The 72089-nt window shown below is 35.7% G+C and overlaps 1 protein-coding gene across 7 annotated transcripts; it reads right to left on the bottom strand.

Moving 5' to 3' along the window:
- Positions 1-387: 387 nt before the first annotated feature.
- Positions 388-45327, bottom strand: znf618 (zinc finger protein 618). Of its 7 annotated transcripts, none has more exons than XM_028462975.1 (15): positions 44938-45327; positions 33818-34073; positions 31316-31393; positions 30770-30814; positions 21744-21833; positions 20529-20609; positions 17452-17541; positions 17010-17099; positions 16834-16923; positions 11397-11474; positions 10899-10943; positions 10276-10353; positions 8702-8872; positions 7514-8613; positions 388-5542 (listed from the first exon to the last, which is right to left on the bottom strand). In XM_028462975.1, exons 2-15 carry the CDS (start codon positions 34044-34046, stop codon positions 4997-4999), a joined length of 2811 nt encoding a protein of 936 aa, XP_028318776.1. In that variant the 5' UTR covers positions 34047-34073; positions 44938-45327; the 3' UTR covers positions 388-4996. The 7 variants fall into 7 exon arrangements, with proteins under 7 accessions (XP_028318776.1, XP_028318774.1, XP_028318775.1 ...); XM_028462973.1 differs by having other exon boundaries at positions 33764-34073; XM_028462974.1 differs by lacking the exon at positions 44938-45327 and adding an exon at positions 44647-44779 and having other exon boundaries at positions 33764-34073.
- Between the last annotated feature and the right edge of the window lie 26762 nt (positions 45328-72089).

Raw genomic sequence — 72089 nt, forward strand, 5'->3', positions numbered from 1 at the left:
CCCTCTGTTTGCCCGACGTGTAGCCCCTCGAGAAGCCGTGCACGCACGTCTGAGAGTCCACTGTGTATACACTCCTCACAGCCTGTTCTTATATAACACCTCACTCCTCTCAACATGTGTCTGAGGTCTGTGAAAAGCAGTTTCATTTCTATCTGGGGGGAAAAAAGATACTGAAAATAAGCAGTTTTCCTCATTTCTAAGAAATATCGTCTCAACTCTTCCTGACTGATAAACACAGGAATTGGTTTTCTAAACATTTTATTTCACACTCAAAAAAAAAAAAAAAAAAAAAAAGCATTAACGTGAAGCTTTTTTTTTTTTTTTTTACTGAATCGGTTAAATACACACCGTCACAGAGCAGTGAAAAGAATGGATTAAAATATTTTCCACTTCTTTAGTTTCAGGTCCTTCTTAATAAACTCACACACACGTCTCCAAAATACAATAGTTGTCAGTTTAGCACAGATTTGGAGTTTATTCACACTTAACATACTACAATAAGTAATGTATACAAGAGACATTGAATAATGCCATCATGTGACACTGGAGAAACAAAACTGAAAAGAAGACACCGAACCTTTCTTTGCCATTATATAAAAATAGTGTTGCTACAAAAGTATAAATTAGGTTTACTAACAAGAACTGAGATCTGAATCCACACAGCAATCTGCTGCAAAAGTGCAGTAAAAAAATACTAAATTAGAAAAAAAAGAGAAAAAAAAAACCGGACAGATTCTTTTTTTTTTTTGCAGTTTTGAATATAAAAAGGAAGCCTGTAAAATAGGATGAAAGCAACACTAGTTTCTTAACCTGAAGTAAGAATACAGACTAATTCAATTCAATAAAACTGTTCTCCGTGTCCACACTTTACAAACTGAAGGTTTAACATCTGAATAAGTTAAAGTCCCCAAAACAAAATAATACTTACAGTCGAGTTCAGATCTCTAACAACAGTATCTAAGTTTGTGTTGATATATTATATCAAAAAACCTTCTGAAGTGCTACTGTAGAAAAAAGAGGTATGTTATTGGTGCTCCCTACTTTATCTCAGACAGAAAGGTGCGCCCCCTTGTGGTTTAGAAACAGCAGTCCTCTTGTATTTACACGATACATCCCCTGGAAATGGATGATGTTAACCCGTTAAGTCCAACCCTGATCAGTGTAGCTGCTCCCAACTTATCAGGTTCAATAACAGACAGGGTTGGCTTTTCTTAGCCCCGAAGTAATAGGATTCTTTTCCATCTGATGAGAAACACTGCTTACCAACGTTGTATATTAGTATTATTAAAAGCATGCATCTTAATAAATTTTTATTTAATTGACTGACAAACAAAACAAAAAAAAAAAGAACCTACTTTTTTTTTTTTTTCCAAATGAAATTCGGATGACTCTTCCATCAAGAACAGCAAATTTATCCCAAAGCACTTAAAATACTGCTTTAAAAACTGTAAGAAACGGCGTCCGTGAGCTCATTCAGTCACGTTTTAATCCTCACACCATGTTTACACAACTCTGGGATGAAAGCTTAAATTTAAGAGCGAATATGTAAAAACTCGAATGTTTAAACTAAAGGTAGAGTTGTAATAAATATTAACAAGGTGCTTAGATTTGGTAACTTAATCTAGTTTAATGTGGTTTTCTTTGTTTTACTAAATGACAAGTTCTGTATAACTCATTTTTTTAAGTGGTTATGAAATGCAAAGAGTTCCAGTCAGGTTAAATGAAAGTGTGGGATTGTGAATAGTTCATAATGCAGTGCCGTGATGGGACTACATTTATATCAATAATGGTAATTTTATTTATTATTTTAGAAATGTTAAAACTTTATTGTGAGGTTTCACGCTCGAACACCTTTCCTCTACTCAAATAATATTAATAATGCAGTAAATATTAAAGCCTTTTACAACCTGTAGTCACCCCATAATACATCATTATACCTCAATTAAGTGACAATCTCAAAACCCTTTCTTATTTTTTTGGATATTTTGACACTAACTTTATAATTAACAATAATATGCAAATAAATCCATCCTTATAAAAGATTGTAGTGGTATTGAACATGTTTGTTTGTGTTTTTTTTAACCATTTATTGTTCATTGAACTTCATATTCAGTCTTATAAAATGGTTTACCTCACTGGTGTTGTCAAACATCTTCATTTTAAATGACTAAATTCCCAACCTGCGTGTGGGCGGAATGCTACATCACGTAAAAATTTGGAAATGCAAATTACCTTCAACGTTTACGAGTGTTTCTCGCTTCACCGCAAGGTCAAAGTTGGTTAGAAGTCAATCCCCGACCACAAAAAAAAAAAAAAAAAAAAAAAAAACATCAATGTTTTGACATTTGTGTGGAAATGACTTTTGGAGGAGGCGGAAATATTTGTCACAGCACAGAAGGCCATCACACTCGTTTCTGCAGGGATTAGAACGTTAATTTCTTGTACAACCATTGGGGGCTAGTATTGGTCAAATATGAAAACTAACCAACCTGAAATGAAGTTTCTAAACTGAAAAAAAAAAAACAAGCTGCCCTACAAACATTACACACAAACTCCAACATTGTTCTCATATCACAGTATGTGTACTGACTGATCTTTCTCTATAAGCCATTATATTAAAGTGACATTTAACCTACTTTTATATTTAAGTAGGTTTACACAGTTTATATTTGCATTTTGGTGTGTTATTTATTAGTATCATTATAACTGACCAGGTTGATGAACCGGATAATTGTTAAAAAAAAAAAGAAGAAAAAAAAAGAAGTACCAATATAAGAAACAAAAAGCATAAAGCGGTTGACAAATATTTAAGTCTTTAACAGGGTTTCAAACACTTCTGAGCATCGAGTCCCTTTGAGGGTGCGTTCAGAAGTGTAAAACTAAAACAAGCCTTCAAGCAAATGGTTTAAAACATCTTAAATAAAAGGCCATTAAATAGGAAATATACAGGCAAGCATGTTAGTTTTAAGGTGATTAAGACTTCAGGCCCAAAAAACAGAGAAGAATAAAGTACTTGACTGATTAGTACCAGAGGAAACAAACCAACGTGTCTGTAGGAGGTATTAGCTCAGGTAAAACTACACTAGCATCCGTAAAAATATAAATACCATGACTTTGTGAGGTGTTGACTTGAACATACTGGCATATTTTGTCCTGTAAAAAATAAACCTTCAGTTATTTTTTTTACTCCTTTGTTATGAATGGCCCTATTCTTTTTTTTTTGAGGAGGAGGGGTGGAACGTTTTTGCAAAAGTCAATATTCAGCACACACCTCGGCGTTGAGGTCAGTTTGGTTTCCTTTCGGTTACAGTGAGGGGGGAAAAGTGGCGGTGCCTGCTTTAATGTGCTCATTCCTGAGAAACTCCCCTGGATGCCAAAAAAAAGGAAAGAAAATAAAAAGTATTAATTTACGATACGTAAATTAATTTAGGAGCGCCGTGAGAACTGTCGGATCAAGTTAAAGCTTATGGCCTAAAATATGGAATTGGCCACTCACACAGGGAAGACGATGTTTACAGTAGAAGACTAGAGAAATATTAAATAACGTGAATGTTTTCAAATTTATACACCTATTTTAAATGATCTGAACACACCAACAATAATACTGCCGTTTATGCGAGGGATGTTTGAGAACTTTGAGTTTGTAAAAGCAAAAGGATGAATGCAAATTTTTAGATTCTTAAATTTCAGCATTTAAATCTTTACATATTTATATACCAGGGGGTCAAACTCATTTTAGCTCAAGGGCCACATATTACCCAGTTTGAAATCAAGAAAATATGTTTTTTAAGGAAAAAGCACAAATTCAAACCAAATCTTGATTGTTAAGCTATTGGTCAAAATTCCTCGATTTTGTCAGAATTTATGTTGGATAATGTGCGAGAATTTTCCAGGTTTTTGAAAATAATTGCAATTTATGATTCATGTAAATATTTCAGTACTGCAAACTCGTATTTTATCTAAAACCTTTGATAATTTACAAAATGTCTTTTTTTTTTTTCTTTTAACGAAATCTTCCAGTGGGCCAAACTTGGCCCGCGGGCCTTGAGTTTGACATATGTGATATATACCCTTAGTTTGATTTTTAAGGTTTGAGGCTGTTAAATGAGTAGAAATAAAGTCTTAATTTCCTGTTTCTTTACATATAAATCACGTGTCAAACTCATGGCGTGCAGGCCCATGGGCCTGCAGGCGTGCAGGCCCATTAGAGCTTTCAATTGAACCCCGAGAATGACTTAGAACAAAGTAAAAAAAAACTATTATTCATCAAGTATAACAATATTACATTTGTGGCGCTGAATCTCTTGCACCTTACTTACTAAGAAATAATATATTTTAAAAGGAAAGTTGAACTGTATGTAGTCAATAATAATGGTTATAATCTGGCTCACTTAAGAATAAATCAAGCAGTGTGAAGCCCTGGAGTAAAATCAGTTTGACTGCTCGGCTACAAATGAAGAAGAAAAAAAAAAAAAACGTCAGCGCGAGAACAGTGATTTGTCAGAAGTGCAAGGGCACAAAAAGTTGATCGTTTCATTTTGGGAAAAAAAGACTTTGGAGTTTCACGTCGATTTTTAGGAACTAAAACAGCAACTTCAAGCAATAAATGCCGACTTTACACGAAAGGGTTGCCATCCAGTGAGAGTAACAGCATTATAGCCTTTTGGTAGTCGTTAGGATGAGGTAAGTCAACCCAACTTGTCCTGCGTATGTGTGCGTCCCAAACCAAGGGCAGCGTACTGAACAACTTTTGAGTTTGCATTCCACCCCTTCAACTTGTCCTCAGCACTTTACAACAGTCCTTTCACCATAAAAAACACAAGTTCTTCGATGAGCGTTTGTAACATCGTAGGTTTTCTACTGTAGATATACGTTGTGAGAAGTATTCAAAGTCCACACACACATCTATGTTGACAGTTAGACCTACGGTATATAAATAATAGTCTGGAGTCATTGGTTGGAGGCGAGGGTTTGGTTGTGTTTTTTTCTTTTTCTTTTAGCACATATTGGAACGAAGGAAAATGAGTTTGTTCATTTCCTCAGCAGTGATCTGCTGCTTTCTCTTCATAGCCAGGCTCTGCTCACACACCGCTATGCACTCGCTGCGGATTCCCACAGCGGGCACCGCGAGGAGCCACAGCGCCAGGCGAGCGAGTCGGGGGAACTTCTCACCTACTGTGCAGCTCCAGTACTGGAGCAGATCAGGTGCACCTTGGAGTAGAGGCTCAGCCAGGTACTGAAATATCTCCTGTCTCACTTTGCTGTGACTGTCGTCGGCGCCGGACAAAGAGCAGGATGAGGAGATGCCTCTGGAGCCGCTGTTGTTCCCGCCGCCTTCTATACGACTTATTTTTGGCGTGGGTGGACCATCGGTTTCACGCTCCTCTGAGCCTGAACCTCCCACTCCTGTCATACCAGCATCTCTGGTGTCAACAGCCATCTCACATGCACGGGAGATGATGTCATCGTGCTGGTAGGCGGGCACTGAACGCAGCTTCAGCTGTGGGTCCAGAATCATTGCAACCTGATGGGCACGTTCAACCTGGAGATAAAAATAAAAAACTCTAATCAGACACTTTTTTTTTTTTAGACGTTTTTACCTCACAAGGTATAACAACTACACTGGGTACAATAGCAACTCAATAATTAACTGAATTAAAGATGTGACGTGGATGTTCAATTCCTACAACAAGCAAAAGAAAATCATTAGAACAATTGAATGAGACTTAACTTTCTTCATTAACTCTACTAATGCAATGATTTGTCGACAAAATCGAAAACAGAATATAGTCACCGGCAAATGTAATTGTCGATAATTGTCGGTTACGTCATCATGTCTTTTTAATGCTTTTTAAACACCATCACTGCTTAGAGTTGCATACACGTTACAGTGAATAGCGTAATGAGATGGCAGAGTGTGGAAGCGCTACAACACGGGTTAGGGCTATAGCTTCTTCTACCAGGCCGGTAAAGCCAGCACCTCCGTCCGGACCCACCAAGGCAACAGCGGCAAGAATTGTGTGGTCTATTAGATTCATCAGTACAAATGTCACAAGTCAAGATTCATTTACAGATTGATTAAGAGTAACTGACTAAAGACTAATTTTGTAGTGAAGTTTTATGTCTTTATTGTTTGTTAACATACACCCTAAACAACAGTTTCTCAAATGGGCGAACGTGTGGAAAATTAACAAATGAAAGCATTAAAAATATGAGAGTTTATAATGTTTATTTTTAGTTAAAAATGATAGTCATAATAACGATGATGGAAATGGTCTTGATTAGAACATGAAATAAAAGTACAAGGGTCAATCTTGGTCCCACGCCATGTGTAAGATGAATGGAAATGTTAAAACTAGAAATAAATTCATTAATTACACACTACATACTGTTTCATTCCACTTCTTTATAGGGATGTAACGATTAATCGTAAGGCAGTTAAAAATCGATTCATAGGTATCACGATTCACATCGATACTGTGAAAATTTAATCGCAGTACTTTTTTTAACCAGCAGAGAGCGCTATCCAGAAGTGTTGGCGGCGGGCGAAATCTGCTCCTACTTTCTTTCTGGCCGCCTTCTACTCTTAAATATGTTCATAAATGATTCCTTACCCATTTAGCACCGAAAAAATATCTGTAATATTACCTGAATATCTGTAAAAGTCATGTTTTTCTATTAGCTTTGTCTGCTAGCATAGCATCTCTTCTTCACTGCAAGAATAGCTGCATGTCAACCGACCACTGGGTTACCAGCGCCCTCTGCTGGTCCAAACAAATATCTGACCTACATACTGTGAAATGACTTTTTTTTTTTTTTGTTTTTTTGTCCAATTGTTAAGGCACAAAATACATTTTCAGTTGCACTTTTAAAAAGAAAAATAACTATTATGCAGTTTTGCATTGTTTACTATAAAACCAGAATTTAAATTAATAGGCTTCTTCTATTTATATTATTCCTTTATTTATTTCATTCAAGATTTATTTTTAGTTAAATTGCATTGTTTTGAATAGTTTATCAAGGGATTCTTTTGACAATGAAAAATAAAAGGAAAACAGTATAGTTTTTTTCCCGTCATCATTTTTCTACAGTCCCATTTTGTAAAATAAATCATGAGAGAATCGTTTTGTGAACCCAGTATCGTGAATCGAATTGGGAATTGAGTGAATCGTTACATCCCAACTTCTTTACAAAGTTAAATTCTTTAAAAAGTGTGTCATCACTCATTCATTCTATTATTATGCTTAATAGTTGATTTTTCACAGTATTCTAAGTAAAATGTTAAGCCAGAGCAATTTGAGAACCACTAACCTAAACAATCTCAGGCTAAATTTATGAGCTGGAAACAAAATAGAACCATTAATTGTACAATTTATTGTTCGATTAATTGTTTCAATAATCAATGACTAATCAACTATAAAAACAGTTGTTAGTTGCAGCCCTAATAAACTCTGGGGAGAAAACAAAAACTCAAAATGTAAAGAAGTAACTGTAAACAATGTTAGTTTAGTACCTTAAAGTTTTCCTTGAGCGCTTCAAGGAAATAGTGGCAGAGTTTGCTGGCTGTTCCTGTTCCAGCTTCTCCAGCTTTGGAAGTGAAAAACTTCTCCAAGCGCAGGTAGACGGGCAGCACCTGCTGTAGGGTGGGTCGTCTCTGGCTGCTCAGCTCTAAAGCTGCCAGACGCAGAGGAGCCAGCAGACAGGCCAGCGTTCCCAGCAGATGCTTATTGAGACCCTGGAGCAGAGGTGCCGTGGTCTTACTGCGACCATAAGCCTCACAGATGTGTTCAAAGTGGGCGTGGACCTGCAGCAGAGCTTCAGCCATGCGATCCCAGCAGGGTGGAGTAGGGCATTGTGTGGAGCTGCTCTGGGCACCTTCTTCAGTTGTGCTTGTGGATGAGTTGGTGAACTGCTCCTCCCGTAGGGACAGCGAGGTGGAGGAGGAGATTTCTCTGCAGGTTGACAGGAGCTCTGTTAGCTCATGGAGCCCTCTGGCCTGGAGGCTGCGCTTCCCGAGGACGCCCTGAACCACGGCGCCCAGCGAACACCCGGCACATCGTAACCCAATCCTCCCACGCCCGCTGCCCCCCAGTGGAGACGCTGTGAACCCAGCTGCCCACACCCGGGGCTCAGACACGTACACGGTGCGAATGTCCGACATGACAAACTCAGACAGCACGTTCTGCACCCAGTGGTGAACCTGATCAGGCCCCTCCCTCAGCTCCGCCTCCCGCACACCCAGCACGTAGCGTTTCAGCCTCGATCCCTCCACCTGATAGGCCGTCAGAACGTAACAGGCATCTGGGCCAGATGTTTGGGAGTGGCAGGTGACGGCAATGCCAAGGGAGGCGTTGGAGCCCAGCGCGCACGTGACCTTGACCTTTACTTGATTGTACATACGGGGCAGCTGGCGCAATGCCAAGACACTCATGTTGCCGAGGGCGTCGCGGGTGGAGTAGGCACCATGACGAGCCCCAGTATCCACCAGGGTCTGAGCCAACTTCAGGAAGTCTTTGCTGTTGAGCACATTCAACATGCTCAGGTCAGCGCACATGACCCGTAACAGGCGCTCAGCCACCTGCTGACGCTCCTTCTCAGGTAGGCCATTGTTCTCTAACGGCACAGGATGAAAGGGAGGGAAAAGACATTTAAAAATGATCAAATCATTTCATATTCGATGCCTTATAAAACCAATACTTACGGCTGAGGGTGTGATTTCTCTGTGAGATATTCTGAGGCTGGATTTGTATTTTAACTGAGGAATGAGGCTGAGGCTGAGGCTGAGCTGGGGAAGCCCTCCACAGCTGCTCCTGAGCACCCGAAGCTGAGGAAGGTTTTGGAGAGTCACCCGTGGTGTGATTCTCATTGTCGGCTGAGAACAGAAGGGTTAGAGTGATGAGTGGTGTTACAACAAGTGAAATTATTTTTATTTTTTGGGCGGGGACCTTAAAGTTGTGAATGTGTACAATTTTTATAATCAGAAAAGTCTAATAAAATGTGTATTAGGGCTGGGCAATATAGAAAATGACAATAAAACCTATATACTGTACAGTATATACTGTATATATTCTATTTTTGTATTTATTCTATATTCATTAATTCCCACCACTGTACAATAAAACAGTCTAGGCATTGTACAGTAAATATGTATCCTTTATTCTTTTTATATTCTTTTTTATTTATATTTTTATTTATATGTAGGTTCTGTTAAATGTATTGATTATTTCATCTTCATTGTACTATTCTTTTGGGTGTCTTTTGGGTTTTTCTGTGTGTTGCCTTCTGTTGTCTTTTTTTCACTGCACTTTATGTGATGTGAGCTGTCATAGATTTCCCCACTGCAGGATCAATAAAGCTATCCATCTAACTATAGGTCATTTTGTATTAAAATACTTGTTTTATGAGTCGCTGCTTTCACTACTTCTCAGAACAACATGAAAAGCTCAGTTAGATGATCACTGAGTGCGTCCGAACCCAGACCTTCCCCTAAACAAACCACACTATAGAACTTACTCGCACATACTGTCCCTTAAAGGAAAAAAAGCCAAAAGCAGCACATATTGTGCAGCCGTTGTTAAATAATGTGCTTGTGTGCCATTTTACATCAGCAAATTTAACCCAAAATTGTTTTTCTGGTAAGACTTTATTGAGTTAGCAATATCGAGATTTATAATGTATGTTGCCATTTTGAAAAAAAATAGAGATATAAGTTTTGGTCCATATTGCTCAGCCCAAACGTGTATACGTGCCAAAAAAGAGGCAATTATTATGCTTAATAATCCAACCAGAGCACGTGTTTTTGAAGAACTTCTTTTATATGCGAGAGATTATGCATTATTAAGTTATCAAGTTATTTAAAGTTCCTTAGGTCAGTCTCCAAACAATCTACCTACTAAAAATAAAACCTATAAAAACAGTCAACAGTATAAATAAATCATATTTCGTTTTCCAAGAAAACCTCAGAAAAACCTTGCAAATGAGCCCCAACATCAGCTTTTCGAGGTATTGTACACGCTTTCAACCTATATTTATGTTCTCTATAGATACGTCTGTGTTGAAATATATGATGCAATAAATAACCTCAGATCCAGATCTGCAACAACCCTCAGAAACAACCACAGCTTGTATTTATGTATACAAGTGTGAACAACCCATACATAGTAAAGTACAAATCCTATATAATCAGGATGAGTCTCACATGCATCGCAGCAATTGAGGGTCCAGCGTTTTTGTTCCACTATTGAGCTGTACATGCATTTGTAGTCGCGGACTCACCAGCATGGGACTGCATGTGCTCCAGCAGGTTGTTGTAGAACTGGAACTGGATGCCACAGGCACCACATGTGTAGGGCTCTAAAAAAATGACAAGGCCCAGAGTATGTTGACTCTTTATCCTAGGCACAATCCAAAACAGGCTGATCACCTACAGTAAACCCTGATCTGTGCTGGATTCGGCCAAAAATGAGGCTTTTTTCAAAAGTACAACCAACCAGAACCTGACTTTTTCAGCCCAGTAAAAGTAGACTGCCTTATGGCATCAGCTACATTATGTACCAGTTCAAATCTGGCCAGAGAAAACACATAACCAGCCCAATCTCTCCTTTTTTGCCACCTCAACATGCAAACAATAAATAATTTGCATTTCCTCTTGTACACAACAGGTACAATCAAAAAGGGCAAAAACAAAACGGTACAAGTCAGACGAGGCTTCCCATCATAACACAAATGTCACCAAACAAAAGGGCAAAATAAATTATTTATTTGATAATACTTTTCAGAAATGCACCACTAAGTAATGTTTTCTTTTTAAATACGTGATCAAAACACTCTTCAGAAGAAAAAAAAAAACAAAAAAACCATGCAGCATCTTCATCTGCTGAGGGTGGGGCACGACTTACTCTGAGATGTAGAGAAGGCGGTGGCCACCAGAGGGCTTGGAGTCCCTGTTGATAAGAGCAGAGGGGAGACGCTATTGCTTTTTATATCTTGGTTCGATAAGCAGCAGTGTACAATTGTGTGTAGTTTTTAGACAGAATTTTTCCTAAAAACCAAAAACAGTGCATGAAGAACCCCCAGAAGGGAGGATGAAAGTCAAATAATTGATTATTCAAATAGAAAAATCCTATCCCATTATGCAGCTTTGCTGAATTTACATTAAGTCATTTGTGATTGTTGATATGATGTGATGATTCAGCCTGTTTAAATATCTTACGCTGGCACAAATAAGGAAAACAATGTAAAACACATATAACACATTTGAATGCAATTATGTTATTTTCCCCCTAAAAAAAAAAAACTCAACATAAGCAAACATCAACTTGACTTCGCCATACAATCTTCTGCATTTCATTTCAATAGAAAACATTTCTACATAAATGTCTGCACAGCAGGCTTACCACTTGAGTTCTGTGAACTGTTTGTGTCAACCAGACTGGACTGAAGTGCACTTTCCAGTTTCCGCCTGAATGGGCTGTCTGTGAGTAAAATGGCAGAAGAAACAATGAGTGACATGCACTATGCAAACCATGGGATTACATTTTTAATTCAAACCATGAATCCACACGACAGGAGAGATTAAGTCAAGTTATTAGCACGCAATTTACACTCCATTTTAGTTTGCAGCATGCAAATCAATCAGGCTAACGGGCTTGAAAAAAAAGCTCATATTACATTCAGATATGGATTTAATTCCTCCTCTTCATTCCATCTTTTTGACCCACTTCTAAGACGCCAGCGTGTGCCTAGCTTTAAATAGTCTTTTATGGCAAAGTGCTTTTAGCAAAAAAATGAGGAGGGTGTCGTTAACCACTAGATGTGACACCATTTAAACAAACTTTACATTTTTTTGTGAACAACTGTTTTATTGGAATTATAATTTCACATGACAAGATCAAACAGTGCAAGCATTTTAACATATCCTCCTCTCCCTCTGGCAGCACCTCCCCTCCCTCCCAACTCCCCTCTCAGTATAGTGTTTTACAATCCTGCTGAGTGTCTTTATTCTGAGCTGAGCAGGTTCGTTACCGCCGTAGCGGCTCTGTACCATGAGTCCAGAGTAGAACTTTTGGCTTTGTTCACCTAAGCTGGATACAGTTAAACATGACCACATCCTGAAAATACTCCAACTATTTCCTAGAGTACAGTTTGTGAGGGGGTAGCCAGCTTTGTACTATCAGTTTTTTGGCAACCGTCAAGCCAGCCAACCAAACCTTGCGTTGTTTCTCATTCAGCCCCAAATGTGAATCGTCATTGAACAAAAGGAGAGTCGGCTCCAGAGGCACAGGCTTGTCAATCATTTTAGACAAAGTCACCGTTACCTTCCTCCAAAAACCATTAACCTCTGGGCAGTCCCATACCATATGCCTAAATGTTCCCGGTGTGCTCAGGGAGCACAAATCACAGTTTGGGCTGGAGCTTCATACGAAATCTCAAAAGTGGTGTCAGATAGGCCTTCTGACTAACATAATGAATCAACTGGTGGTTGGGGTTCTTAGACACGTGGAATGTGTTCTCCCAAACATTTTCCCAGTTTATGTCCTCCTTCACAACGACCAAGTCTCCAGACTAGGCCTTGGCTTGGGGTAGTTCCTTCTGTGTGTAAGTTTAAAGTCATGAATACACAGCTGATACGAGTCCTCTAGTGTTTGGTGTGGATAGCCAGTCTATGACACGATGTGTCTGTGGCTTAGAGTCTGTCCGTGCACCATAGGCACGAAGAGCCGATCAAAGTCGGAGGTAAAAAAAAAAGTGAGATGTTGTTGGCAAATTAAAGAGAGAGCACAATGTCTGGAAGCTTAGAATACCCACTGGGTCAAATACATCTCCCAGATTATAAACTCCCTTTGAGGACCAAACGGCTTGTTCCCTGAAATAAAATTGTTGTTCCTCCAAAGTGAAGTATTCCGATGCAATTTGTAATAACTGGTCCGAAGTGTGACAGGAATTGATTAATAGTTAGTCCAGAAAAAAGGGACCCCTTCGAGTTTGTATGGTAGCGACAGCGCATCTTCTATATCTCTCCAGGCTACCTGAGAGGAGCGGTCAAGCCATGTCTGAAGCGGGTGCAGCTGAAAGGCCTGGTGCTACCTCAAAAAAATTTGGGAGGGCCAGGCTACCCTCATGCTTTGATCGCTGCAAGATTGATCATTTTATTTTGGGATGCTCACTATTCCAGATATATTTCATAGCAGGGTGTCAACTCTCTTCCAAAATCTCGGCGGAAGAGGGAGCGGAATCATCATGCTAACAAAGTTGAGGTTAGGCAACACGTTAATTTTGACGGAGGCAATCCTTGTTTGCAGTGAGGCTGGTAATTTAGTCTATACCGTTATGTCACATTCCACCTCTTGAAAGATGATTTCATAATTCATTTTGAGTAATTTATGCAGTGAGGGCTGAATCTAAATGCCCAAGTACGTGATCTCTGTTTTATTGTGAATATCATAAGGCAAAACTACCACTTTTGTGGGCTCATTCAAGGACATCAGAGCCAACTTCGTCCAGTTTATCCAGCATATAGCCGGATAACATCCTGAATTAAAAGGTGGCTAACAGACAGGGTATGGACTTTCCAATATCCGATAAGTAGATACTATAAGTACATTATCCGCGAAAGCTGATATGGTATGCAACAAGGTTTTAATCCGAATAGGAGCAATGACCTGGTTCTCCCTCAGATGTTGGACTAGCGGTTCTAACGAGAAAATAAATAAACTTGGCGAGAGGCCACATCCCTGTTGAGTCCCACGAAAGATGGGGAAGGGGCTAGAGTGTAAGCCAATTGTGGACACCATGGTGGTGGAGTTAGCATATAAAACACGAATCATGTTGCTAAAACCTCTCCCCAAGCCAAATCTCTCCAGGACCGCCCACAGCTAATGTCACGTGAGCCTGTCAAAGGCCTTTTCAGCGTCGAGCGTCTGTATCGCTCATGGAGTCGTTAGTTGTTGTGTTTCATGAATTACGCGCATTAGGCTTTGGATATTGTTTGCTGCTAAACACCCTTTCATGAAGTCAGTCTGGTCCTTATGAATTAGTTTGTCCATGTATCTCTCCTAACGTAAAGCCAGCACCTCAGAGTACAGCTTCTTATCCGAGTCATTTGGTGAAATCGGTCTGTAATTGGAGCATGCAGTTTCGTCTTTCCCTTTTTTGGGAATTAGCAAAATCAGGGCAGTGTTCGTGTGAGCAGGGAAAGAACCTTTTTCGACCGCTGATTGGATAAATTTTAACATAACTGTCCCCAAAATATCCCAGAAGTGTAGAAAGAGCTCTGCCGGTACGCCGTCTGGGCCTGGCAATTTCCCTTTATTTGTCATCCTAAGCGCAGTCCTCAGCTCCTTTAAGGAAATGGGACGACCCAGATCTGTTACTTCCTGCTCCCCAACCGTGGGCAAGTATAGACTACTCAAAAATTACTTACATTTCTCTGGGTCAAAATTAAGCATTGATTTATATAACTATAAAAAAATAGTGGAACACAACATTTATCTCTTTTGGGTCGGATGTAAATTTGTTTTTGGCCGTTTTGATTGTATTGATTGATGCTCTAGATTCACTTTGCTTGAGCTTCAACCCCCAATAACCTGCTTGGTTTGCTTCCGTTAAAATAATAGCCCTGCCTGACTCTGTGCATGATGAACTCCGCTCACCTCCTCAACAGATCATTAAGCTCCACCTAGACTCCCCTCAGTTCTATTTCCACTGATTTAACGTACTTATATGACACTTTCCTTCAAATCCTGCGGCTACTCTCTTTTTTGAGATGAGATGCACAAGAGGATGTAAAGTCCCTAATATAACCCTTGGTGGCCATTCATATAATACAAAGAATCAGCTACTGTGCCTATATTATTGGTTACGAATTCCGTGATCTGCTTCCTAAATTGTACTACAAATACCTCATCCTGCAGAAGCATCTTATTAAAGCGCCATCTATGCGTTTTATTGAATCTGTGACTAAGATCTGTCGTCATCAGCAGCGAGTTATAATCAAATAGTGTCGCTGACAGCACTTGTATCAAATCAAGCCCGTTTTTAGACTAGAAGAGAGCAGAAAGTAGTCGATCCTGGAATGTGATTTATGATACGCGGAAACGCATGTATAGTCTCTAAAGCCCTGGTTCCAAACGCACCACACATCAACTAGATTAATATTCTCGATCATGGCGTTGAGAGCAGCTGATGCCAACTGCTGGGTGTGAGAAACCGATGGGGTGGATCTATCCAAATTGAGGTTGTACACAGCATTCATATCCCCTCCCACAATCAACTCATAATCTGATAAGGACATCAGCTCCTTGGTAAATTCAGAAAAAAAGAGAGTCAAAAACCGCTGGTGCATGTATGAATACAAAGGCTACCTTCTATCCATATATGGATGAACACAAATATGCTATGCAACCTGATGTCCCTACCAGGGTTCCTACAGCTTTAGTCAAATAGACTTTTTAAGACTTTTTGTTGCCATTTGAAATTAAAAACGCCACATCAAATTACATAGGTTTAGGGTAATTTTTTTTCTAGTGTCTTGTGCAAACTTGCAACTGGTGGCCTCTAAAGTAAACACACAAAAAAACAGACTAAAATAATCATAATCACAAGAAAATAGCCAGAAATCTATAAACGAACACAAATATAAAAATAAAAACCATTGGGAAAGAAGAAAAAAATGTTTTTTGGACTGGCAATTTTCATTAAATGTACATTTTCCCTTGTTGTTTATACATTTAAAAACAAAAACAAAGATACAGTTTATTTTGAAATGTGAGACAAATTACAATCCTAAAAATCATACTTCCTATATGTGCAATTCTTTTGAAACAATGATTTAAGACATTTTAATGATAATTAGGCCTTATTTGTAGATTCTTGAATTTCATGCCTTTGAAGACTTTTTAAGGATCCGCGAGAACCATGCCTACAATAATTTTATCCACCTCTAAGGCCAAGCTCATCTTAGTCTGGATAACTGTCCCCCTAGAGTTAGAGCTCCCACAATCCGAAGCTACAACTTTATATTGCTTATTTTGAAGTTGTGATACATCCTCTGCCCTCAGGTGTGTCTCTTGAATAAGTGGTAGATCCACATTCAATGTAGATAGCTTAACCATTATCTAAATTGGTACCTATTGCTCCAAGTGTAAGAGTAAAAAGTCTAACCCTAATGTAAGAATCAAGAACAAGATACCCCCCGCCCCTCCAGACTTATGTTTACAGGCATATATGGCAAAACACAGACATTATGCGCACAAAAATTTGTATGTAGTCAAATAAAAATTTCAACCAAAGCATTCTAACATATCTCTCCAGTATTCTGCATGTTTTCGCTAACATCAAGTGTCAGTGAGCCAAGGTGTGACTTCAATAACTGTCAAGTGTCCCCTGGCATCTGACAATAATTTGTTGGCGCCTTTTAAGTGAAGCTTGTGAATTAGAGCTGCCGCTGAACAGTTCAGAAACACTTTGTACTCTTCCACTTGACACCAGTGGTTATTGGTCAGCCCGCGCACCAACATGTTTATTCTCAGGATTTGCATAACAAAATCCTAAACATTTTCCTAAATATGCTAAATATTTTTTATTTCTTTTACAATTTCTCTTCTGAAATGAATTTCAGTTCTACATAAAAAAAAAAACATTCGTTTTTATCATTGCCAAATTGTTAAAAATTATAGTCATTTTCTATCAAACCTTAAGTAATTACATCATTTTGACCCAAAGCAAAGGATAAAAAAACATTCATACCAAGTTACTAAAAAATGAATGACTGAGAATAATGTGAAATTACAAAAGGGATAACTATAATAAACTGGAGGATAAATTTACACCTACTTTTCATCCTTCCACTTTGGCTGTGACCAAACTTGCTCATGTCCATGCTGCCACATTCCTGCACCCGTGAAGTCTTCAAATCAAATGAGCCTACAGCAAAGTGCAACAACAATAATTAAACTACAAAAAGCTTAAACACAAACAAATCAATATATTCAGTGAAATAATAAACTCACTAATTGGTCTGTGTAGAGCAACGTGTTCCTGATAAGGGTTGAAGTACTTGTACTGCTTCCCACAGAACTCACAGACATAGCTCCCAGTTTCTGAAAAGAAAACATACAAACCATCAGCATCCATGTTTGTAAAAGATAATAAGACACTGACTGACTTTAATAAGATTAGTAGCTATAAGGTAAAAAGAAAATTAATTTTTTGTTAATATTGGCATCGTTTTAGGAGGAGGGGGAGGTGAAGAGTCCCAATAGTCAATGCAAGAAAAGTAAAAAGCTGGTGATTGTGATCCCAGTTTAAAAGTCCCAATTCCCAGATTTTAGCAGCAAGTCATTATCAAAGCAGAAAACAAAAAAGGGTGGCCTTAAAACAAATGGGTGGAAGCTCACACTATCCCCTAATCAGCGTCAGTCATTAGTGCAGTTACAAGTGCAGGCTTCCCACCTGCGAACACTGCCAATTGTGTTTGAAGGAACAAGCGCTGGTGTCGGTTGAGCCCGCGGTCACTGTGCGGGAGGGCGGGAGCTTTTTCCCCTGCGAAAGAGGACTTTGGGACTCATGCACTGACACCTTTTTATATTGAAGAATAAGCTGTGATGCTCATTGGAATTTTCTGACATGTATTCTTAACTGAAGGCCTCTGGAAACTGCATTAGAACCAATGACATTGGGAACAGAATGACACCATATTTTTTTTCTGCTAGCATTGTTTATGTACATTGAGTTTATAGACTTAAAATGATATAACCTGAGTGTTTTTGTGTTTCGGTACGAATGCAGTTCAAAGCAGACAATCAAAAGGTCCAAATTGCACATCCTGCTAAACTGATCCCAGGCACTGCATTGCTGATTTTAATGTTGTGACAGGAAGTGCTTGAATTTCTCTATGCGTGTAACAGGCTTGGGGTCAATTACATTTTTACAATTATGTCTTTAATTATCCAAGTTCAATTACAACTTAATTATGATTATGGTGACCGAGATTTTTTCCAATTACAATTTTCACCTGAAAGTCAATTACAATTACGTACTCAATTAGTAAAGTTAAATTACCATTAATCCTAATTACTGAGCCTTTACTAAATAAGCCCATCAGGGTTCCCACGCTTTTTTCACAATAATTTTTAAAAACTTTTCCAAAATATATTATAAGACTCAGCTTTGAAGCACTCAGATGTTTTTTGTGCATTTCCTGGTTTTTAGCATACCCCAGCTGAAGTGATCTTACCTACGCACAGTTTTATAAATGAGGCGGAGAGTGAATTTGCGAAATCTTGTGATTCTCGCTCAATGATGCTGCCGGTATGCAGCACATTCACTTTGAGATAACGCTTAACATGTTTAAGGTTTAACATATTTTAAACATTAAAACAAAATAGGCTATATTTACAAAATTTTTCCAAATCAGTTAAAATATCCCAGTTTGACCCAAGTCTTAAATCAGCTGGAAAATACACTAAAATGAAAATACTGGTATCAATATTTTCTGTGTGGGCATCTGAACCTTTTTTCTGTCAGTATACCCCTAGAATTACTTTTTTTTTTTTTTTTTATTTAAATGGTATATTGATCCTCAAAAGAAGTGACTGGGAAACTTGATATTAAAAGTATTTTAATAATTGTTAATTACATAATTGTAAGCCATAGAACTATAACGTGGTTCCCCAGTTTTGTGTTTAATTAAATTGTAAATGACTGTTTTCATACAATTCCTATGACAATTACAAAGTCAATTATCTGTACTCAATTACAACAGCTACAGATTTTTCCAGTTGCAGTTACAATTATAATTAATTATCAATTACAATTATAACTGACCCCAACCCTGGCGTGTCGCCATCTTCAAAACAGTAGCTTTTATGAATTTTCTCTTTTTCAGATTAATACAACATGCTCTTCACCCCCTACATTAACATCAAGCACAACTCAAGTGCTACGGATGAGAGGTGTAGGCTACTGCATGCAACTTCCATTGCCACTGTTTTTTTTTTTTTTTTGTGGCTAAAATTACTTTTGTCCCTATTTCTCCACCTTGGGAACAGTTACAGAGTAATCGGTTTCCATGAAGCTAGCAGAGGCCTTCACCATGTGACTCTCCCTATACAAATGATAACTTCAGATAACTTAAAGCTTATTCAGATGCCAACTTTTAAAAAAATATATATATAAATTCCAACTTTACACAAATAACAAAAAGAAAAGAGACAACCAGATATGGTGAAAGGTTGGGGGGAAAAAAATCTAAAGCGTGTTGACAGTTTTTCTTTGGTGGTGTTTAAAATAGCTGAGTACATCATTTTAGGTGGGATGTAAGAGTTTATAATGGAACTTGGCTATAGCGGTTTGGTGCTTAAGATACAATACAGTCAGAAGTGTCTGTTGCAATACCTGCAGACACTTTTTAAGAATGAAAAATCCTGGTTTCATTTTTGTTTATAATCACCAAGATATTAAATATACAGTTTTTCTTAAATGTTCTCGGAGTATTTCAATAAAATCAACAAGACAGGAAGTAGATTTCTTTTGTGTGAACTTCAAAACATCAGTTTTAAGTCTAGTTTGATCTCAGACAGTCCAGACCAGGGTTGGGGTCAATTACATTTTTCAGTTACAATTACAATTTAATTACAATTACATTGACCAGTATTTTTTCCAATTACAATGCGATTATTATTTTTTTTAATCCTCAGAAAGTCAATTACAATTACTTTCTCAATTACTAAAGTACTTCAATAACAATCACAAATACTGAGCCTGAAATAAGTAACCGAATAAAACTTAACCTTCCTCTTGTGTTAGCTTTCTGTTAGCATCTCTTACGATAACGGGTAAAAAATCAGCTGTAAATTACACTAAAAACCAATATCTATCATCTAATTTATTTCCTATCTATTGGTTACCTTATCAGGCTTCCTAAACAATAAAAACACAGGTTTTAATAATATGCATCTGAGCCTTTTTGTCAGTATACCCCTAGATTTAATTAAAAAAATTAAATAGTAAAATGTGGGAATGCTCGATATGAAACATATTTTAATAATTGTTAACTAAATATGTGTACAACTGTACATAGAACTGTAACATGGTTCCTCAGTTTTGCGTTAAACTATAATTGATAATTTATGGAATTTTCATGAAAATTACAAAGTAAATTATCTAAACTCAATTACAATTTAATTATGATTACAACAGCAACAGATTTTTTATATTACCATTACAATTATAATTGTTGTGGCAGCTTTTTATGACATAAATGTAATTAATTATCAATTACACAATTTCAATTGACCCCAATTCTGGTCCAGACTACAACAAATAATATTTACAAAAAACCTACACCTTTTTTTCTATGTTACAATTTTAGTTTGTCAAAAGTTAAAACCATCTCCTATCTGACATTCACATTCTTGGAATTGTTGTCAGTTTGGTCAGAATAAAGATAATTCAAGTATACATGTTCAAACTGGTGTCTTTTTGTCTAAAGTTGGGATATAAAAGGTGCACAAAATGTACGGTCTTACTTGGTCCAATTTTCTGGTATGGTTCAATGGGTTCCTCTTCTTTAAGACCGTCCAAAGGCAACATAACCTGCTCATACTGATCTGAGAGAAGAATGTAAGAGGCAGAAGAGACAAAAACACAGGAGGATGATCAGATTGGTTTAGGATTAGGAAAAAAAATAACAGTACCTCACATCAGGTCTTATTAAAAACCAAAGTATGCAAGACTATGGAGAGCAGATTACCATGTGTAGTGCTGGCCAAGAACAGTAAACTGAGGTTACACTTAACCCAAGATCATAAAATATCATCAAAAATGAGAAATTCATTAACTAATGAGTCTCAACCTAGCGTGAATAGACAGAGACTGATCTATCCTGCTTTGTATCATTTTTCCATCAACTGGTGTGTTTTTGTGTGTGTGCAGAGGTATTTTAATGGCACATCGGTGGTAATAATTAAGCATCTTTTGACGCCAGAAGCTCTCAAGCAGACTGACCATGTACACACATTTTGAATTACCCATGTTCATTTACGATTACAGTGACCAGCATTATTCCAATTCCAATTATTTTTTATCCTCAGAAAGTCAATTACAATTACGTTCTCAACTACTAAATTTCAATTACAATTAATCACAACCTAATAAAAGCTTGTGTTAGTGTCTCTTATGATAATTAATTAATTATAAATTACGCAATTACAATTAGAATTTACCCCAACCCTGGCCTCCATATTTTAAAAATTAATGACACGCCCTATTTTATACTTCTACTGTTAACGTGTTTAAGAATTACATGTTTACATAGTGACTGCAATGCTGAGATTGCTCAACTTGCTCCGTCTTCGTGGCATAGAAACACTTAATGTATGAGCTAAGTTTCTCAATATTGCTTTGAGGATGAATTTAAACAGGGTGAAAGAACATATTAACTGGTCAAACTAAGAGGAATAACCTCATGCCCTTAACTCCCATGATTGAATGCTTAAACATTAAGTGTAACAGCCTGTCTGAAACGCACTTAAAACTGACAATGACTAAAAACTGGCCTATTACTGATATATTTTCTTGCCTACGAGTAAAAAAAAAAGCTCTGCCACTTTGGTTTTCTTCTCTTTGACCTAGTCTTTTTACAGGCAACAGATTTTTTCTGCTGCAGCGGAAAGTTTGTGCAGAAAGAGTGTGAAATGCTTTCAAACTCAGACATGAGTTTTAAAAGAAATATTCTGGGTTACCATCAACTGCATGCAGGTCACGATGTTCCTGGAAGCAACTGTAGTATTTGTACTTCTTGCCACAGATGTCGCAGGAATATCGGAAGCTACCTGCCAATTTTCAAAGTGAAAAGAAGTTGGATACAGTTAACACATGAGTAATACACAGAAGTAGTTTTTTAGAGAACTAAATCAGAATATTCTGGAGTCAACTGTACAACAAATCAAAAAATGCAGAAGTCCTCCACTTGCACCCAACATATTCAAAGCAGTGTCCTTCAAATATAACTGAAGCAATTTGGCTCACTGAAGTTTGGTTCAGCAAAGTTCACCTTAAGTTTGAATTATTCTGCAACCGTAAGCCATTGAAGATTTCTTTAAACTTCGGAGGGGATTCAGATCTACAGGTCCTGGATCAGTTCCATTCGTCAAAAAATCCCTCTCTCTCCCCTTCTTGGCAAAGTTGACCGATCATTACAAAATTTGACTCACCACAGAGTTTCATCGAGATTGCACATTTTGGAAAAAATGGGTGCCCCATACAGTTGGACCTACAGTGGTATTATTAATGGGGATAGAAATTTCTTACAGGCTTTTAAAGTGTGAATGATCATGGTACCATGATCAGCATCACTGATCCAGATAACTGCCAATATCTGGCAAAGAGGATATTTGGAGCTTGGCGGAATTTTGCGCTCAGAGTGCTCTTGATTGTTGCGTTTCTACCACAGAATGCAATTGGATTGTGATCGCACAGACAGACAAATAGTCTAATTAATAACCCAGTGACTGGGTCAGATATAAGGCCTAAATATACTTGGGCGGAATGTAGGTGGAGGGGACTCTGCGAGGAATGTCCACACTCTGACCTTTCAGAGTCGAGCGCACTGCCGCATTGTAGTTTCCAGGGAAATCCTACGTTTCCCACAAACCTTAGCGCCTCTCTGTAGTCCTTGTACTCTTTATGGGACGTGATATAAAGGTGTTTCGTAAATTGTCAGCAAGTCTCCTTAAAGCTCGTCTCCATCTCTCCTGCTCTGTTATACCAGATGGGTAAAATGCAGGTCGATGTGAAAAATAGATGCGAAACAGTGTTTTGTGCGACACTAAGTACGCGCAGTCGTCAAATTTGAGATTTGCACTCACTGGCCTTGCAGATGTCCACTCCGTGTGGGTTTCGCCAGAGTATGTTTCACCCCAGTATGTTTGGGGCTTTACCCAAATTTATCCTTCAAAAAGCGATTAGAGATTTTTGAGTTAAGATTATTTTTATTCCTGCTGCGGTGTATTTCTCAAACCAGCATGAATGTAGTGCTTTATTTATACTAGACATGGGGGGGGGGGGGGGGGGGGGGTGATTGAATACATGGCCCTTGCCTCTGCCCTATAGACTGGTTTCATAGTTTCAAGAGCAAAAAAGAAAGGTATTTCTGTGCAAAGAAATGGGCATGATCAGCAGTTTGGAATCAGCAGATTTAACTAAGTGAATGACATTAAAGACAGATTCTGGCAGTAGTGAAAAGCTGCTTGAACAAAATCGTGGTAAAGGTCATTTTACTCGTATAATCAGTAGATGGACAAAATATCATGAAAAACCAAAACCAAAAAAAATCTTTCTACCAATAACCTTTAGAGCATTCATCTTTCCTCAAAATTTGGATTTGCTTTGAGATGCTACATGTGCATTTAACCAACCATGACTGAAGGCAATCTGTTGTATGAACAGCATGACACCGAGCAACTGTGAGTCCAAATACATTTCTGACCACAGCTTTTGAGCAGGTTCAGCATTTGTTTTCTTGGCTTAATACTGGTGATGTAGCTCCTCCCCCCACACTGATGTGACAAATGCTTCAGCATTTTGCAGCACAGTGGCAACTTCTAAATGTTCTCCTTTCTGATCTCTATGAGGAACCTGGTAAATGAATCTATTGCCTGAATTTTTTATTTTATTTATTTATTCAGTTTATTTCCGACATGGTTGCATTCACAGAAGTGTTGTTATTCTTTTTTTTTTTTTTTGTACATGCCGAAAAAGGTGACGAGAGAAGCAGTTTGCTTATCCAAGTCCCGTCCCCTGTTTTGTACACAGAAAATTTACATCAAAGCTTGTCTCTCTGGTCAAACAGTCTTAGGTTGTTCTGAACACAATTTCATTTTTTTTTTTTTTTTGTCCTTTTTTATGTAGGATTTATTCTCATCTGTAGTCCGTGTTGTCTTTTTTCATTCCTCCTCTCCATCGTTGTTCGTGTCGTCCTTGTTACCTGCAGATTTCATTCCCCGACTTTGTTTACGTTCCTCCAGTTCGAAAGAAAACTTCATCATCTTTCGAAGTTCCTTGTTTTGTCTCTGCATCAAGGTTATTCTAGCTGTTAATAGCTATTGACAGTGCTGTGTTTTCCAATGTTAGATTTAACCCTTTCTCGTATAAACACATTACTATGTCTTAGTTTATAAGCAGTAATTTAAATGTGACCCAATAAGGGAAGAATAGATTATCTTCAGTGTTTTGGTATGTAGTATTTGTTGTAATTTCAATAGGATGTAGTTCTGTTTTCAATGTTTTGTCTTTAAGATGTTTTTTATATAATGTATTTTTTTTTTGCGTATGTTTCTGGGTGGATGTTGTCGTTAGTATTAAATATTGTAAGTATTGGTAAATTCTGAATATATTTATAATTGTACTGTAAACACACAAGCTCAGACTTAGAACTAGACACTAAATCAGTCATGGTAGGCAAAGCCATATTTGGTCACAATAAAAATAACTTTGCAGTGATGATTTCACATGGAGATAAAAGGTTGGGCTATTCACAATCTTACAAATTGGCTTTTTTCCAGTGAAAGACACAGATAAGCATTAAAGCAGAGAAGGCCTTAATATTAATTACTTGAGTAAATTAAAGATGGACTCTGGGATAAACAGCCTAAGGTGTGGGAAAAAAATGTTTAGACATAGTAATCGATACATACATTAGTAATAATATTTTAGTTAAATGTTAAGTCACAAGAAATAATGGCCAAAGGAGCAGCTTATTTAGTTTATATATAACGAACAGCATATAATCTATAATGTTTATTGTATGTGTTATAAGGAAGGATGCGGCTGCTTTGGTACTTTAACATGCAATTCTAACTGAACTGAACAGATGCTGAATCATTTTTTTTTAGAATAAAAATGTCAGTTTTAGTAAAATGTTTCAAAAATGTGAAAGAAACCAGACTTCACAAACTTTACTGTAATGTGGTGGTTGGATAATTCATATTTTATAATATCTATATATATAGGTAATATAATATTAAGAACTCCATTGATTGATTGTTTTATCAGTAAATATGTACTAGAATTTCCATGACTGTATTTTCTTGATATTTTCACACGTGTCGTTTCTATTTTCTTATATGTGCCATAAATATCTGTCGCAAAAAATTGAATACACACGTAGCTCCACTCAAACCCAAGTGAGGAGCCCCCATGCATAAACGGGGACATGCCATACATATTTTCACTCATCGAATGGTGCTGCCAGTGAAAAAATAATAATACATCAGTTTTATATAGTGCTCAAAGCTGCTTTACAGAACACAGAAAAATAAAGCAATAACAATAAAAGTAAAAAAAAAAAGGTTAAAGAAAAGCAAGTTTGAAAAGGTGGGTTTTAGGCAGTGCTTTACATATAATTAAGACATTTCTCAACAAGAGGGTAGAAACATTTGAGTGGAACTGTCATCAAAATACAAAAAGGAAAAAAACATCAAACTCTCAATGAGAATGCAATACCTAACAGCTAAATTGTTCAATAACTAACAAATAATTAAAACTCACACACCAAAACAGCTCTGAGAGGAAGTGAGAATGATTAAACTGATAAAACAGTAACAACGTGGGTACATTGTTTTTAATGTAAGCCATGTGCACATCTGTACTGTAAGACTTTAGTTAAACATTTAGTAAACTGAAGACAATCATTAAACATTGGGGGAAAAATGGCAGCTGAGACAGAGGGCGTCTCTTTATCATAACAAGGTGTATCTGGAATATTTCACAACAGTCTGAGGAAAATGTTACCCATTACTCGTAGATTTTGAATACTTTAACAACTCTTTAACACACCACATGATATAGTTTGACTGCACTACAGTATGTAACATAATGCATAACTACAGCCAAAATGTGAAAAACGTAACAACTGGGCACATTTTGCAACAAAAAGCACACATTTTGTGACCAATTACAATTACAAATTGTGGCATTTATGATAGAATTATATATTTTGTCTTTTAATTTTAAACAAGACAGCAACATTTTGCTTTCTGAAATATTACAAAAATTTGTTTTCAACTTTTATTTGGCCTTAACTTTGAATTAGAAAACGACGCAAGGTCTTGGAAAAACCCTACTAAGTTTGCTTCAACACAAATTGAGATACAAATATAACTTACTGTGCTGCCCTACTTAATTTGTAGCCAGCAAATCCTCACAAGGACGCACAAGGCCATGGATTATTTGCAGTTTTCTGGTGTATCTATCAAAAAGCTAAATTTATATAGTAGCAATCAAGTTAGCTGTAGTAAGCTTTTTTTTTTTAATTATGAACAGGTAAAACATGTTTTATTCTGAGAAAACAAACAAAAACTCCAACGATTTTATCAGTATTTTTTTTTTCAGCTGACTTCTTGTCATGCTACTTGGACTTTTAAATACAGCTTTAAATAAAGGAAACAACTTTAAAAAAAAAATTAAAAAAAAAAACTCCTGGGTCTTCATAAGCCACAGTCGTTCATACACTATCACCAATGTGCTGCTTTTTAGTTTTATAGAGGAAAGCTATAAGGAAAACTTGATAGATTTCAGATAATCATGGAGAGGTGACCAAGGAACTGACGAGATCAGCTGGTTATGAACAAAGACTATAAACAAATAAATTTTCACGTAAACAACAGTAACCAATGTGCATGGTTATATTTTCAAATTTAATAAACACCTACAGTGTTCTTTGTACCAGTGGTTCCCAAACTTTTTTTTGGTAAAAAAGGGGTGGGTCTCCGGGCCCCTAAACAAATAGTGTGAGGGATAATCGTGATCTAAGTTGAATTATCTTTGAAACAGTATATCAACAACTATGTTCCCATAAATTTGGAAATTACCGGAAATGGGGAGTGGCTCCCCGGGCCCCCTACCCTATTTAAAAAAAAAAAGGGGCTCCAAGCGTCTCATCATATTCATACCAAACTGCATTCTGATCTAACTAATGGGGGAGTATTCATTTGAAAAATGGGGCCCCAAATCGAAAATCGGGCTCTGAGCGTCGATGCGTACACATCCGTAGATTATAGCTATCAAATTTCAGCCCAATCCATTCACGAATAAAACAGAGTAGCAGTGATTTTAACTAGTGTACACAACAAGAAGAAGAAGAAGAAGAAGAAGAAGAAGAAGAAGAAGAACAAAGTGAGTGGCGTTTTGAGTCCAGTAGCCCGCCCTAAAAATGACAAACCATTGCGACCCAATTCACAATATGCCTCGTATATAAACTGTGAGAGAAGAGAATTTGTGCATAAATTAACATTCCTGACTATTTTCATCACCATTTCTGCATCACCTTATCTTATCTTGAATAGGTAAATCAGCAATTTTGTTTCATGGATGTGTTAGTGAAAACATATACACGTTAGATACTTTATAAATCAAACCAAATAAAAGCTTTTAGGCAAAGTTAACAGGCTATATCATAGTTTTAATTTTCTGTCATCAGTAAATCAGGCTAAAATTATTGCATTTTAGGCAGTTAACAGGTTCTCTTTTAACTTGGGGAAAAAAATAACACATGCTGATGTTTGAAACTCAGAATGTGTGGATGTAAAGTGCAATACATTTATCTGAGAAAAACAAATGTGTGCGCTTACAAGTAGGCATTAAACAATGAACAAAGTTCTTGTAGAATACGCAACTTTATTTACACAAAGTGAAAATAGATTTACAAACCAACTCATTATATATAAACATTTACCTAAAAAAGGATTCTGGATTTTCAATTGCAAAGGGCCTAAGCCTGCCTCTATCTGCTCCAGAATCAACACCAGTCCAACCAGTGCTGTGGAGTTCATCATGAGCTGGAGGTTATGGACCATTGATGTGGTCCTGGTCCTGCTGGTTCTGTCCCATGAACCGTGTCTCTGACTGTTCCATAGAAGAAAATCTGCATTTAAATCTTCCTCTTCTTTTCCTGCATAGAAGCAATAAAAATATTAGTTCTTAATAACAGTTTCATTTATTCATAAACAAATATAAATTCAAGTACATAGTGTATAATGATATTTCAGGAGGGACCAACAGATAATATTGTTCATGTTGATGTTTGCATAGGATGAATGAATAAATCTTACTGGCTATGTTCTGAAATGAAGACGAGGTAACCGTCAGATGAAACATTGGCTGCAAATCTACGTCAACAACTCTGAAATGAGCAAGAAACGTGGTTACCATAGAGTTCAATAATATTATTACATGGCCATTGTGTAACAATAAGGGAAGTTCTGAATACAGGTCAATGACATATTGTTGCTGCTTTCAGGATTGTTATTGTTTCCTAGCTTACCAGCAGCTAACTGGCTAGCCTGCACTACATTAGATGTAACGTTCATAATATTGATGAGGGAATATTGTAGCAAGCGTATGTATGGGTGAAATAAAACTTACCAGGATTTGTAACGGAGGTCTGCAGGATGGGCTCCTTCGTGGCTGTAGTTCTGTTCAGTCCGTGAGGCTCCGTCGTCTTTCCCACCCACAGTACCAGGAAACAATGTTCTCTCCTCTGACCACTGCTGTGTTTTCTTGGACTCACTTTTAAATGTTTTTTTTTTTTTGTCGGATGTACGATGGTGGAAACAGAAAGAATCTGAGCAAAAACGCGCTCTAGCTCCAAGTTAGCTCCAACTGCTGCCCGGTGGAAAGAGAGTGGCTGCGTCCGAACAGTCCCTCCCATCGCCTTTACTATTCACTGTTCCTTCACCCCCGGAAGTGTTTAAGTGGCGGCCGTGATAAAGAGCGTCCAAGTTCTCTTTAAGCTCAGGAAAAGAGGCCCAATTCTTCCTTTTTTACCTCCTTCAGCCGAGGAAACACTGATGCATCCTTTACCAAAGGATGTTGCGGCAACAACATTTAAAAGGAAACGCACACCCGAGCACTCACGAAAACTCACGATGACCAAACCAATGCAATAATATGCCTTGAACAACTAAAACCCATATCTTATTATATGTAAAACATATCAGATTATAACTGAAATAAAACAGACACTCTGTGGTTCAATGAAAAGGGATCAGAGACATTCTTAGCCATATTTATTCAACATAATTCATATTTGTGAGTGGAAGGGGAGTGTGAGGAACCATTCTCAATTTGACATTCTTTTAATTTCGCTTTTGTTCCTCGTAGCCTCTTTTCCTTTGATTAAAATTCAAACGTGTGATTTTTGAGATTATATCGGGAAAAGTGTTATAAATGTGCTTTCAGTCCATTTTCGGAAATGTGTAGTTTTTTCAACACGGCAGACGTCACTAACCTTCACGGCCGTCAGATTCTTACGTCACCTATGGAAGTGCGTCAGATGCAAAGCAAACGAGATGGCCGTTTCCTAACTCCTCTCCTAAAGCCTTTCCTTAACGTCGGGACGTCATCCACGGGGCTAAGCAACAGTGGATAAGAAAGGAGATGGGAGGACTATTCGGACGTAGCCTGTCAACTAGGGTGGAAATGGAGAGTGTGGTAGTGTGGCGCCTCATGTGGCTCAAATGTGTACTGCAAATATAAATCTTAAAAGACCATAAGTAATATTGCAAATTTATTTGGCGACCCAAATAAAATCTTGTGCAACCTAGTCTCTGGGAATCAGTTCTTTATACTACAGAAATGATCCCTTAAATACATCATTTTTAAAAAAAGAAAATAGACCTGCAATGCCAGTCATTATTGAGCATAAAATCTAAATATGCTGCTTCAACCAAAAAAAGCTTTACTGCAGTTCTGTTCCCTTGAGAGTTAGATCTAATAATTTCTTTGCCAAGCAGCTCACTGGCCTACTTATTAACTTTGTCAAATCCCTTTTTTTTTGCCTAGTGACATAGCTACTAAAGGATGTTGCTTTAAATGCAGTACAAGTATTTATAGATGGTATATACCAGACATAGGCAACTGGCGGCCCTGCGGCCCCTAAAACAAATCCCCAAAAATTGTATTTCAAGAAGTTGGAAGGAACATAAAGCCCGACAGAATACATAAAACAATTCCCAAAACACACAAATCAACAGCAACATACACATAGTATACAAAAAATTTGATAATACTCAAAATGACTCAAAACACAAAATGGCAGCAAAGACAGACAACTAATGCTTAAACAAACAAAATAACTACAAAAACACATTACAGAAAAGCTTCAAAAACACACAAACGTCAACAAAATTGCACAAAATGACAGGAAAATAATGAAAAACAACAACAAAAATACCAAAAGTGACCCCAATAATGCACAAATCGACAACAAAAATAAAAAAATGACAGAAAAATACACATTATTATAACAAAAACACCAATAATGACTCCAATAACACAAAATGATTAATAACTGACAAAACAACAAAACTACAGACAGACAAGAAATAAAGACAAAACCATTGTTCTTCCCTTTATTAATGCTTCGATCTGATTGGTCATTATTCTAAATGCTGACATGAATATTGATCATGTGACCCTCGGAACAGATAGAATAAAATTTTTGTGGCCCTCGCTGTGACAGAGTTGCCCATCTCTGATATATACTAAAATAAAAAACAATTAAGATGGGTTATTTTAAGGTGGTAAATTATGAGTTTACATTGCATAACTTGTGCTATAGCAACATAAAGAATGTTTTAAAAATAGTGACAGAGACTAAAAGATCATGGAGAAATAGGGGGCTGTCTGAAGCCATAAAGAAACATGTGAAATGTAACCAGAGTATATTATAAGTGCAAGTATTTTCAATGACATATAAAAGCACACTCACTGTTTGGTGTCTGGGATAGACCATCTCCCAACATGTTCTCCGACTCTGTCGACATAAAAGCCAAACAATTACTTTCCTGAATAGATTAGCGCTAATGTGCCGCTAACTGCCTCCAACCTGCCCAAAAGCTGTCCTAATTCACATTCAAATAATTTAGAGAACAATAGGGCATTATCAAGGAGTTTAATACAGTTGCGTACGTATGCATGACTCATTCTCTGTGCAAATTAATATTTCTAATGCCATACTGTTGGGAGGAAAAATAGCAGCAGGCTAATGTTTGACACCTCGCTCAAACACTTGCATGTGTTACCCAACATGTTCAGCTGTAACAGAAATAATCTTTATCGACTCATATGCACGACTTCTGTCCCTGAAAACATGATTCACACTTTGGCCTGCTCCTAGTTCAGCACAGTGAGATATTCTAACCCTAACACTAGACCTCGTTTTTCCACATTATAGAGATAAAAGCCCTTGTTACAGGTTTTTTAAATTTCTGAATAGATGGACTATGGAATTAAGAACCAAATTTTCAGGGCTTACCTCGATGTGCCCTGACATGAGTCTGAAAACAGTTGTAATACTTGTACTTCTTCCCACAGACGCCGCACACGTAGGAACCTGTGGAGAAAAACACAACCAAGTGAGAACAGTGACTTGCAGCAGAAAAAGTGGATAGTTGTCTTGTTTTATCTGTAAAGTGATCTTGTTTTTACTGCTGTGAGAATGTCTGTCTGAACTGGTCAGGGGGAAAAGAAACAGTCTTAACTACCTCAGCTATATAGAGCTTAGACTAACTAGCTTTCTTTTCACTGACAAATTATCCCGTATTTTCCGGCGTATATGCCGCTATTTTTTTCATTTATAAAACAAAGGCAGCGACAAATATGGCAGAGCACTATATGTGTTTTATTTTTCAGTCAGTATACTGTATGTGTCCAGTGAAAGTAGCTGTCAGGAGGCAGAATATCATTGCATATCTTAACACAGAACGGATGCGTTGTGCTCCGTATGCATGACGTCGTCCGAGTGGAGGAAAATTGAATGGGAGACTGCAGAAGTCATACATTTGTTGAATATTTTGTTTTATTTTCTATGCCTAAAATAAGGCATTTGTTTAAATAAAAAAGCAAATACCGGTAATAAATTTACGTTTCTGGACCTGGGAGCGGCGTGCACTTACAGTATGCATTCTTGACTGGCTTTATGGCAATGCAGCCTGAGAAAGTCAGCGATAAGACATTGCAGCATTTACAGGTTTACAGTTTTCAAAATAAAATGTGTGGGAACAAGAGACTGTTCATTTTAAAAGAACAAAATATGGGTTTAAAAAAGGAACAAAAAGGGTTGCATCTGTTGCTAATACGTATGTCATCCAGATAGTGCAATACAATCATCCTGCAATGTTAGGGGTCAATAGGTCACATGACCTGGAAACTTTTGAGAAAAAAATGCTAATATTTACAGGATAAACCCTTGAGGCGCCCTTTAAAAAAACTCACACTCAGACCGTTAGGGACCTAAAATGGTTCCTCTCATTAAAGCGTTAAAATATATAATATGCATTTTTTTTATTCACTTTAAATCCGTTCATTACCTTCTGATCTAACCATAGATATAAAGTGTTTGTTATTTCAGTATGCTTTGGTGTTTTTAGGCTCATTTTGTCAGTGGAACAAGCAATTTTGATTAAAAAAAGAGTTGTAAAAAAGGTTTTACAAGGAAATGTTATTTTTTTTAAAAAAAAATGCTAAAAACGACCAAAAAACATTTTTTTTAACCTTTGAAAAAATATTCTCAGATCCAGGACATGTGCAGGATGATAATACTACATTGCCTGGTTGACATTCGCCTCTTATTTTTCAATGTTAACTTTCACTCACTTTTTCCACATAAATATTAGCATTTTTGCTCAATAGATTCCAGATCATGTGACCTATTGACCCCAAACATTGCAGGATGATAGGACTGCACTGTCTGCAGGGCTTACGCCTCATAGTTTCTAATTTTAACTTTTCACTCATTTTTACTAATTTTATTTGCGTAAACATTAGCATTTTTTTCCCAATAGCTCCCAGGTCACTCCATGTTATAAATTAATTTTGCTTAAAAAAAACAGAGATGAATTCAATAGTTTTTCAAACAGTCAAATGTAAATTTAGTATTAAAAAAAAGAAAACTTTTCACCAGTGTATGTATGAAATGTTTTTAGTTTTCACATTAATAATGCAGTTCAGCAGGTAGAACTAGCTGCTAATTTAGATATGACTTTCATTTTTGATGCCCACAGTTTCCTTGTGTTGTTGAATTATAATGAACCAATTTGAGAGGTGCTTGGAGATTATTGATGTATCCAAAACGGATGAAGTCAATACAGCATTCATAATAGGCTCTCTTTATTGCCTGGTTTTCTAATGGACGATTGCACTGGTTTGATATGGCTTTAGGTGAAGCTAGAGGAACATAATAGGCCCCGTCAGGCTGCATCTAGCTAACCCATTTGTACATTTGGTAACAATCACAAAACACTAATATGTGGAAGGCAGACAGAAGGAAACATACAGCCTATGTTACATCACACCTCACACAAGTTAAAGGGTAAACTGTTGTCATCTCATCTTAGAATGTTTAAAATAGCTAGCTGTGTGCAATTCTTCGACTCAACCAATTTATGAGATATCCATCTTTACGATTTCTGCAGCCACCCCTACACACAGAGGTGAAAGAAACTTCATTCGTGCTCACAGAATTGGAAAGTTACTTTTTGAAAAATAGAATAAAAGTTTTCACGAGAGCCATTTCCATAGAAGGACGATTTAACAAACACGGCTCACACTGACAGAATGATATTAGGCAGAAAAAACGTCACCAGCAATAGATGATGCAGTTGATTTTTTTTTTTTTTTACAAATGCTATTGGCTACAGCGCATTCATTTTTTTCAAACGATAAATTGCAACAAAAGACACAACATCATTCAACATTCACACACCTATGCAAGAGTCTGTGCTCTTCGTTGGAGGGGGAGTGCCAAGGGCAAACATACCCTCCGTCTGAGCTCTACGGGATGAATTTCCTCCATTTCCTCCGATGACGACGCAGATCTCTGCAGGGTTGACGTCCCCGACTTTCCCATTGCTCGTCTCTGACGTCCCGGGCTCTTTCTTTACTATGATCGGTGGTGGAGGGCTGCTTTGTGTTGTTGAAGGCTCTGTGCTTGGACCTACGCCTTCTGCTGGCTCCTTCACTGGATTGGCTGCCTCTAGTGTGCTCATGACTCCACCACCTCAGAGCTGGTTTTTCTAAATGACAAACAGATAAATATTATTTTCATTTATTACTGCTTCTAAAAACATTGTTTCATGCTACAACAAAGTTCAGGTGAATTTGAAAGGGAACATTCATTATAAACTGTAGCTCTTGGTTGAGAATATTTTGGTCTTTAAACCTCAGTATTAGCACTAATAATCCAGAAACTGATTTTCTTCAAAATTGCAGTGAATATGCGCAAGAAAATACGGGACTGTTTCCAGGAAAAAGAAATAGTTTCATAAAAAATATAAATAATAATAATGTTCTTTAAAATAAGTCATATGTGATGATGTAGCAACATGTCCCTTTACAAGCAGGAGGACTGGGCAATATATTGAGATTCAGAATATATAGAGTTTTCTATTTTGGCAAGATAGAAAAAGAAAATATCACCATATCGAGCTATATCTCCTTTTTTTTTATACTTGTTTTGATTTATAAAATACATACTGTACATATATATATATATATATATATATATATATATATATATATAAAGTACAAACACATCATGCAAGTATTCAATATTATTCATAGAGTACAGTACTTTTTTTCCCATATTTCTGAGATATATATTTTAAATTTTATTTTGTATTAAAATACTTGCTGTAAAAGTTGCCGCTCTCGTTACTTTTCAGAACAGCATATAAAACCAAGTTAGATGGATTTCTGAGTGCGTCCTAAACCAGACCTTCTTATATCGAGATATGAGTTTTGGTCCATATCGCCCAACCCTAACAAGTACCATAACAAAGGTTTGCACCCTTTTAAAATAAATCACTAACATAAATTATGACACGTAAACATGACTTGGCCATGTGCTGATCTACTCTTCCATACGACAGTACAACTGATCGGCCTAATGTGGCGTTTATACCATTTTGCAATCAAGCCGACACATTGCATCAAGCATAGTTAAAAATTGCGGCTAAATAAATGTGATTTTTGTTGAAAAATGTAAAAACCCAGTAGACACTACAGTTTTGGTGAATTCATATTCATTTTAACAATTCCAAGATTGCATTTTTCTGCAGGAACTGATCCAGGGAAAATACTGCATCATCAAAACGGTGAGATGCATCTGTAACAAGTCTAGCCAAACTCTACCCACAGTCATTTCAATTCTTTTATTCTTTCATTGTTAAAACATGATGCTGTCCTGCAAAATAAAATAATACAAATCCAACTGAAATCCAATGTTGCCAACAACTAAGCTTGTCCTGATCCAATATTGATATCAGAAAAAGAAAAAAGAAAAAGAGTATTGAATTAGATTGGCCTCAGCCTGCATCGAAAATCTCAGATGTACATATTATTTTTATTGGATTTATTTATTTATTTTTCTTGGATTTAACAAGGTTATTTTGCAGGGTCTTCAAATTAATTTTTTATTTAATGTATGAATGCTAATCTTTCAGTTAAATTATTGGTTATTGTGCACTTTGAAAATTGTTTTATTGTATTGATTAAAGTTATTTTTGGAGAGTTATAATTCGTGTTTTTATTAATTTGTCGAATATTCTTATGTTTCAAGTTTGAATCTCTGTAATCCAGGTGTCCCCAATCCTGGTCCTCAAGGGCCACTATCCAGCATGTTTTAGATGTTTCCCTTTTCCAACACACCTGATAGAAATGACCGGGATCATTATCAGGCTTCTGCAGAGCTTAATGATGAGTTCATCATTTGAATCAGGTGAAAAAGTGGTATCGGAACACCCATAGCAACAGTTGATGAATAGAGGAACTAGTCTGTGACAAAGAAACTGCTTGAGATGGCAAATGTGTCTTCAGCCTAAAATCATGAAGATGCACAGGTGATCAATGCAGAATCAAATACCCAACATCCAAATACTTTTACTCTGGGCCTTGAGTTAATTACCAGGTTTTTCACCAGCAGTCTAAATAAAACTCTATTGTTTAACCACCCCCGAGCGCTGCATTAAACTAACGACATGTCTGCATGAAAGTTTGATGCAGTCATTTGGCTTTTATGGTTTGATACGTTCCGGCTTTTTCTGATTCCTAGTTCCTTTTTAAACTCCTCTGTTACTGTGTACTGCTTTTAAAAATGTGTAATGACAGAAAGTTGTGTACTGTCACTGTGTCTTCAAGCTGAACACCAAAGAAAAGCAGCCAAGCTTAACGACAATTCCCAAATTGTGAATAATTTGAGTTGAAAAGAAGACAAATTTGTGTCATCCACTGTGTAAGAAGCGCTTTAATATGCAAAAAGTCACCTTTGATGGCATTCATTCCACATCTTTGTGGCACCAAAATTATTTAATTCAGAACCATCTAAATTACACAACTTGTCGTTTCAGCACATGGCTTTAAAAGGCTTTGTCGGGAGAAATGTGCTCCAAATGCAACCAGGCAAAACAGAGCTGTGCCAGGATGACAGATATTATGGAAAAAGGAAAAATTGGCCTTCTAATAATAGCGCACTAATGCAGCAACAACAAGCCTTTTCATAGCCCAAAAACACCTTTCTTTGGATCTGACACAGCAAGCCTCGAGTCAGCCAATGCACCGAAAATTGTAGCTCTACATCAGGTTCAAAGGTTCAGTTGAAATAGTAGAACTAATAGATGCTCTCTCCCTTAATGTGCGCCACATAATAGACAACCTTGGAAATTAGATGTTTTAATACAAAATTTTAAAGTTGTTTTATTATTTAAATGGGCTTCACTACACTAAAATGACTGCCTGCCATTTTCAGTTCTTTGTGCATTAGACAGTCCCTCCAAGGTATTGCCTCTGGGTTTTTTCTTTCATCATATTTTTTAGGTTTTTGTTGTCACAGATGCCCTCATTTGCAGTCATTTTGTTGGGAAAAAAATGGCTAGACTATTTGATGATATTTTATGGAATTATTCAAGAGAAAGTTGGTGGTTATAGCCAATGTTGCTGTAAAAAAAAAAAAAAACTAGAAATGTGTAATCAATTGCCTCACCTCCGATAACATGTACTGACATATACTTCACAAGTAAGAAAGTGCGATATGTATATCTTTGATATGTCGTCAAAAACATTCTCACCGGTAAGAATATGTCATTCCATGATAGAAACTCTCACACACACAGAAGGCGGTGCTCGTCACAACCTACCTAAAGCTGTGGTACATCATGGACCGCTACTTGGTTAAGTCCAGAAAACCATCCAACAAAGTGAACCAATGCAAGTTCCTCCACCAGATTCACCCAAAGTTCCCACAAACACGGTCACAGAGATGAACCCACAGCAACAACTACAAACTGGAAACTCAACTAGAGCTAACTATGCTAAGCTAACTCACCGTCACAAAATAGACTGGGCTAAGAGCTAATGCTAACAACTTTGTTAAAAGAATAGACCAAGTAAAAAGTACACGGCTTACTGTTTATGGTAAGATTTAACACTTGTATGGAGGGAGAAAAGCTAACATGTCACACGTTGTGTGAAATAAATGTTAGCATTAAACTAATGTCACTATTCACCCATCCCAACTTGTGAAACGCAATATTTTTTTTATATTTTTTATTATATTTGACGTGATCACAAAACAAAACTGGTCCTATTAGACTAATGTAAGTATTGAGATTATTACACTAAGTATTAAGTATCCTGAAGTATTAAATCATCAGCTTGATCTGGTTTATTTATAGAAAATCAGAGATATATCTATCAACCATAAGTTTATGTAACTCATTATCAGATATAAAATAAACCAGATGCAGCACCAGTGAAAACACTATTGGAAATATTTTTGCTTTTTACGTCCTTTTTTTAGGAAATAATTTCATTTTAACTGAGAAAATAAATGAATTGCATACAATAACACTAATAGAGTGATCTGCATGCACTAATATATTCCATAAAATATCAGCCCATGAGCTCTATGAGTTAGCCGCTATTGTAGCCTTTTTTAATGTGTCTAGTGTTGATGTATTCAAATTAATGTGTTTTGTAAGGAACCTGTTAACATTTTAAGTTGGGAATTGTTTTATTTGTTTATGGTTTTAATATATCGTAATTTTTATCGTTATCAATACCAGAAATTATCGGTATATTTTTGTTCAGTCTATATCGCCTATCCCTATCACAAGTATTGTTCTATATAATAAAAAAAAACATATTTTCAACAAAAATCAATGACTTGAATTGTAGATTTTAAAAATGAGTTTATGTTTTTATGCCAAGCCTAAAAAACATGCTTACTTTTGCTTTTTAAGAGAAAAATAATGTAAACTTTAATGATAGCATCCTTAAATTTGCATGTGATTGGTCTGATGCAGATGATACTATGCTCTAACTCTGTATGCCATCACATCACTATAATGGGCAGCCAGTCTTAGGGTGGGGAAGTGGCCATCCAGAGTAGATGATAAGAGTTTAGCCATATAATATGTATGCACACATTATTATAAAATCAAGTCATTCATTTTACTTCTGTCCAATTTAAAAGAAATTTGGCTAAAAATAGACATAATTTTCTTGAAGCAGTAATATTCCAGACAATACAACTTTGATCATGTAAACAGCCAAAAAGTGGACTAAATAGTATAAACAGAAGATTAAAACTCAAAGAAAAAGGTTGCTGATGAATTTTGAGTAAGGAAGGTTGTAGGTGCTTCGATTTTCTATTTCGAAGTTTCACATGTTATTATGTAGTTACATTTTTCACTGTATATTGTGTTGTATATTTCCTATAATTTGTATTATTTTAGAGTGACATTTGAACAATCTGTCCAGAGACTAAAGATAAAAAATAGCTTTATGGCAAACTCTGGTACATTTTCTGTATGTATATTAATGTAAATTGTCCCTGTTAACTAATAACAGGGACAGCGCCATACCAGCCCGATCCCGTTAGATCTCGGAAGCTAAGCAGGTCTGGGCCTGGTGAGTAGGTGGATGGGAGACCACTGAAAATTCCAGGTGCCACAGTGGGGTGGCAGTCACCCCAGTGGTATCTGTCAGTGAGTCCTTGGACAAGGCACTTTACCCACATTGCTTAGTATGAATGTAGTGTGTGAGTGAGTGGTGGTGGTGGTCGGAGGGGCCGATGGCGCACTTTGGCAGCCCCCAGTTTTTTCCCCATTTAGATGACTTGACTTGCAATCAGAATTCCCTAAATTGCACCAAGCATGCCAAATATGGCTAAAAAAGTAATTCAACTGTTATTAATCTTATATGCATAGAAACGAGGCGGGTTCCACTAAAACCACACAAGATTACATCGTGAGATATTTGACGTCCTTTTGCTAGATACTCAGCCACCCGTTTTACAGGAAAAATTGCATGGATATGTGTGATAGGCACCCAAAACATGTAATTAAGAATTTAGTCCATTTAATAGAGCTATTTAATTTTCATTTTGTATGAAAAACAGGCATCAATTTGACATATTTGTTCCTTTTTCCCCACTTTCTACAAACTCAGTCCCCTGTTTTCTATTGAAAAATACTGCGTAAATGCATGATATTGTCTCAAAACATGCATGCGAGGTATTTGCGTGTCAAGTTGGGTCTCGATTTTAAATAGAGGGAAAAAATGTTTTTTGTCTATAAGGTAATCAGCAACATTTCTGGCAAAATGCAAATTAGAAGGAGAATGTTACACTGGAGTAAAATGTCATTTGAAAGCTCACAAAAAAATTTAGCAAAAAGGCATTTTAAGGAGTTCCAGAGAAAATGTCAATGCCATGTTTCTAAAGTGGCTGTTATCACAGAATAGCTCATCACAGCCTTTAACCTGTGCAACATCCAAAGATTGCACTTGCTGATCTTGCAGGAGGAATAGAATAAGTCCAAACTAAACAGATCTGGATGAACTGGAAAAGTCGATCTCCTCCCTGAATTTACCATCATCTGTGCCTGTGTTTTGAACTGAATGAGTAATTCTGTTAATTTTATTTTAGATAAACATCTTTTTTTTGTCATTTGCAAGGTAAACACATGTATATTAACAATTAGACCAGTCTTTTAATAATCCACGCCTTCATTTTCTATGCAGCATTTTTAAATACATGCCCCGCATATATAACATTTCCATTATGGCCTGTATTCATCTAATTAAAGTAAAAAATGCTAAATTAACCATCTGGCTTTATTTTCTTTCCTAGACTAAGGATTTTAATATGCAGTAACCTATAGCGCCGAGGGCAGCATGAAAATCTAAACCAGATGCGGGTTTGCCTGATGTTCCTTACCAATAAAGAGAAAACTAAAGCAGCCAAGATAAACAAGAGAACATCACAAGAGTCACATTTGAAATAAAACACAATTCTGATAAGTAAAAGGCAGCAAAAAATTAGGTACTAAAATAGGAAGGAAAGTAGTATTTTTTTTTTCTGCAGTCTGTGCCTTCTCCTCGCCCTTCTCTCTCTGCTCTGTTTCAGGTGTCTTGAAGCTGGAGTTGACAGTTCCTGATCTGTGGTTCACGGCTCAACTAGTCTGGGACAGTCTGATGTTCTATCTCTCTATCCTGTTCTGTTCATCCTTCCGTCCACTAACCCCAACCAGTCGAGGCAGATGGCTGCCACCTCTGAACCTGGTTCTAACGGAGATTTATTACTGTTAAAAGGGAGTTTTTTTCTTCCCACTGTCACTTATGCTTGTTCATGAGGATTTGTTGGGTTTTTTCATTTTTTCTACAAATTTTATAGATAAATTTAGATAAATAAAATTGAATTGATGAACTCTAATTCGATGATGTACGGAAGCATTCACAGAAGAAATAAGTTTTGGGTTTTCTGAATTGATGAGATAAAAATAAGTAAATAAAAAGAAATTGCCCTGTTTTTTTTGGTTTGTCCGTGTTGATGAGATAAAAATAAGTAAATAAAAAAATTTACCTGTTTTTACAAAAATATTTTTCGGTTTTTCTGAAATGAGAATTTTTATAGGAAATGTTTTCCGTTTTTTTTCTGAGTTGATGAGATAATTTTTAGAGGAAATATTCTTCTGTTTTTCTGAATTTCCTATAAAAATGCAGAAAAACCAAAAAAAAAATTCATATAAATACAGAAAAACAGGCCCAATTTTTTTATTTACTTATTTTTATCTCATCAACTTAGCAAACCCAAGAAACATTTCCTATAAAAACAGAAAAGCGAGGGCCAACTTAGTAATTCTTTACTTATTTTTTATCTCGGTTTTTTTTTTCTTCAGTGAATGCAATAAGCTTCCATAATAATTCATGACTGCATCACTTATTAAGTTACTGCATTCAAAAGAACATTGGCCTTCAACATAAGGTGGTTGTAAAAACAAAACCAAAAATTAAAAAAAAACCTCTAGGACCTGCTTCTGTTGATAATCCAGCTCTTAGTTGAAGTACTTAAAATAATTGGCCTATATTTGGACAGTACTGTATCTGCCTCTGCACAATAAAGTAGTAAATCAATCACTGTGCTTGGTTACAGAGACAAAGAGGGAGGAGAAAATAAAGGATTTGCTTCAGGCCAGCAGAGATTTTCCTACTTGAAATTGTGTTAGACCAAAAAAAAAAAAACTTATTTTTTTATTGTACTGTGCAACTTAGCAAATTGAAGGAGAGATCCCAAAAATAAAAACACCGATATCTTTCAGGCTCGTACAAATTTTTCCACTCTGACGAGATTAAAAATAGAAATGAGCTAAAAATGGGGAGGGGGGTAAATGGGAAGGGGGCGATTCACTTCAATCACTGCTTTGACTGCATGTTTGCATTTTACAGAGCAGTCACACGAGTGACCAGCACCATTTTCACACTAAATGCTTTGCTTACTTCGGTTCTCAAATCAAATGCACATTTTCCTGTACCCTTTATTAAAAGTCGTCCAAGACAGTGTTGTGTATGGCCAAAGATTTCTAAAAAAAAAGCAATAAGGCAGAGAAATGGATAAACCACCACCAACACACACTCGCCCTCCATCTCTCCCTCTATGACACACACACATATATATATACATATGGGATGCTCTGGAAAAAGAAACTGTCTCATCTAGTAAAATTCCATCAGCATACACTCAAAAAACCCATAAAACCTTTTTCAATCTATATGTTAATGCTGCGAATTAAAATTTAATAACAAGAGATATTGAAAAGCAGACTTGAATTATACAAAATAAATCCTGAAAGATCAGGGCACTAAAATTAGAAATTCAGAGCTGCATCCGGACTGCTGCTAAACCCTTGTAGGCTAACAGATTAAATTTTTGATGAAAATCAAAATTACACTGCACTCCGACGCAGGCACGGCAAACCTGGCACTATTGTGATTTATGGGTTCATTAAACCCACAGGAGGTGCAGCCCTCCCCTTTTCATTCTAAGAAATGAGATTTGCTTTGCCTGAAATTTTTTATTTTCTGAAAAGCGACCCAGCCCCAGTCTCCCCTCTACCTCCAGAAATGGTCAAGGTAGGAAAAAAAACAGCTTCTGTGTGTGTGTGTATACAACCACAGCACGTAAACAGCCTAATTTTCATTGCTGCAGCAATTGAACATCACCATGCATTATTCATGAAACCAATAAGGTTCATTTTTACAAAGCAAGAGGCTGGAAAAGTATGTGCAGATCCGCAGAATGCACAGAAATTTTTTATGCAGCATCTCTAACCATAAAAAGCCATTCCCTGGACACTAATTTACAGTACCTAAAGGCCATTTTCAGACATTTCCAACATGCCACAATAAAAAGCAGGTAACATAAAACATGAACAGATACACTCCAAAAACACTGCTTTTTGCATTATGCCTAAGAAATGCTTAGCAAGACCATTACTTTGTTTAGGATTTTGCTTTTTGTGTCAACAACTAGAAAAGCATCTCTGTTGAAAACCATGCATGCGACCATGCGACCCCCCCCCACAACCACCAAAAAAAAAGATGAAATATGTGCATTTCATTATCTTCTGCACATCAGAGCCTGAATGAGCATCGAAAATAGCAAAACCCTGTTTGTACTGACTGAACCCATACCTTGCAGGTGAGATGATGGACATAGCTCCAAACTTCATTTTTAACTTAACTTTATAACCGTACACATTAAACCAAGGTTTAGAGCACATTTTTAATGATTTGAGCTTTAAAACTTGCAGATTTTCTGAATATAAACATTGCATTCGTACTCTAAGAGAAATGGCACATCAATGAATCCATGGCAATGACTGCCTTTTTGATACTGTACTTGTGCTAAGAGTCAGCTTCAACTTTTAAATAGAATTTTTAAAACTATACTCAAATTTGACTCCAGTATTCTTCAGAATAGCAGAAAATAGTCACACCACATTTCTGATCGGAGGGAAATGAGATTTGAAGGTCAGCAGTAAAATTACCCGCAGCAAAATGGCCTCTGCAGTTTCCCTTACATTAAAATAAAGTCTGCAGGATTAATATAAACAGTGAGTAAAGGCACTTGTCATGATTGTTTTTCCGACTCTTAAAATGTGCCGACAAGGTCTTTCCTGCTTACAGAGCTGATCAGTTCTCTTTAGAGGTTTTATTTTTCCATTACTATTTAGTTTTTCCAAATCTCATAAAGTCTAAATGTTTATAATTTACCAAGTAATAACTTGTTGTGTGAAGAATACACATTCACATTAATGAACAAACTAAACATGACAACCAACATTACTGTACATTTCAATGTACTTAAAAAAAAAAATAAATAAATCTAATGGTTATCTACAAAAATAAAATGAAATAAACATTTGACTTCACTTTGAATAAATGTTAGAAAACTATAATTATTATTGTTGTATGAAACATCTCAGTAAATAGATATATAAGCTTTATTGCCATTGCACTGTAAAACAATAGAACGTCAATCATCATACAGCAGAAATATTAAAATACAAAAAAAAACATGTGGTCATAAATAGAAGTAAATGATAATGATAAATTAAAACAAGTGTTACATACAGTAAATACTTTAAGTTTTGAGTAAGAGTAATCACATAAAAAAATTAAATGAAATAAATCCTGCAATATGTGCTATTAATAATTAAATATTTTTGCTCCGTTTCATTTGAATTTGGAGCTACTTTCATTTCTTAATTTCACTTGCTTCATTGTGTCATCTTATTGTGTTTTTAATTGCTGTGTCTGAGTGGTTAGAAAGGCTGTTTTAAGTAAAAATGTATCATTAATAATTAAAACAATAGTCACACAATCTTCATTGAATTATAATCAGTTAATCAGGATGTTAATTGGATTTTTAGGAATAAAAAACGAGTGAATCTATCTGAACAATTGTTTAATTTCTAAAACTGACTGCCAACAGGTGGCGCCACTGGCCCTAGATTTTTAAAAATCCTCTAATTCCCCCTAAAATAAGTCCGAATCTATCTCTACACAATTGGTTTCGAGGGCTTTTGGAGTCTGGATTCAAAGAACAAGCAGCTAACAAACACCAGTAAAAAGTCCCGGTTTTGTTCCGCCTGTGGCTCGAACATGAACTCCGGAGCCCACAGCTCAAATTTGCAGGAAAATTTCACAAAACATGGCTGCAGGAGGTTTTTTTGTGTTTCAGATTGTTCCTCCCCTCCGCGTCCTTCATGTTGCCACTACCGCCCGGTCCCCGAAAAACGCAAGCTTTACCTGGGTAGCTCAAGCTGGACCACAACGAAGGCTGAGGCGGATTCAATGTAACTTCAATTAGTGGATTTTATTCAAATCTAACAGATTTAGGTCTATTTTTCTTTGACCAGCACCTGGTTATTAAGTAGCAGGCAGCTGTGCAGCAGACAGGGGGCTGCCAGCTCTAATTTCTAACGCGGAGGGGGCTAAAAAAAAAAAAAAAAAAAAAAAAATTTCACATCCGCTACGGAAATTTTTACAAATTTAAAGATTTCTAAATCAGGAAAACTAAAAAAACGTGCTTACACTTACCTTCAAAAACGATGCAGCTCATGTAAAGCGGTCTCTCCGCTCCAGAAATCCGTATCTACCGACCAGCTACTGGTGACCACCACGACCCGCTTCCTCAATCAATTCTGAATTAGTTATGAGAAATTCGAAATGATAAAAAAAAAAAAAAAAAAAAAAAAAAAATAGATTCATCCACTGTTTCTTTCCCCATCCGCCAAAAATTCCTCCAACGTTACATTTTCAGTGAAACGTAATGGCGTAGTGAGTCATGAATTAGTCGAGGTTTCTTCAGCCGCTCCGTGCAGGCTCTTCGCCTCCGCCTGGAACAGTGGGTCGTGTTGCGGCTGCTCGGGTGGAAATTTTCGTCCGCCATGTACAAGCGCAGATTCCCAAATTGCAGCGGCCTGAGTTGAACACATGACGAGAAGAAAAGGAAGAAGGAAAAGGAAAAAAGTCTGCCGAGAGGAGGAGGGGTGAATGTGGGCCGAACATAAAGTTACACGGCGACAAGAGCACTGGAGAGAAAAAAGCAAGGGTGTTATTCAGCTGTTTATCATGTGTTTATCATATGTTCCAAAGTATGTTGCAGTTTAAATCTTTAGATAACAAAGGTTTTAGTTTCCAATGCCTTACGGAACTGCCACAGGGGAAGATACATTTTGGATAACTGTATTGTATAAAAAATAAATTTAAACATGATATCATATTGTACAAACAATATACTGTATTGTACAAACATATTATATTGTACAAAAATGATATTATATTGTAAAAACAATATATTATATTGTACAAACGTATTATATTGTACAAAAATGATACTATATTGTACAAAAAGTATATTACATTGTACAAACATGATACTTGTGCCGGTACGTATATTATGCAAACAATATAGTATATTGCACAAAAATGATATTATATTGTACAAACATGATTCGTATATTGTACGAACAATATACCGGTACTTATATTGTACAACAATGATATTATATTGTACAAAAATGATATTATATTGTACAAAAATGATATTATATTGTACAAAAATGATATTATATTGTACAAACATGTTACTTATACTGTATTGTACGAACACTATAGTATATTGTACAAACATGATATTACATTGTACAAACTTGACATTATATTGTACAAAATTATATTATATTGTTCAATCATGATACGTGCAATGTACAGGCACTTATTGTATGAACAATATGGTATATTGTACAAACATATTATATTGTAAAAACTATATAGTATGTTGTACAAGCATGACATTATAATGTACAAAACTTTATATTATTTAGTACAATCATAATACTTGTATTTAGGTCATTAGGTGTCTTAGGCAAGAGTGAACTTTAATGCGCCCACCCAAATAAATGAATACAAATAGATCGTTTCTAAAAGATTTTTTTTTTTAAAGGTTTATTTATTTTAAATATCAAGACAAAACTATGCAATTCTACGACACAACAAACCATTGAAAAAATAAATACAAATATGCATAAATATGGGCTGAAGATCAGCTGGTATAATTGCAGAATTTTAATTTAAATATTTAATTAAGAGAAAAAAATGTACAGTGATTGTAAAAGGTGTGTTTCACGTTTATTATTATTGTTATTTGTATTATTTGGGGGTGGGTGCAATTTGGCGCCCCTCCAGCAGAGGGGCGCCAAACAGCTGCCTGTGTTGCCTGTCGAGAAAGCCGGCCCTGTATACTGTACAAACAATATACTTATATTGTACGAACAATATAGTATATTGTACAAACATGATATCATATTGTCTTTTAAAATATAACATCATGTTTGAACAATATAATTGTATTGTTTGTACAATAAAGTGATATTTTTATTTATTTTTTCCATGTACGCTTCCGTACAAAACAAATGCACACCAGTAACACAATGCACAGCCTTAAGATAATTCAAACAAAACCTACAATATAGTATAATATATATATATATATATATATATATATATATATATATATATATATATATATATATATATATATATAGCTAATTATAAATTTTCTAGTACGTAGCAGCGTATGTTTCCTCAAAATATTGGTGAAATATCAGTAAGTTATGAGCACTGACTAACGGTCTGTTACAGTACCTCAACAATGTATGAAAGACAGAAAGAATGAAATACACACTGGAAGCATAGCAAAAAATGTTTTGTTTAAAGAGGGGCGAAAACAACCAAGAGTGGACACTTAAAATATTACAAATAATGTACTTAAAATCCTAAGAAATAAAATCAAAGTAAATATCAAAAACATAAATTTCAAAATTAGACACATTTTCTTTTCCAAAGAAACAACATCATATTATATTGTCATATTACTGGTGTTTTTCACCCCTAGTATTTACATCATTTTATGAATTGATTAGCAATAGGAAAATAGTATGTTGTTTGTTTATGTAGTGAGGATGTATATTGTTAGTTTGTCAGGTTATTATCACAAATATTTTAATATACGTACTTCATGTTGTTGTTGTTTTTACTCCACAAGTCTGTGAGTATTTAGTAAAATTACACCAACATGTCCAGGAAATGTAGTTAATCACAGGTGATTTGTACTTTTACAATAAACAATGAATGACAGCTTAGTGTGGATATCTATGTTTTTATTAATAGATTAAATCATTATATTAAGTGCTTTTTGGATATACACAGGATACTAAACTATGGGATTATTTGTAACGTATCCGTTTAAATAAAAATAAAAAAATAGAATATAAATACCAATTCAAACACACAGGATGTCTATGTTTTCGCAGTGTGTTGCATACATACACTTAACACACATATTTGATGAATACTGATAGGTGAGACACATAAGAAAAAGCAACCACTGCAAAGGCTTTAGGGAATTAAACAACAATAAATTCAAGGATTGTCATGGCTACCAATTCGTTTTCCATCCATCTCTTGGGGTGTGCTTGATGATAAAGTTGAATCAATACTAACTCAGTCCAAGATGCAGCAGTTTAGTGGAGATCCATGACAACAAAAACACACTGAGAGACGTCATATACACACATGCGCATATATTTATGTGGTAATCTTTTGACTATAAGTTATAACCACTAAGTAAACGCTCTCCATCTTTTAATTCCCTAAAATTAAAAACGTTACCAAATACTCCCACCAACACAGCATGGTTTATATTTTACTTTTTTAAAATTCATAAGCTAGAGAATGCATTGACCAGACAAACCAAAGTGTGCACAAATATCCACAGCTGGTGACATTTTCCTTAGGGGTGCTGCTCATAAAAGGGCAGTGGGGGAAAAAACTAACGTCTATGCTCTGCATGAGCGTAATCAAGACAAAATGTGACTATATTATTGGGTTACGAATGTAAAAACTTGGTCACTTTCCTCACATTTATCTCATTTTTTTTTCATTTGAGACAGAAATTCATGTAAAACAGCACATTTTATATCATTGTTAAAAAAAAGGTGTACACATGAAAATTAAATCTAAATGTAAAGGTTAAATCTAAATGTTAATCTAAATCCAAAGGTTAAATGCAAATCTAAATGTAAATCTAAATCCAAAGGTCAAATGCAAATCTATATGTAAATCTAAATCCAAAGGTCAAATGCAAATCTAAATGTTAAATCTAAATCTAAATTTAGATCTAGAAAATCTAGGTCTCCATCTAGTCACTTTGTGAAACTAACAATTCGCATCCATGATTTTTAAGAGTGAAGCATATATAACTTGGCAAGCTTTAAATGTCAAAAACCTGCTGTTTCACATGAACACATACGCAAAAACAGCCGTCTCCAACTTTTTTTGAAAAAAAGATTTTTTGTAATTTATATGACAAATATTTTACAGCAGGGATACAACTGCCACATGTACTTCATTCTTGATTTTAATAAGTTAAAACATTAAAGTTGTAACAATATTGGTTGCTTTGTTTACTGCAGTGTGGATTTTGTTGACTAAAAATTTTAGTCATAGTTCTCGTCGACAATAACTAGACTATGACCAATGAAAAAATATACATGTGAACGAAAACTACATAAAAATATATTGATTTTTTTGTTGACTATTATAAACTAAACTAGAATGATTTCATCCCATCAGAAATCAGTTTCTTTTATAGGAGGTATCCAATCAAAAACACTTTTGTTATGTGGAAGGTGGGACAAGCCTTAATGCCATCCTACATCAGGTTGATAAATGGTAAATGAAGCTTTTAAATAATAATAAGAATAATTAGGACAACAAATGGTGATGGTGAAGAAGCAATGTTAATTTTGTTGACTTAAAATTTTCCTCATAGTTTTTGTCAACTATATTTTTTAAGGTGACTATAACTAGACTATGACTAATTTAAAAAAAATACATGTGAATGAAAACTACCTCAAAATACATTGATATATACATATATATTCGTCAGCTAATAAAAACAAAAACTATAATTTTGCCACTTGATATGAAATTCATTTTCAGAACTGATCATGTGATCTTACACTGATCGCATCAAATCTGTTTGTGTGTACTTAAAAGCATTAATACCATCCAATATCAGGCTGATCAATGGTAAACAAATCTTTTTTAAAAAAATGCATAAACTTATATTTTAAGTTGACTATATATGTAACAGATTAAAATCTTAGTCTTTTACATTATAACTGAAATTGTCCTCATGACTAAATTTGGACTGAATCTGTGTGGCATTTTAGTCAAAAGACTATGACTAAAATAAATCAACATTAACACTGGTTTACTGTAGTATATTTGGCCCTTTTGTTTTTCACCATTTGAACTGGTCTGTGTTGCATTTATACAACATATCCAGTAGAGGGCAGCAGTGTATCAGTAACTTATCAGCATCACTCTGATGCAAAATCCTGGATGCACCACTGGTTTGCTCCATGTCTCCCCCTACTGCTTTTATCCATTTTTATTTTTATTTTATTTTTTTAAAGGTTTTGAAGCTAAAAACAAAGACTTTGAGTTAAGGCTGCTGCTTATTGGAACAAATGATACTATTGCTGCCTCAGTAAAGAAGATAATAAGTTTAGTTTTAGGCTGAGACTGAGGTAAATGCCTGGATAAATGCACAAGATGGAGAGATTTGCATATGAATAACCAAAGGTAAAATGGATCAATAGCTTAAATTGAGCATGTGCAGTAAATCTCCATTTTTCTCTTAACCACGAGTCAAAATGTGATCAGAAAAGAATGAAATGTTCTATTAAAACAGCCCGGGGGCCACATACAGCCCTCGGTCAAATTCTGTGCGGCCCCCAATGTAAACCAAAAAAATGACTGAAAAATACACTAAAGGACAACAACAACAACAAAAAAAAAAAAAAAAATGCGTAATAGAGTACAAAAACACACAAAATAATGGAAAAATACACTAAAGGACAACAACAACAACAACAACAACAACAACAACAACAACAACAACACGAACAACAACAAGAACAACAACAACAACAAAAATGCATAATAGAGTACAAAAACACACAAAATAATGGAAAAATACATTAAAGGACAACAAAAATACATAATAAAGACTACAAAAACACAAAATGAGAGGAAAAAATGCACTAAAGCACAGCAGAAATACACAAAAAAATACTCCGAAAAACGTTCAAAATTACAGAAAAATGCACAAAAACGACAACAAAATACACAAAATGAAAAACATAAAATAACAAAATTACTTTAAAAAAACCCACAAAAAAACAACAACAAAAACAGATATTTACCAAGGAGATATCTATACTTGATGGAGGTTAATACACTAAAAAAAACCACACAAACCCTTTGTTTTTTCCTGTTTTATTTCTCAGATTTGTCATTTTTCTAATACTGATGTGAATGTTGATAACGTGACCATCAGATCAGACAAATTTCGTGGCCCTTGTTGTCATGAAGTTGCCCATGAACCTCCGAACTGACCTGTAGCAAAAAACTATGATGCAGTAAGATGTTGATTTGCTGTCTAATACATCCCACTCAAAAACACCTTCAAAAAATAAAAATAATCAGTGTTTTGACCTTTACTGGAACAATTGTGGTCATAATTATAGTTGGTGTGTATCTTCTGTTTTTGGGAGATGTCAGTATATACAGTAGTCAACAGCCTCATTCACACACGAAATGACAGCATTTGTGTTCCCACAACACTTTGAGCAGTAAATACAAGGGTTAGAGCAGTGAAGCCTTTCATTATAGCACCTAACTTTAACCTCCATTATAGAGCTATTGTTAGACGGAGAAAAGCAATTGTTAGCTGATCAATAACAGGTTAGTAGGTAGAAAAGCAGGGCTTTAACGGGCCACAAATGAAAGGTTTTCATTCAAAACATTCCTCAGTGTCAGTGTAGTCCAAGACTAGAAACTGCTTTAATCACTATTCTGACACAGTAATGATGGAGAACTGATAAAACTTCAGTTTATTATGTTGATCAGTGGTTCTCAAACCTTTTTGGCTCAAGTACCCCTTTCTCTTACTTTTGAATGCAAGTACGTACCCCCATTATGTCTGACTACTACTATTTTTGTATTATCACTTTATATCCCATGTTTATATTGTATATATTGTTTATTCCTTACACTGTTTTTGCACTGTTACTGGAGTTGGCTTTTTCAATCTCATCGTACATGTGTACAGTGACAAAGTCATTCTATTCTATTCTATTATACTACATTTTGCTCGTAATTCTATGAAAAAACAACAACCATAGAGCATAATGATGGAATGAACAAGTGACAACACACATTTTAAAGAATCCCATTGTAAATAAGTGGTGTTCAGTGCCTCTGTAATAGATTTATTGTTTTGTTTTTTTTTATAATTTTTGGTCATCTCCCTCCTGATGTTGGACCAAGACTGATCCTTGTATTTTCACTTCATGTTCTAATATCATTTCTATCATCATTTAGTGTGTTTTTGGTGTCATTTTGTTGTTGTTTTTCTGTTCTTTTTTTATTATTCAGTATGTTTTTTTTTCTCCTTATTTTGTGTGTTTTTGTTGTTGTTTTTGTGTTATTGTTGGTATTATTTCAATTATTCTATCTCAGTGTGTGTGTTTTTGGTGTCAATTGGTTGATTCTTATGTCTTTTTTGTTGGTTTCTCTCTTATTTTTGTGTATTCTCTAGTGATCTTGTGTATTTTTCTTTCATTTAGCGCGTCTTTGCTGTCGTTTTTTGTGAGTTGTTGGTAATATTCAGTGTGATTACCATTTTCTTTTACTAAAAATAAACATTATAAAACCTTATATTTTTATTGCTTTCATTTGTTAATTCCCCCCTTCTTTGAAAAACACTGATGTAGATCATGTTGTTGTACTTGTCACAATTAAAGGAATTAAACTGACAGATGGTACACTTAATTTACTCAAGTGACAATATTAGGTTGTTGTTTTTCCAATGGGTGTCATGTATCTGTTTTGATTGAAGTCTTATAAGCAGTGACTGTATTTCAGTAAAACAAAATAAAAATAATTGAGGCTTTTTCTTCATTTTTCTATTTGTACTAGACATTTTCTAATAATTGTGTTTAATGATAAGAGAACAGAATAGGATTGAATAGCAATGTGTTTATTTTAGGACGATGTTATTTTTACTCCATATAACCACATTGAGATCATTGTGTGCACCTGCTCTGGATGAAGTGCTGTTATTGTAGTGATTTCAGGGTTACAGTTGAACTCTGCTGCACTTTAATCCGCCTGAAGAGTCCAGACAGGATGAGGAAAAGGACAAGAATAAAACACACAATGACGGTGCAGACAACCTTTGTCCACAGAAGAGTGTCCACCAGTGTTTCTTTTTTAGGTGCTTCTATTTCCTCTACTTAAAGGTTAATTTTAGGTTTGGTTATTAAAGTCACTGCCAAAAACCAGAAGGGACTGCGAATTGTGATGGCAGTTTTTTTTTTTGTAATTATATATTAGCTTCTCAAATGTGGAATTGTCTATACCAATAAAATACAAGATCTGCCCACTCTGAGCTCATTTTCTAAAAATATTAAAACATTTGCTGCTGGGGAGTGATAATTACTACAGTTTTGGTTTTATTTATTGTTTTACTGTCTGTGATGTCACTGTTAATCTCTCGAGTTGACCACGACTATCACCTCAAATGACCTTTTAACATGTAAAATACGAAAATGTGCAATTAACTATTCAAATATTTTTCTAAAATTAGAATTGGGAAATGTGCAATAAAATGATACACATATTTTAACAACAGAGAAATGTGCAATAAAATTGCTTTAGCACATTAGCTTTATTTTAACATTCTGGTCATATTAGGTGATAAACCTCTGGTATGGAATTTATGTATGTGAATGCCTAAATATCCTTCTGTTGGTGCTTTTACTGTTGTGTTTTCATGTACTGAGCATTTTATGTGGCTGCTTTGGGAGGCCGAGGGTTAAAATTAGCTATTGCATAATTTTGGACATTTACATATTGCATGCTCATTTATGTGTATTGTCCTCTTTTATAAATCAAGAAATCTGACACTTAAATCTGAACTTTGTGCTTCCTATTTTGACACATAGCTTGTTTTACCTCAGAGCGATGAGTTTAATAATCAGTAAGTGAACCAGGGATTTATAGTTTTTTTATATTATTATTTTATAGGCTTTACAAGGTAGTGTAGTTGAATTAATGTAGTCTTGTTTTTCCATGATAACAAATTGAAACAGCTACTTTTAATGTCAAAATACAATACTTTTCTTCTTCCACGTGTGGCGCCCCCGAGATGGGGGCATTTGCCTTCATTCACTATGCCATGGGCTGGCTCTGCACGTGTGTGACGGGAAACATTTTATGGTTTAATGTTAATGGTTTTGAATGTTCAAATATTTCATTTCAATATCAAGCAGTATTTGAAATAAATTGAGAACAATACAAAAAAGTTCTAGAAAACATTTCCAACATTTTTGACCTTTAATCCAAGATGGCTGACTTCCTGCAGGGTCATGGTGTCATTTTTTGCTCATCCTGGGGTCAATAATAAATGTGGCTAATTTTGTTTCATCTCATTTTTTGTGTTTATAATGTGTGCTGCGCGTGCATTTTTTTAAGCAATTTTTTTCCATTGGGCCAAATTGTCCCATTTTTCACCAGTTCTAAGGTGCGTGCCAATTTTGGTGACTTTTCAGGCGTGTTCAGGGGGTCAAATTTAGGATTTGTCACGGAAAAGTATAATAATAATGGTAAATAATTTAATTTTTAATTTAATTAAAAGCAAAACCAACAGGTTCCTTTGTCCCATTTTAAGACTTCGGACCTAGTATATCTAGATTGTTCTTGTGCTACCTTTGGCCATTTCTCTTTGCTGTGACAAGTAACCACCTGTTAATTTTGGTGTTAATGTTGGAATACACTATATCATTTCATACTTGAATTTTTCTAATTGAGGGTCATAAAAAAGAAGATACAACACTGTCAAATAAACTAAAAAAAAACAAAACAAAAAACAACCTTCGTTTGATGGTATGATAAAATCTATAAATAGACCCCAGGTTTCTGTTTCTATGGGAACGAGGTCAGAATTCTTGTTTTAAAACGGGTCATTCTGTCGTGTCCGTGTGTTGACATTTGATTCATGGCTTTATTTTCCTGCTGTTTGCGTCACAGTCAGTTGCCATCTGGCTTTCTTCCAAAAGACGTTCCCTCCAGCAGTTAAAAAAAGAAAAAAGTTCCTTGGAGGAAAGTTACTTAAATCAAATGTTAAGCGAGACAAATAGAGCCAATTACTAAATAAAAAAAGTTTAGGGTTTAAACTTTCTTGGACAATAGCTCCTTTTTCTCCCAAAAACTGCAGTGATGGGATACACTTATTACAAGTTATGAGAAGTTACACTTCTCCCTATTAAAGTAGGCCTGAGGGCTCATTGAGATAATTAGCTTCTTAGCTTGATTAATAATATACTGACTGATAATCACATCTTTGTGTTGTAAAAAAAAAAACATTGGCCTAAATAAGCACTATTCTTCTTTACGAGTGAAATCAGGAAGTTAGCCAAGAAAGCTTGGAGACAAAATGTTTTTTTTTTCCATTTGCAGTGAAGCTAACAAACCTGCCAAGAAAGACTAATAAGGAGTTTTTACAAGCACCATATTTAAACAAGGTCACGATGTGACATGATTTGACTCTTTGTACACTTTATGTGGTTTAGGTAGCAATAGGCTTTTGGTTTTAGTCCAGTAAATGGAGCAGTTGGTACTTTTGCATGACTCTGTGCCATCAAATCTGTTCAATTCCTGTGTCTCTCCATGTTTTGGGAACCTGAACATTACAAACAAACTGTTCAAACCACATCCAAGCAAACTGATTAGAGAAAAAGAAAAGTTGTGTCCTTCACACAGATACTGATAGATGAGGGCTGACTCATCTGCTTCCATGAGAAACCAGGTTTATCATGTCTAGCATTAAAAAAGAGGCCATTAGTCATTTTGAAAATAGACCCGCCTCTGCATATTTTGCTCAGTTTTATCTATTTATTGCTGATCCTTTCCACTCTTTAAACTTATATATACAAAAAAAGTTTTCAAGTTATAAATACTTAGCTTACATCAAAACTGTGTAACACGGAGATTATAAAGTTTTCAAACAGCCATAATGACTACATTCTGTGTAAAACTAAGTTGCATTTTAGTCAAAGGACGATGACTAAAACTAAATCCAAATTTGCTGTCAAAATGAACACTGCCAGAAACAATTTTATTGTTCATACTAGTTTTCACGAATTAATAATGCAACATATACTGTAATTATACTTCTTGACAAAGCAAACAAAAGTGGTTGACCAAACTATAGCTGTCACTGTTTTACATTTCAAATGTATAAAATTTAAAGTGACATCCCACTTTGACTGTTTGATACTGTTTAAAAGTAAAGCACAAAGGTGTTTTAGATTTATTTTATTATTTTTTTTCCATGTTTTTTTTCCAGGTGTTTTAGATTTAAAGGATGGCGGTGCTTATGTAACAGTAACAGTAACAGTTTACATCTGGGTCAAGAGAAACCTTAGCATGAAATACTTGGCTAGTAAATTAGGTAAGGATGATTTTTCAAGGTATCCGAAAGATATCTTTGTCTATTAGGAACATAATCCTCCAAGACTTACGTGTGTGTGTGTGTGTGTGTGTGTGTGTGTGTGTGTGTGTGTGTGTGTGTGTGTGTGTGTGTGTGTGTGTGTGTGTGTGTGTGTGTGTGTGTGTGTGTGTGTGTGTGTGTGCATGTGTGTGTGCGTGTGTGTCATCTTGACCCGAGCATTGACATCATCAAGAATGAAGTGCCTATAAATGGAACTTCATTAGGGTGCTGCTATAATAGTAGAGGGAGGGTATTATATGGACCCAGGAGGCTTTTATTTAATCATGCAATACACGAGAGCCATTCAAGTTCACGTCTGACTGTCTTATCTGACCTGAAATCAAAATATCAAACTCATGCACGTGAAATTGTGTCGCAGTTTTGATCTAAAATGACACATAACAAATGATACGACTTCATTTTCAACGTTTGTGCCCATCTCTCAACATTTAAAGTGGCAGTCTCACCGCCTGACCTCAGCTTGACGCACACTTCTAATTTAAAACCATTGCTTCAAAAAAACACCAAGATAGTTTGTCTTTTTTTTGTGTCCCTATCACCCACTCAATCCCACTAGACTGAAAACAAACACACAAATCATTTGTGCTGAGGCTTGCACGCACTTCAGAAGCCACTTTTGTGGGTTGACTGTGAATCAGGAATGAGGGGAATTAAAGCATCTTGATTAAAAACACAAACTCACTTTGCTATCAGACTAAAATAACCAAAATACTGGAAGTCACAAGGTGTCCTGCTTAGTGCGGTGAAGTTGAGGTCAACAATCCTTTGTCTCACAACAAAAAAAAAAAAAAAAATTTGGATTTGACTCGTGTATTTTTTGAGCCATAAACAGCATTATTGTCTCCCTGTGCTTGTTTGGGCTTCTTAGTAGTTAAAATATTCCTATTATCAATAATGGAACCAGTGGAATTTTTGGTTTAGTTTGTTTAAAGATGATCGACGTGAGTATATGAAGTGTTACAGATTAAAAAAAAAAAAATGCAATACATTTTAAGTTGAATTAGTTAATCTAATTACCATCCATCCATTTTCAGACCCGCTTTCTTCCTGTTTTTCAGGGTCGCGGGGAGTTAATCTGATTTTTTATTTATTCGTCATACAATCTAAATCCAAATATTTCACATCAGTGCAGCCTTGTTTTTTGCTGCCTTGTCTGCACATGCTGTTGAAGGTCAACACTACATGAAGTGGAATCTTTTTTACGACAGCAATGCATGTTTTGTTATAGTAATTAAATAAATTAATTTATTTTATTGCATAGTTGTGACCATCACCACCCTTCCCTAAGGAAGGGTAAGAAACACTTATTAAAGGGATAAAAAGAGAGGGCAGTGTTACACCTAGGTGAGGGAAGAAGGGAACAGGGAAGAGGGAGTTAGGGTTGGAAAACGGAAGGGGTGGGAAAGAGTCAACAGTGATGAGGTGAGAGTGAAATGTGATGTTATAGTTGTGCATATTGTGTTGTGTAATCAGTTAAGCCAACAAAGCAGAACATTTTTTGCATTTTTTAGGCTTGTGATGCTTGTGTTTGTTTCTTCTTTGCACTTTTAATGTAGTTTTTCATTCATATCTACTTTTTATTCTTCCAAACTAAATGTGTCAACTCAAGTCTCGGGGGGGCAAATCGGGCCCTTTAGAGCAGGGGTGTCAAACTCATTTTAGTTCAGATATACGGAGCAGCTTGATGTTAAGTGGGCCACAGGCGTGTAGAAACAAGTCATTTCAAGGATAATAACTTAAATTTGCTGGATTCTGAGACCAATTTTTGTTTAATTTGGGAAAGTTTTGTGGAATAGTTTGAGGCAAAAAGTGTATAAATATTTCAACAATTTATGATAAAAATGGCTGCAGTCATGTGATATAAGCATTGGGGAAACTGCTTTTAATTTTCCATATTTATCACTGCCCATGTGATCTGCACTCACACTCCACTTTTTTGTCAAGTCAGTGCTAAAAGTAGAATTTTGAACCAAAATATGCACGACCACAAGGCGAGTGGTCATTAAGGAATGCACTTTGAGGCTGACTCTCTTTCTGCCCACTTTGTTTCACTTCCCTACTTCTCTTTTACATGTTTTTATGATTCATCAGGCTGTGTTGTGTTCGCCCCCTTTCTTCCTTTTGTGAATGGCGTCTTTGTGGCTTTTTCTGTAGTCGACACAGTGATCTTATAAAACACCACGGTACTTTGATATGTATTTACAGCACTGTCTGTCCTATACTTTCCTCATGCATACAGTACATACTGTAGCTTTATTGAATGAAATGACTCACTGAGGGTTACTTAATGATATGGCCCCTATGTTAATCATTCACAGTAGTGGGATCAAGCTTATTGGATGACGTCAGTGTGGGAGGATGAATATATGCATTGACTGTGCAGTTTGCAAAGCAGTATATTACAGCTGATTATAACTGTATGTTTATTTAGTCATGAAATGTCAGAAATGTGGAGCGTCCATCACCATAATCACTGGAAGTGTTTGTTCCTTGTTTGAACGTCAGACGCAGTATAGGTAATTTCCTTGCGTTTTCTTGCTCTAATATTCGTAAGTCACGTTTAAAAGCCATTGCTCTCCTCAGGTAAAGAGTATCACGTAGGCAGGTATTGATCGTGTGGTAAAGTGAGTCACCGTTCAATCAAGAAGGTGGTTGTTTTTGTCCAAAAATCTCTTTCTGAGGATCGAAGGGTTTCCTTTGGTAGATTGTGAAGCTCTTTGTGATTTTTGTCTGTCAATAATGCTATTTATTGACAAAAATTCAAGTTTGTTTTTATCTTCAAACATTCTGTTTGTTGAAATTTCAGTGAATTGCATTGTGGGATGTGGAGTCGCTGAGACGGGTCCATTAAAATGTTTTGGTAACACTTTACAATAAGGGTCCAGAAAGGCTTTTGAGAAACTCCTATAGATTTATTAAGGATTATGTCAGGTTACTACTGTTACACTATACCTTACTTAAGGTTAGGTAAGGGCTTGCTGGTGATGACATTGACATATACACACTTTAAGTACATGATTATGAAGGACATTACTATGGAGGTAGATTTGTGTCTTTATAATTCAATAAAAAATAAACAAAAAAAATCCCAAAAAAATTGGATTGAAATGTTTTTGTTTTTTTTTTTGATTGAATAATAAAGACACAAATCTACCTCCATACATTACATTTTCTTCTAAAGATCCCATCCATCCATCCATCCATCCATCCATCCATCCATGGCCTGTTTGAGCAGTGCACGTCCTCATGGGGACTCCTACAAGATAAATCATATGTGACACGTCTGTGGCACACATCTTACATAACATGTTATAACAGTCAGATAGCTGTGACTGTATGTGAGTCAGACAGCTGTTCCTCTCCTCAACATTCATGTCTAACAGCGGCCTATAAAAGCCGTTACCACATATCATAGATAAAACCATTTGTCACTCATGCAAAACAAGATTTACTTCTTCTTCTTCTTACTTTTTTTTGGAGAATGAAGTGAAATCTCGAACACGATGTCAACAATGTAGAAGGGTAATAATGATTATGTTAATTATTATTAATATTGAAATAAATAGTGCCAGGGAATACAAACATTAGGGGCCTATGCCACAAATCGAGATAATTATATCTTGGATTAATCTCTGTATGCGGGCTTCACCCAACCAAACATTCCCTGTCAGAGAGAAGCTGTCCTACGAAGCACGATCACAACATGCTGAGTTAAGCGTATTGATTTCAGTCTGGTTAATTGGCGCGCTCTAGTGACAGAGGTGTAAATTACAGCATCAGACCAATCACACACGGAGGAACTGTAGAACATCACAACTCTTTAAAAATATGAAGAATGAAAATCCATAATTCAGACCAAAAACATCACTGTTGCTGCAGTAAAAGCAGAGAGTAATTAATGCAGGAAGTGATGAGTGTTAATATTTAAATACGTGAGATTATACACGGAGAATAAACAGTCTGATCAGTTTCACTTTCTTTTACCTTGTTTGTGTCTTTGACGCTGCATTTATGCAGATCAGCCAACATCATAAGGTGGAATTTATTTATATATTCGTACAGGACTGAGGCCCTTTGCAGTACCCTAGAATACATGAATTAATGAAGGAATTAATTTATTTATTTATCGGTGTAAAAGCGCTCGATGCACGCAGGCTTTACTTTATCAGTCCATCAGATAAAAATCTCTATATTTTCTATAGGAAAATAAAAGGATTGTATCAATGTCTAAATATTCTCTCTCCTGCCAGCTGTCAGATCAGATCTACACAGTGACATGTTCACACATCACCTTTTATTTGACAGTTCGCTCTCTAAGAGAACCGATTGGTCAGGAGGCGGGAGTTTAGTACTCGCTCAGATCTTAGCCAGAACAAAACCTTCTCCCGACCAGGCTAGTCGTTCAGACTAAGTTACCATGGTGATTTCTGTAAAACGTTAGCGAGCTTTGTAGGACAGTATACACTGATTAAATCCCGGAAGTTAGCGTGATAAGATGTAATCTTGCTTTGTAACATACCCCCAAAGTGAGTTACAAGTGCAAATGGTCACTTTGATTTAACATTTATTGAATGAAACCTTCCCCTACGGGTGAGTTATTTGTTCAGAGGTCTATAAGCTTAATTATTATTAATAAATAAAGGCTGGTACAATTCATACGTTTATTATAGAAATGAAAATACTGATAATGTGCAAGCACAAGTATATAATATATACATATTAAAATTGAACTTAAAATGTAAAAATGTTTCGATGCAAATTTTGAATTTAAATTAAATGATATATAACAATAAAAAGTCCAAATGATGATCATTAAACCTACGACCTACTGGTTAACTGGTGTAAGAACACATTATATACTGTACATCATGTACAATAGATATATATATATATACAAGTTATTTGAATACAGTGTTTGAAGTGTGTATGTAAGATGAAGATGTATTGTGGTGGATATAATGATGTAAATTATATACATATACTGCACTCACACATGGGCACAATTATCACAACTTAAACAAATAAACTACATAAAAACTAAAGCTGATATGCTATGGCCACAGATTTAAAACGTTCTCATTATATTGGACGGCCTTTTGTTCACTTTTGTATTTAATGGTTGAATCAAAGCCATGAAAATTACATAACATTTAATAAATTCAGCACAATAATTCCATTCATGTGAAATACAACATTCTATTATGCTATTGCTTCATTGAATCTTGTCTAACTAAATTATCTCTATGCCTCTCCTCTGTTGGGGATTGGGTCAGTCCTTTTGTCATTACACACATCGGAAATGAAATCACTGGGCCACATGCTCCAATTGTGTCGGATTACATAATTGACCTACAGGTGCAGGATGACATTATTGCTCCTTTATGCAGTTGTTATAGTGTTCCATGTTCTGAAAAGACTGCATTGGAAGGCCAAACAGAGACAAAACTGATGACGAAGTAGATAATATGAATATGGCTTTTTTTTTTTTTTTTTCTTACATGGGAACATTTTTTTATTACTATATTATCTTTCAATTCTAAATACAAACTAGCCACGGTCTAGACTAAACTGACAGCAGGATTGATGCTGGTATCAATTTTAGCATTATTATTATTATTTTAGCATTACCATTAGCAAATACTTTTTTCTGGAAGAAAATATAATTGGCAGCAAAGGACTGAGTTATTGTGTGGCCATTGAATCTACTGTAAGTCCAAAATAACAGATGCACATACTCGGGCTATGTGGAAGCTGTAGAAAAAGTTTCAGGTCAAACAGACATCGCGTCGGGGAGAAATCTGCTCCACAAATGCACGCAGAACTTCCTTGCTTTTATAGAGAGATGAGCTCGTTACTTTTAAGATCTTTGAAGATGACATTGCGATGTAAAGAGACACAAACCAACAACCACAAAGCTGCTTGTGAAAGACTTTTCAGCATTTTCAGACCAAAAAGGGCACGTTTCCATTTCAGAAACCTGGAGAACATGATTCTCTTAAGGTTAAATGAAAAACGTTGGTAGTTTGAGCTTTTTTCTTTTAGACAGGTCCCTTAGTTTTATTGTTAACAGTTTCAAGTTTTTAAAAATGTTAAACACAAAGCTGCTCTGGGTTTTATTGAGTATGTGCTTTTTTTTTCTTGAAACATGTTCAAAGTGTTCAAAGGTAACATATTTAATTTATTTCCATGTACCAGTTTTCTAAACGTTCTTAAAAATGTTCAACTAAAGGCTGCTCTGGCTTTAATTGAGCGTTTGCATTTTTTTTTATTTACAAATGACATGTATAATAAGTGCAAAATTCTCCAGCTGTTCAAAGGTAACAGATTTATTTTGTTTCCATGTACCAGTTTTCTACAAGTTCCTAAAAAATAAAAGATATGGAATTTGCTTATTATTGAAGGGATATTTGTTGCACTTTTTTATTTAAGTACATTTAGTAGCATGTACTTTTTGACTTTTAACTCAAGTAATGCAGCAACTTCAATACTTTAACCAGCCATTTTTTATTCATGTATCTATACTTTTACTTGAGACTAGTACTTTTGCCACCTCTGTCAAACGGCCACAACAACAACACACACTATGTAGTTGTTTCTCAGTGGTAAAATCATGCACAGAATTCAATATGCAAAGTTAATGTCATTCAAGCTTTTTTTCTCTTCTTCATCTCGACGCTATAAATGGACATCAAATAACTGTAATGGATGAGTCGTCGTCGTCATCCGCTGATGCTGGAGCTACAAATCCATGCTGTGAGTTTGTTGTATACACAAATCCCACACACATGTACACACTGGGTAATGTGCGCTTTTGTCTGCACATCATTTCTGATCATAGCACTTTGCTGATGGTGCCCACGGTGAGGATTGTGTATAAAACCAAACGTGTTATCTAATCTGGATGGGATTCAAACTGCTTTTATCTAGTTTTTTCTATAAGCTTGACAGGGAAAAAAATAAGTGTGATGACCTAGAATAAATGCATTACACCAGGCTTAGTGGCTTGACTGGCAGTTTAAAAATAAAATGTCAAAATTCATTGTTGTGGTTTAAAGTGTGGGTGTAACTGTTGGTTTGGTAAGTGGTTGGATGTTTTTAAAGAGTGAGTGATATGTGAGGGGTATGGGACTGTTAAAGTGCACTTACAGTCAGCTACACTGTCTACATCCCACAGAGAACATTTCCTGTCATCATAAAGTACAGCAAGAAAATAAATCTCATGTAACACAGTCAATGATGTCACGTGAAAAAGATCAGCGCGTGAACGACCGTTGCAACTGATGGTGAAAAACATGGTTGAGTTTTGGTTTTTATACGTTTGTTTTGAAGTTACTCATCTCCTGGTGATAAAAGAAAGGGAACAAAACACAGAAAAATATCAAAAAATACAATGTTTTACTACCATAAGTGGAAAAGGACAAAATGGAGAATACTTATGTCACAACAGACAACCCAACAGAATAAATCAAAGAATTTTGGAGGTAAGAAGTGAAATATATAGGTTTCTTGTTCCACATTTTGTCAGAATCACATTTTTTCATTTAATTTTCCTTCGCAAGATGAGTCAACACACACACGTTGTTCCAAAAAATGTCATGTGTGTTGCTGAGTTACCGGTACTTTGATTTTCCATAGTTTTTTAATGTTTAGTTTGTGTATTATTTTTATTTATTTAATTTATTTTTTAACGATTGAAACTTGACAATGACACAAAGTGTTTTATGTTTTATTTCATATATGTTTAATTCATTTTTACTTTGGTCTTCACATTAATCCACTGACTGGTTGAAGTGCAAACGTTGGGTTTGACAGTGTGTATTTATTTATTGCATTATCGGATGAAAATGTGGTCACTCCATTGCTCAATATATGTACAAAGCTATAAATTACTTTTCTGTTCTTTTTATTGTTATGAAAAAATGCCAGAATTGCAGAGAAAAAAGGCCTCAAACCTCAGGTTATATCAGAGGTTCCCAACCTTTTTCAGTTTGACCCCATTTTGATGACACAAGTGTCCGGTGACCCTTGAGACATTTTTTCTTCTTCCTAGAATTTGTTTTTGATCATGTTTATTAAAGTGTGTTACAAATACAGAGTATATGATTAGTGCGCAAAATGACAAGATGCGCCACCTTTTTTTTTAAAACAATGCATTTTATTTTAACTACATTTTTATGCATTACTACAAAAAAGAATAATTCAAAAAATTTAACAATATCATATTAAGCAGTTTTTTTTAACCAAGTTTGTTTTTTTTGGCTCAAGTACTAGACATTTAAGGTGACCCCCTTTTAAGTCCAGGTGACCCCACATGGGGCCCCAACCCTAAGGTTGAAAAAAACTGGGATATTTATATGCAAACATCCAAACAAACATAGATGCTAACTAACTACCGGTAGTACATGAATCTAAACCAGTGGTTCCCAAGCTTTTTCGACTTGTGACCCCATTAATCAACTTTTTTTAGCGACAAGATATTTTTATACTGCATTTCATTAGAACTAGATTTGTATTTGAGAAAGTTTCAGTATAGTATTTTATCGGGATTGTGTGATGTGTTAATTTGAAAAAGAATAATAATTTAAGACATTTAAAAATATCATTTTAATTAGTTATTTTTTGTTGTTTTTACCAATTACTAGACATTTCAGGCGACCCCTTTTTAATTCCAGGCGACCCCACATGGGGACACGGCTCCAAGGTTGAAAAACCCTAATCTAAACACCTGTGCTCAACATCTTTGTGATATAGCTCTTGATTAGTTTCTATTGATGTTACTCAACTTAAATCGGTTGAGACCGGCATAAAAAACATGGGCGTGGTTAACACTGTTTGGCCACGCCCTCTCTAAGCTTTTCACACTAACATTTTACCTCCTCGCTGCCATTTATGTCCTTTGATGTACAGCTAAACGTCTCTTTGTACGTGATGATGAGTCAGTTTTTTATTGGAATGACGATAGTTCTGACAAGTCTAATTTACTTTTGTTGATGCATGCTTTGCTTATTAACTCATGGAGATTATGTACGAGGCCACACATAATGATGGCTGCCACACCAGAGCACTCACTGCCAAACACCCACTCGACCTAGCACGCCTCCTGATATTTAAAGCCTGAGAGGCGTGGAGTTGTCAGGAAACGGCTAATAAATGCCAGGTGTGTCAGCTGATTGCTGATTATTTCCATCTGGACTCTATTAGCTCCAGTTTCCAGCTTCCACTGAAAAGTCCGAGACTATGGGGTGCAGAAGGTAAAAACTCAGTCACTGTTTCATAGCCGAAATATTTTTAACATTTAGTTTACTTTTCTTTCATTTGAGAAAAATTCATGTAAAACAGCATGTTCTACATCAGTGGCTCAAGTGGCCCCTTTCTCTTACTTTGGAATGCAAATTTTTTATTTTGATAAGCGCTTTGAGATGACTTTGTTGTAAATTGCGCGATACAAATAAAGTTGAATTGAATTGAAAAGTATCCCCCTTATGTCAAACTATTAGATTTTGCTCAGAATACTATGAAACAACACCTATAGAGTCGTGGTTCCCAAACAGAGGTACAGGAGCAAATTGCAGGAGGTACTCAGAAAGATTTAACAATTAATTTGAAAATAATCAGAAAATGCTCCAAGTTCCGTTTTAGGCTATTTTATGGACAAATTCTCCACAAAATAAACCTATATTTTCTTGTACATGATTATTTTATGCTGTAGAGGTCATTTTATCACATTTCGGACAATAGGTCACAATATTTTGATACATTTTACAAAGGAAACCATATTTACTTACAATTGAAATAATCACAAAAGTGGCATTGTGTTTTTTTTAACTCCACTTTATCTTTATATTTTGAATTTGTAGATTAAGCTTCAGGGAACCAATGTTTGTGACAGATATGCATTTAGGAGAGCCTGATGTCCCACAAATGAAAATGCATATTAAATTATGGAAAGGGTACTTATGATATGAAGGGGGTCCACGTGATTTGACAAAAATACAAAAGGGGTACACAGGTAAAAAAAAAAAAAAAAATGGGAACCACCGCTATAGAGCATAGTGATGGAATGAATGAGTGATAACACACATTTTAAAGAATCAAATTTTGTAAATAAGTGGATAAAACAGTATTTAGTGGCTCCTGAGTTCATTAATTATTATCATTTACAGTCATCTCGGACAAAGACTGATCCTTGAATTTCCAGTTTAAGTTCTAATCAAGATCATTTCTATTGTCATTTAGTGTATTTTGTTTTTTGTTCTTTTTATTGTTCAGTATATTTTTCTCTTATTTTGTGGGTTTTTGTTGTCGTTTTTGTGTGTCGTTGGTATAATTAAAATTATTTTCCTACAGTGTATGTGTTTTTGCTGTCATTTTGTTGTTTCTTATGTTGTTTTGTATATTTCTCTGTTATTTTTGTGAATTTTGAAGTGATCTTTAGTGCGTTTCTGGTAATGTAAAGCAGTTTTCTCTTGTGTGTGCCTGTGCGCGTGCGTGTGTGTGTGTGTGCGTGTGTATTATTTTGTTGTTTTTTGTCTGTTCTTTTTAATATTCAGTGTATTTTTCTATTATTTTGTGTGTTTTTGTTGTTGTTTCATGAGTTGCTGGTAATATACAGTGTGATTATCATCTTTAACTAAAAATAAACATTATCAAAGCCCTTTTTCCATGTTTTCATTTGTTGTTACCCCTGTAGTGCCATCGCGCACCTTTGAGAAATGCTGTTCTATATCAAAAATGTGTAAACACAAAAAATAAATCTAAATGTAAATGTTAAATCTAAATCTAATACATCTATCAAAAAGTGATCAAGTTTTTACATTTGGCACCCCATATTAGACAACCTTCAAAATAAAGTTGTTTCATCAAAGAAAAACTGACTTTAAAAAACATTCATCATTCAGCAGTTTTATCCACCTACAAACTGGCCGGTTGTGGTGTCGGATGTTGTGAGCACATGGAAGGATTGAGTTACCAATCCCTGGTTCCTGTTTTCAACTTTTACTTTAGAAAAAAAACAAAAAAGAAGAAGGATGAAGAGTTCCCTGATAGTGTCCTTAGGGATTAAGTCTTCAGTTGCTAAGAGACAAATGGAAAGTCAAGGTTTAGGGAAGAGTGAGTCAGAAACTAAGAAAAACAAAGCTTCTGAAATAAATGCAAGAATCTATACAGACATATTATACGGTATATTATAAATGGAACATCTATCCATTCATCTTGATAATGCTGGAGGCCAACATTAGATAAGAGGGAAAAACTCAGTCTCATTATTGCAACAACACACAAGGGAGACACATATTCAGTCTTTTGGTGAATAGAAAAAACTTAAACTATTGTTATTAATGTTTTTTTTGTTTTGTACAAAAAAAATATGGCCTTTATTTGAAAATGTAAAGTTATCAAAACGCATAAACCTTACCGGGTCCAGCACTAACTTAAGACCAGAGGTGATCATAATGGGTTACTAGTACTCCCATTTCTGTACCTGAGTTGCTTTTATGGGTACTTGTACTTTTTGAGTACCTTTTACTTGTACTTAAGTACCTTTTTAAAAGAAGTAAAGTAATTAGTTACATTTCTACACCCAACCGTTATTGAGTAAATGTTTATTTTTAGTTTTTAAAATGCTGCGATGAACTGGCGCCCTGTCCAGGGTGCACTCCCGCCTTGCACCCAGTGTAAGGCAGAGATAGGCACTGGCAGACCCCCCGCGACCCTGAAATAGGACAAAGCGGGTCTGGAAATGGATGGATGGATGTTTTGAAATGATCAACACCCATTGTGAAACTACAAAAAAATGAAATAACCCGACAACAATCAAATGTATCCCATCGTAGTCGACCAATCAGATTATTGGTAATGTTCCGCGTCAAAACAGCATTGAACGCCGGTTATTTTCTCAGTTTTAGAGTTCATAAATGTAGCTATACTTACTGCCTGATCATTTTTTTTTTTTATTTATTTTGAATTGAATGAATTGGTGTTATTTAATTTTTAGAAGAATTGTACATTTTGATAGACCTTTTATTTTATACAGATGCTTTTGTGGAAAATCAATTAAGTTCTAATTGTGCAATATTTCGTCTCTTTCTTTTTAAGTTTATACATGAGATGTTTACTGTATGCAATGGATTTATTACCAAAAATAACCGTGGGGGGTGAAAGTAACTAGTAACTTTTACTTTGAGTACTATTTAATTCAGCTACTTTTTACTTGTATTTGATTATTTTATGTATGACTTACTCGCACTGGTACAATTTAGATGAAGCAACAGTACTTCTACTTGAGTAGAATATATCAGTTCTCTTTCTTTACACCTCTGCTTAAGACTTGTTCATTTCCTTTGGGAAAAGTTAAATGAACTTAATTTTTTAATGAAAAAAAGCATTATGCTGTTGTGTGGCTGTATCTGTGCAGCTGTGGGTTTGATTTAGTGTCACAGTTCACTGGAGTGGAAAGGAAGAGCAGGTTAGCAGCATTTGTTCCATGCCAGTTGCTCTCCCTGTATTATTAATGTCCTGCTGATGCCGCCTTCATTCTGGGATTATCTTATTCATGGTGAGTTTTCAGGAAATCCTACTCAAACAATCTCTTTAAAGTTTGCATGCTAAAAATGGATTAGGATACAAGAACAGCGATAGTTTCCACGTGCTAGCCTGTTGACACGTCACCGTACCCGGTTGGATTATTATTTAGCTATGTTAATTAGTTCTTTTGAAATTCATACAAATACCTAACTAGTATTTTACTATGGTCTACTGCTGGTTGTCATTCATATAAGTCCCTCCTTCGTCCTATAGACCCCTATACAAATGGAAACAATCGCCGACTGCGCCCAGCCAATAGGCTTTGACTTCCTGTTTTTGAGACTGTCAATCAAGTGAATGCGGAACTGTGCACGGAAACAAGGCCGCGCGTCACAACAGCAAACAGGTACCGTAAATATGATTTTGGCTCTTACCTGATCTATAGACCTACATCAATGCGACCGTATGCAGTAAAGTAGAGGCGTGGCTTCTGGTAGATTGCAGAGGCAGTGGGAGGAGCTGGAGCTGTTGAGGGCGGGACCTTGACAGGTCCTCTCAGATACTCCGGATAGCAGCTTTAAGTATGTTTCAAGAGAAGTAATTACATTCTACACCCAACCGTTACTGAGTAAATTATTAATATTTTTTGTTATGATCAGCGAACATTGTGAAACTACAAAAAAATTAAATGACCAGACAACAATCAAATTCATCACATTATAACCAACCAATCAGATTAAATGTAATGCACTGCACCAAAACAGCATTGAACGGTATATAAATGTATTACCCTTAGAACCTGAGAAGTGTTTAATTTTGAATTGAATTCATTGTTATTTTATTAAAAAAAAAATAATTGTACATTTTGACAAACCTTTTATTTTATACAGAGTTAATTTTCTAAACTTAATCAGTTATATAAAGTTATGTATTAAGGTGTAATATCTTATTTGCCTTACAGGACAGTCTCGGTCGTATTTGATTATTTTCAGCTTCTTTTCAAAATCAGAAGTATTCAGTGAATGCAGTTATGCAGATAAAACAGACAGCTTCAGTTGATCAGCTTATAAGTCTTATACGTAACACACAGTTGTGATGCACAATTGTGCTAAATATTTTCAGAATGCATTATGTTTTTCACATCACAACAATCTGAATTAAGGAAGTCAAACCACTTTCACTGCTTTGAAAAATACAACATCAGTCAAGCAAAATACAGAGAAAAATACAATAAAAAGCATTGATTCATTGTAAATGCTGCCACATTGAAAAAAGCCAAAGAAAGCAGAAGCACGTAAGACGCCTGGACTGTTTTCATTTCTTTTGAAAGGCTTACAGTACATAAAAGACCAGCAGATGAAAAGTCACTGCAAATCTTTGTGTACCTGCAATTTTTCCACAAAGTGCATGTGAAGCACAGTGGCTACAAGACAAGAATAGATCTCAACGGAAGTGAGACAGAGTCTAAAAACACAAAAAAAGCTAAGTCGTCATGACTGTCGGCATTTCCTCTGTCGCCATGGGGACTGTGGTGCAGACATGAAGCCACACATGACATTGTTAATGACCAGCAACAACCAGACAAACAAAGCTTTGAAAGAGACTCAGAAAATCCAAAGTGTAGTCCCTGTACTTTCCAATATCGTCAATTATTTACCTTTGCCAAGTACATTTTTCCTCCTCCAGTCTGCAGCATGTGCTCTGTGAATCCTCACTTTTGTTATCAGTTTTTTTTCTTATATCTGTGTTAACTCCTCCTACACAGTTTGTCAGATTAAAAATTTTCACCTTTTTAACTTATTACATTTTTATCTTGCCATTCATTTCTATTGGAAATTTCAGCTTTTTCAACTTGCAAACCCTTCATTCTGAGCCATTCTTCAACTGATTTCAACCCTTTTAAACTTTTTAAAAACTTTTTGAACCCATTTCTAACTTTTTTCTGCTTTTTTCAACTTTTTCAACCATTTTGCTATTGTTCAACTATTGCTCGGATAATGCTTAGCTAGTGCTAGGTTACTATGCTAATACTAGGTTAATGCTATTGCTAGGCAATAGCTAACACTGGGTTTATGCTAAGTTATACTAATGCTAGCTAATGTTAATGCTAATGCTAAGCTAATGCAGTGCTAATACAGCACCTGTGTCCGCACTAGCATTTTCTTCAGGAAATGCAAATATTCTAGTATACAAAACAATTCTTAATTCCAGCAAATTCATGTGTCTTCTTTTTTGAAATACTATGTTAAGGTTTAATTTAGTCAGACAATTTCTTTCAGGAAATTTACTTTGATCTCCTGACATTTTTCGACTGCCTACTGTCAGTATTCCTCAGAGGCATCTACTGATCGCTTTGATGTGTCCTCATACGAAAAAAAGTTGTTTGAATAAATGAAACCTTACTATGTTAAAACATTTGTGCATTTAGCAACATTTGCTATTTTAGCATGAGCACAGACAGAAGACAGAAAGCGCAATCAAAGTATTTTTATTTATTTATTTATTTTTTCATATTTTAATGTGAAATATGTTTAATAATTATCCTTGGGTTTTTTTCCCCCTCCCATCTGGTAGAATCACTCAGACTTAAATTGTCTTCTGTCTTCGAGCATCATTTTCTAAAGGAAAAAAGCTGTACAGCGGGCAAAATTGGATACTCCAATGTCCCGATTTGGCCCACAGGCCTTAAGTTTAACACACCTGATGTAACTGATTGAACTCAGTGGCTGTTTTCATATGACACCGAAGCATCACTAATGTATTTTAACTGCATGGGAATAATAATCTCACTTTACGTCACATAGTTTTATCATCAGGGTAATATGAAAATTCAAATTTGACCACGTTTGTAAAAATCATTTCACAGTGACATGAATTATGGGAGTGAATTAATCTTTCATTCCACATGTGCCCCACACATGCCTCATGTCCACTGAGCCCAAGGCTTTTCATGCTGACCTCACAGTCACGGAGCTACTGTTTAAGTCTGTGGAAACTTTAGGAAAAAAAAGAAGCCCTCGGCTACAACAGCATTGGAAGACAAGAGGCTCACGTGGTGTCCGTCGACATAATCACCTCCTTTGTATAGAGCTGAGAGAGACACATCACAGGCCTTTGACAGAAAGAAAGAAGTACACACTCAGATCAGAGCAAGACTTCATATTAGTAAGAGGCGTCTTAACATATAGACCCTTTCCAAAAAATTTGAATATCATGGAAAAGTTGTTTGATTTCCATAATTCCATTCAAAAAGTTAAACTTTCATAGATTATACATTCAGGACCCACAATTTAAATTATTTCAAGTATGTTTTTTTTTTTTTTAATATATAATTTGGGCTTCCAGCTCATAAAACCCACGAAAAACAAAAAATTAGAATACTGTGAATAAATCACCATTTACTTCTCAGTTTTTGCAGAAAAAAAAGAGGAGATGAAGGACTGGACTGTTGGCCAGTGGTCCAAGGTCCTCTTTTCAGATGAAAGTAAAGTGTGCCTTTCATCTGGGAATCAAGGTCAAA

Source organism: Gouania willdenowi, chromosome 12 (genome assembly GCF_900634775.1).
Source record: "Gouania willdenowi chromosome 12, fGouWil2.1, whole genome shotgun sequence".
Lineage (NCBI taxonomy): Eukaryota > Metazoa > Chordata > Actinopteri > Blenniiformes > Gobiesocidae > Gouania > Gouania willdenowi.

Excerpts from the sequence above, each read along its gene's own strand:
- znf618 (XM_028462973.1), bottom strand. The coding sequence starts at position 34,046 with ATGAGCACACTAGAGGCAGCCAATCCAGTGAAGGAGCCAGCAGAAGGC. Across the intron at positions 17,542-20,528 it reads ATACCAGAAAATTGGACCAA|GGGAAAAAGCTCCCGCCCTC; the intron begins GTAAGACCGTAC and ends CCTCTTTCGCAG. Across the intron at positions 17,100-17,451 it reads ACAATTGGCAGTGTTCGCAG|AAACTGGGAGCTATGTCTGT; the intron begins GTGGGAAGCCTG and ends TTTTCTTTTCAG.